The sequence below is a fragment of the Anopheles coustani genome, chromosome 3, assembly GCF_943734705.1.
Source record: "Anopheles coustani chromosome 3, idAnoCousDA_361_x.2, whole genome shotgun sequence".
In the NCBI taxonomy this organism is placed as follows: domain Eukaryota; kingdom Metazoa; phylum Arthropoda; class Insecta; order Diptera; family Culicidae; genus Anopheles; species Anopheles coustani.
In genome coordinates, this window is record NC_071288.1 from 54,028,836 (window position 1) to 54,100,924 (window position 72,089).

The window sequence follows — 72,089 nt, forward strand, 5'->3', positions numbered from 1 at the left end:
CCAACATGTGTCGAAACTGGGCACAAAAGTCCTTCTATGCGATCGTGTGATATTTTTGGACAATTTACTTAAATCTCACATCGTACCAGTGGGCTACGTAATGCAAGACGCTCAATTCTGTTGACATTTCTACACACACACACACGCCCAGCTGGCCCAGCTGAGCATGCTGGTAAAAATGCTAGCTATGCGCAATTTGAAACCCATCCCCAAGCCCGTCCCACCCGCTCGGGCGAGGCGTAAATGGAGAAAAAATCGATAACTCGAAACGGATAGTGTATGATTTATGATCACATGGTCCCCCGAATTAACGCCACACAAAGCACAAGCAGCATGGTCCCGATCCTCCGTTTCGTACACGTTCCCTTTCTGATTGGGGTCAAACCGTGCTGGATGGACAGCCCTGCTAATCATAACACTGGATGGAGACGCCCTGCCCATAACAGAGAGAGAGACAGAGCCTCGCACAAACCCGAACTGGACTGTGTAGCATGGGGCGAAAGGGACTTTACAACCCACTCGCCGGTTGATTCGCCCAAAGTTTGGCCATCTTACGATTGTGAAAAGTCAAAGTTTGTTGTCACCACCGTGGTCCGTGAGAGTACCATGGTGATTGCTGTGCGAAATTTGAAGAAGTTTCCCAAAAAAAAACGATCGCGATCCGATAATGCTCATTCACACAGTGGTCTATTTTAAGGAGGTTCGAGGAGCACACACCGTTTATTTTCGATTCTTGAAGTGTTAATATGGGATGATTCCTGAAGTATTGCTTCTAACTGCTTAAAATAGCTAAATTAATAGAATTAATTAAAAAAGATTTTCCGATGAGTTTAATACTACTATCATTTTGTTGAAACAGATGTTGTTCTTTTACAATCAAATTTTAAAATTATAATAATATATTATTGTAAATCATTTTATATATGTTCGATTAATTTTCAATTACGCGCAACTTTATGAAATAATTCAAAAAATGAGTTATGATTGAGTTATTCTAGTTGAAATTGAGTTTTGAAAATGGATATTTTCTATGAATTAATATAAATTATTTACAAAGTTGAGTGTCAAATATGAATTAAAACAAACAAAAATGTTAACAGCGTCCAGTTTGGAATCTAAATTTTTCTTGTGTGTTTTAGATTTAAAAATAACATAAAACTTTAATATTTCATCTCACGCTAATTATAGGAGCCACTCTGGCCCACCCCTCACCACGGAGACACCTGCGTAGCTGTAGCAATCAAATCAAGCGTGCCGCATGTTTGAGTCCTTCATTGCTGTGCTTTTTTCGCCAAACACAGGCGTTGTTCCTTCTTCGACGATTTGCGAACGGGACGCATCTTCTTTCGCGAAGGTCTCCGTTAATTACCACACATCAATAACACGGCGGCAGCAGATGGGAGCGCGGTTGTAGTTTTATTATTTTACCATTCTACACGACCGGCGCTGTCACCGTGGGTCGTAGTCAATGTTTGTGTCGTGTATTATGAACCACGTCTGAAAAACAAAAAAATCACCGTTTGCCTCCCAAGAAATGCCCAGGCATTCCTAGCGCAGCAGTAGCTGTGACCCCGGTCGAAAGTGGTGAAGTAATCGCGACGGAAAAGCCTAGGAGTCAGGTCGGTTCTCCGTCTAGTCTTGAAGTCCGCAAGGGAGCGAAATTGATTACATATCCTTTCGCATGGGTTTGCTTTCGAGGTGGCTTGGGATTTAGCGGTTTTGCAATCGCCCGAACGAAATCGACAAAAAAGTGTCGAATAAAACATCCAAACACATACCGGATGGTCGGTGGAAAACCTTGAGAATTTATTGGCACGCCGTCCTCGGGTGGAGTTGGAAGATGGTCGGTTCTGACCAACCCGGGAGTCCGACCTTGCCGAGGGAAGAGCAAAAACTTCTAAAAATTACAATCCAACTCTGAAATGCCAAAAGCCACCGGGCACCAGGAAACTGATAGTGATTGATTACCCGACGGACAATCGTGCCGACGATGACGAGCGCCTCGATGATTGGCGGTGTTGATAAATGCATTAGGATGAACATGGTGTGTATCGTCAGCTAATTAGGCGTGCCTTTGGAAGGAGTGTAAGGAGTGGGTCATATTTGTCCGCATAGAACACACAACAGGTCTCAAGCGTCGAGCAGCATAGTTTGCAGACATTCAGAAGGACATTAACACCTTTGCCTGGGCAAAAGCTGACCGTTGACTTTTTGAATTCTGGGGGCTAATTTTAAATAAATATTTTAAAATAATGCAATAAAAATAAAATCCAAGGAAAACAGGAAAATTATATCGATTATTATAAATCTCAGAAAAATAATTAATAGCGTGCCAAAACCTTCACTTGCCTAATTACAGTGTTAAATCAATTTAATCTAAAAAGAGCCCATTTTCGTATTAGAGAGTAAAAAATTCCGCGCCTAATTCTCGTGCTACCAAAACTGACCTACCAAAAACGCATTATAAACAACCGACATGATTATTTATCAGTATCATAAGGTCATGCACACCTTGAACCTTGGTAAGAGAAGCAAAAACCGACGGTAGTGAAACTGTTTCATAACCAACATGCTCACTCAGTCATGGTGGAGCCTAATTGTCCATCCAAGATCTTGACATTTCTGTAACGAAAATTCCCAGCCTAACCCACGGCCTGATCCGCCCTATCCGGTACCCGACAATGTCAAATGTTTACGACCTACGCCAAAAGGTTGCACTTAACATTTCCAAGCGCGGTACAGAAGCGAACCGGCAAAGAAGGAACAACGCACACCTACAAAACAAGAAACGAGAGCGGAAAAAAACAGACGCTGAAACTGAAGACGCTACCGGGCACTTGAATTGGCATCAATCTAATTGAATCACGAGATCGCGGCATCAACAAACAAACGGTTTTGGGTCGGAAATTCGTCCCTTCAATCGGATAAATGTCAGTACCGGAGAGTAGACGCCCTTCCAGTGCGCAGTCGGCGCAGTTGCAGGCGGTCGTAAAATACTTCTAGCATGGTCGCCACGCACCTCTTCGAAGCGAAGGGTCATTATGGTACGTGCCGGCGGGAGATGATTCTAGTGTTCTTCCTCACCACAACAAAACACCGGTATCGTTTACAGGAGGTCAAGGAAGCTGTCCATCCGTTCGAGGTGGAAAAATCGTTAAATGGTAACCGACCGTTCGTATCGAGAAGCCGCAGGCCAGACTTCGGCGCATAAGCAAAACTTTCAACTCCTCAAGACGAACGCATTGGTTCGCGTGTTTGGGCATTGGGAAAGGTGACGCGCGCGAGCCAGTCCTCGCGTATTAACATTCCGATACTTACCATTCTCGTCAGCTGTCCATCTATTAGGGAGGTGAACTTTAACCTGTCATCCACCTCCCGCCCATCCGACCCCGTTACATCGACGGTAGATGTTCAACCGAAACATTGTGCCTTCCCATCGAAAGACCCCACGGGCAGTTTGTTTTTCGCGAAGATGTTCTCCGGCACAGAAAGTCACTCGAAGGAGTTGTCGTAAATCTCGCCGACCGATCGGACGATGATGCGCGCGCCCCAGACGCCAGACACTCGACCACGTTAGCTAAAGTTCAGCCAACAAACGTTACTGCTTTCATCCGACCAAACGGTGCTTGGGGCGACGCGCCGACGAGATTACGTAAGCGCACCGTTTATCGCATTTTTCCGCTTTTATCTCATCTTCATCTGGTGAAGAGAGAGGAGAAACGTAAAACAAAACTCTCCAACATATTTTCTGCGGGCTGAAAAAGCAGCCCGAAAGTCCGAGCGCGATCCAGTACGATGACCGTACGTGACGCAGGCGAGGACCATTTCACACTTACCCGGTTTGGTGCTGCGGTCGTTTCATGATCACTGTGCCACTGGGCCACATGGACCGTAGCTATGTTGCCACCTTGACATTATCGGGGCTTCTTCAGCTGCCGGCGTTTGCATTTGGCGCTGGGGAGAAGCAGCATGGGCCCAAGCATCACCGTCTTCATGAGGGATTTTTCCCAAGCGCAAAGTTGATTTTTCTTCCCTTCGACCGAAACATATTTTCTTCCTCTTGCACGAAACCACCTTCCATACGGCCCACTCCTTGGTTAAGGCAAATTTGCATCGGGCGATCAAAACATCCATTTCGCTGGAAGCAGCAAAAATTAATGATAACGAAATAGTAAGAGAGTTATCTGTTGCGTAGCGCAAGCAAGCAAGTCATCCTCGAAGGCAATTAACGCAGCACAGTTTGCGAAACGCATTTATCAGGTTTTTTGAATCTGCATCAACTGCATTCTTAATTAATTTCCCCTCCAATAGCAAAAAGTAACGGTATCGAAGCCACCTACTTTCATACCAACATTCAATAAACATATTGAATTACATCATTAAGGAGTTGGGAAATGTTCTCGTGTAAGTAAATAAATCCTATTCTCATGCGTGTATAGAGGCGATGGGGATGAAACATACCTTACTTTTGCGTGAAGAAAATCATATTTTTCAGCCGCGATTAATAAGAATAGATAGTACTATGTACGGGAATTAGTAAGTAATACAGCTAGCTTTTGTATCAATTTCTTGATTATCGCAACTTGTTGTTAACGAAAAATATAAGTGAAAACATTTAAATCTCGCTTTTCTTTATCAAACACAAGACACGAAAAGGCTGAAAACAATTGAGAAGAATAGCTAAAAATTGAAAAATATGATATCGAAAGCTCGAAATAACTGAATTGCGTTTTCAAATTCTAATTTAATTGGTAGCCTTATTTAATCACGACAAAATTACTGCTGAGCTTTACGATATTAGTGCATCACATTACACTTGACACTGATAAAGAGTATAAAAATATACTTTTAAATTTGATGTTTAGAAAAAATGTATTTAAAAATTCAATACAGATTTTGTCAAAATTATCAACAAACACTGAGATAATACTATACGAAGGTATCCTAGTACATACAAAATAAAGGCAAAGGTAAGATTATTATTAAAGTATTTTTATTTCCATACTTATATATATTTTTTAAATACTACTTCATTGTATAGAAATAGTTAACATGGCTTATATTTTGTCTTATTGTGTTAAATTTTAGACAATTAACAAATACAGTAACAATCCTAATTCTTCGAAGATGACCTATTTAGTACTAGGTAATTTACCTATTAAGTACTATTATTATTATTAAGTGTAATAGGTATATTCTGGATTGGTGCTGTAATAATAGATTGTTGAAATCGATATTTTTTCCACAATATTTTCCATTTCTCTTCTGGTGTGTATTGTGACACACTTGGGATAAGAATACCCTCTATTATTTTTAATCAACATTTTTCGCTTTGTTGTATCCCGATAACATCATAGACCTCTTGGAGATATGACCTGAGAACATTAACTTGCTTTAGGCTAGACATCCAATTAACTGTGTTTTGAACACTGAAAGGCAAATACAGTAGCATTCCTGGATCGTCAAACAATGCAAGCATACTGTAAAGCTCTCATTTACTAGTGGTTCCATTGGTCAAGCAAAAACGCGTCCAAGCACTTTGAGCTCCAGAGAGGAACTGGTTTTTAAACCAACAACACGTGGCATTCCCAGGTGGTAACCAACGTAAGTAGTACCAATCATGTCCAATGCTACCTAACTTCGGTGATCGAACAAGAGCCGATGTGCTCAATAGGGGATGGCCGTTGGCACACCCTTTAAATTATCACTATTTGCTACGAATATGAACCAGTACTGTTTCAATTATAATATACCAATTATAAATTAAATTTATTAATAAATTATCTAAATGCGTACCTTTTTAATCCTTTATGTTATTATTGTTTTTCTTTGCTTCCTCACTAATGGATCTTCCACCGTGCATTCATCCTTCCGTGCATTCATCCTTGGTTTCTCCGGTAAATCATTTTGCAGACGATCGACTAATTTTCCCATTGTGGTGTGTACATCGAAGATAGATAACCCTGCCACCAGGTGAATTAACAACACAGCTCATTCTTCCCGCAAATAGATGTAGTTCCATTAATTGATTGCCCCGAAGGCAAGGCTTGCGCAAACTGACCCTTGGCATCGAGGATCCACTAGCTCCGATCGATCGACACTCTGCCCCCCGGAGGGCCGTAGTTGGGCCTACGAAAAGTAAAGTAGGCGCTATGTTCGACCAGCTGAACGGGGGAAAAACAGCAAATGGTACCGTACCTTCGCAGCAATATCGAGACGTCACATCGTGTCCCTTGTGTTGAACGCTGTTGCTTCGAATGACCGAAGCCATCCTGAGAACGGTTGCTTCAAGAACAAAAACATACATCTCCTGATGTTAACCGAAACCGAACGGATTCTTGAATGTACATTTCGGCCAACAAGGAATCAATGTACGGCGCAATTCAAACATACGCCCCGCGTGCGGAACGCGTGAGATTTATCGATTCATCCGGCAATCTCATCCGCAATCATCTTCTTTTCTCGCTTCTCGAGCCTGGCCGGATTCACTTGACCCGTGTTGATCGTGCTCCGACCGTCGGCCAAGGGCGAGGCGAACTGTTTTGTCGCACTACGTTGAATACCTGCCGCGTCCGAGGCGCTCACATTAATTTGTGCCGCCCGATTGAAGTTTATCGCTTCGTCATTCGGCGATGTCGAGTGCATCCGAGAGGAACCGATGGCCACCGATTCGGTGGCTCTTCCTTTCCACTTGTGAGCCACTTGTTAGTAATAATTTCGAGTTAAAAAGAAATCAAATAAACAAATTTCATGTCTCAAGAACAATGTCCAACACGATTGTCGAAGGACATTTGCTGTAGTGTGCGAACAAAGTTGCTATTGAAGATTATGTGCTTAATTTTAAATACGTAACAAGAATGCCCTTGACAAAGTTGGGTTCGTCGCTTAAATTGTCTCGTTGAAGTCTTTTGATCTGCGAACCGTCGGAAACTCCCCTGGAAGCAATTATTTCCCTGGAATGTGCCATTCTTACGCATCGTCCTATAATTAACGCACATTTTCTGCCTTTTCTCAAAGCCAATTACTAGAAATGCGCGAAACGCCTCCGAGCGGTTTAAGACGTCCGGAAATACCGAGAAAAATAAGATGTTACACGTAGGCGAAATATTAAACCAATCCTGTTAACTCGCCCCAGCCGTGACGCTTCTGAACGCCCTGACGCTGTGCTATGGACGGATGCTTTTAAATTTTCGATTAATTACATTACGGGCAGAGAGCTGAAAAATTCCCACCATTTAATTGCCCAGCTTATCGGCACGGGACGGAGAGTGCGGTGAATGTGCTCTTCCTTCGGCGCGCAATAACGCTCACGGATGATTCAAATATGTGGGGAGTAAGGAAAAAATCCGACGATATAAACTATCCGACTACACTATCCAACAATCATGCAGCTTCCTGCCTTTGCCAACTTCGAACGAGTGGTGGTTCTCCCTATGTTTTTTTTTTATTTGGTTCGTAACCAAAGTCCGTCGCTCCGAAGTGGCGCAAAACATGACGTATTCTCAGCGGCGGAGGTGCGATCAAGTTACGGCCTGCGGTAACGAAAAAAAAGCACACGTCACTTCCAGCAGTGATTAAACGCGCCAAACTCCACCGACCAGGCCGGGGCAACGGACCGTTCCGAATTGACAGAATATTCTAGCCAGGCGCCTCCAGCACGAACCGTGAGAACACGTCCATAGCATACACTGCGTCTGCGGCACGTTCTCGAATCGTTCTTACACCATCTCCATCTGGACCAGGAGATTTGCAACAATCGTTTTGGTGGATGATTTCTTCAACGCAATAATATAATATTAAATATGGTAGGGTACTTATAGCTAGAAATATAAATAGGTTTTTTGTTTTCTTTATACTGCAAAAAGCATTTTTTACAATTAAGTGAATTTATTCATTTTATTTTCGTTGACTTTAAAGTAACACTATTGTATGTATTGTGTTGTATTGAATGATGACAGTTCTATGCAAACAAACACAGATCGGTTTGGTTTCCAGCCGGTTTTATTGCAAAGTTAATTAACAAATTTAATACAGACAGTACAGATAAGTATAATAAATGAATAAAAGAAAGAAAGTATGTAAAAGCAGCTCTCAAAACGACAGAACAAGGCTGGAGAACGATGTAAGATTTTTTAATTGCCCTGACGACAAAGTGATAATAGTTAATACTCTTGGAAGTATCATTATACAATGTTTTACATGGAATAAAAAAGGCTTTGCAAAAATTCAATGATTAAAATAAAAAAAGATATTAAATATTCTTTTTATCAAGTGTAATTCTTTTCATTATCATCTTTTCAAACTGTAGTCAAATTCAAAAGCAAAAGAGCAAAATCAAACTAACTGGGAAAAGAAAATAACTCATTGTAACTTCTACTTCGTTTCGTTTACACTATTTTACATTATATTTTATTTTTTTTTTTTTTAAAGCATATGCTGGTAATTTCAAACTAACAAATTGAAGTGTTGCATGGATCCATTGTCAAGGGACCTATGATTAAACTTGCTATCATTAGAGTTTATGATGAACACAACCCTTTAGTTTAGTAAACCGTGTGAAGCTGTTAACCATAAGGTTCTATTTTAAAAAAATGTTACATAACAATTGATTGCTTTAAGTATGATATGTGAAAGTTATAAAATATTCCGATGTGTAGGTTCGTTTATTTAGACAAATTTGTTAAGTTTTATTTTATTTATACCATATATCGTACTCGATAGTACCAATTTCTCCATTAAATGCTTTTCAGGCAAACAAAACCTAAACATATAGAAATACATTTCGGATTCTCAACGAACTTACAACAAAGAAAATGAAGCTGAAAAGCGTACCTATCTCTACCTCCACCAGTTCCCGCCCTGGAAAAACCAACTGTGGTGAACTACCACTAATCACCTAATGGGACGAATTAATTCCAATTAAAGTATAATTAGTTTTAATCCTCCTTCTCGCGATGTGCGGCTGAAGAAGCAAAACCACCAAACGCAGACGATCGATCGCGAACCAAAGTCGCAAACGCTTATGGGTGGTGGTAGTTGAACCTCAGTCGAACTTGATCTTGGCAGATCATCGCCCATTTTGCATGCCGCTAATTGGATGTAAAAAGGTTTCTTTCCCCCTCCCCCCGTGCCGTACACGCCGTGCAAAGATCGGTGGGGCGCCAGATCTATTACGTGCCGCTCAAGCGCCGCAGGAGCAGACCAGCGGGGGCCCAAGTACCGCTAGCGCGGTCGCTGCCAGCCCAAAGTCGATGCCATTTTTCTACGACCCCGCAACAAAGTGGTTCAAACTATTCAATGTCACCATCGGTGGCGCCCGGTCCGTGCGTGCGTGCCTGGCCCGAGCATCATTACCCCAAACAAGGTGTTATTGGTTGTTAGGTGGTGGGTGAATTGTCACTCGAAGGTGTAAATTGCAGTGTGCAGCAAATTCTTCAGATTCGATTCGATTCCACCAGCCGGGCAGCATCCGAGAGCAAACAAAAGCCAAGAGCAAACCAAGCACCACTAATGGGTCTAACCGTACTCGCAACGCGAAGGTCAGTAATGGTTGCGATCGTAAAGGGATCATATCGGGTCCATTTCACACCAAGAAGGATGGCACCAAGCAATAAAAATCAGAGTACATCGAAAACCCGCCGTCCTAGCCCCGGCGCATTGGGGTGGCTGACGCAACGACGGCTTAATCCACCGGGTGGCACCCCCGGTGACTACACTAGACCATTAAATCTAAAGTACCGCCGATCCTCGCATGCTACAGACTCCCCGCTGTGGCTCTCTTCAACGCGTGCCGGCGCTTGGCCTCAATCATCACTAACGAGAGTGTTTTGTCAAAATGTCAGCCGTATCACGATCACTCAGACAGCCGGCATGCGGACTCCGAAATAAGGGGAAAAAGTTTACACCGGAGAAAACACCCATTCTTCTGCCGGTACAACACCATTTACAACATCGTCCACCGGAGCATCACAGCGATGAATGTACGGGTTTGTGCGTAGTGAGAAGATAAATAGATTGATCCGATGACGGCCGGCGGGTGCGTCGTTTGAGATAAATCTCCCGCAAATGGGATTAGCTACGGCAAGCTGACCCACTTTAAACGACGAAACAGTATCACAGCATTAAACCATTTCTATGTTGAGAAATAAAATGTAACAAACTCTCATGCGCATTTATAATTACCTACAACAGTCTTGTTGACATACCCTTGTCCGATTTATGCGCGTACAACAACTTTGTTCCAGTGGTATTTAATCTATCGTTGGTTCCTGCGACATGAAACATTATCAAATCTTGCATCGTGAGGAAGAACAGGTTCACCTGAGCGCCTCGATTGGAACATGGTGTTTCAATTTGGTAGCATCACATTCGTGACTTTGGTCACTGACGTAGAAGAAAACGGTTGCACATGCATATTTTCCCAACCTACCTCTCTCACTAACAAACGTGTGGCCGAGTGAGCATTTTCTCTTAACAGGTGAAGCAAATCAACACGAAAGTACGATAGTGGGGATGAACACCTTAATTGTGCGGCAAAGAAGGGAGTTTTGAAAACACGGACTTTTTTATTTACCCATCACCCGGTGAACTTTAGGCATCGAACACGCACCAGCTTTCGTGTGCCGAGCGCCACTATCAAACGGTCGAGCTGAGGGTCCCCAGCGGGGTCAAATCTGCAAATCTGGCCCGCCGGGGCGCGTACGATGGTGCAAGCGGAAACATATCGCGTGAAGATGTGCGCCGACCTTCACCGACAACCCCGAGAGCCTTCCGAAAATCGTACGCACATTGGGACGCCACACTCGAGGAAGTTTCACAACGTCGTAAATCGTCTTCATCTTTTCAGCTCGCTCGATCGAATCCCGCGCGAGATGCTGCCACACGGTTTCCACACCGAGGTGGAGCGGGACCTTCTTCGACGATCAATCGAAGCTCGCACTATTATCAACAAATTGACCTCGTTCAATCGTTCGTGCTCTTCGTTTTCCCTGCCTGTTACGATACGCCGAAACGGCACATGAAATGGCAGCGCTGAGAAGGGAAATTAAAAAGTACCCACAGGTGCGGGATTTAATGCATTTGTCACGAACCGAGCCCGGCAGGCACATTGGGGCATCCAACATTTCGGCTGCCTTCCGTCAAATTCATTAGGCAATCCGATAATCGGAACCCACACTCGACACGCCAGTTTGAAGGATGCCGGCATCGGCACTGCCGACGATACACGTTGACACCGATGGTGCCTCATCGAAATTAATTACATAATTTCTTATGTCTCCCTTCTGGTAAAGGGTACAAGGCGAGCTAACCCGACCTCCAACGACCTCCGAATGGGAAGACGGTACAACGTTCGTCGAATGCGGTTCCCACACGTCGGTTATTCTGGTGAGTGTTACGGTGCAGGACAACGATTAGCGACAGTTCTTCGGGTGCTTCCTAGTAGGGTTGCTAAAACCCGCACCATCGATCAATCCGATCGCAACGATGTCATTTGGCTTTATCGAGCAGCGGCTGCGTTGAAGGAGGCCACGGGCCAAAGGGTGGTTGGGTTACTCCTCGTTCGAAAACCGAAAGGTCCTAAAGCAAGCCACACTGAAGGAAGTCTTAATTAATATTCCAGCCACGAGTTAACCAAGGATCGGTTGGTCTGATAACAGGCCGTTGTCGTGCTCCGGTAACAATGACAACAGTCAGATCCGCGCACCAACGTCAAGAATCACTCAATGAGATGACATTTTTATCAGAGTTCAAACCCTGATTCTTCAATTGCCGGTTTCGTAAGCGTGCGGAGTTTGCCAGACGCTTATCCCAGTTCGTATTGTTGCGCCTTCCCGTTGTATGCCTGAAGAGTGCGGAGGATCGTTGGTGAACAGATCACAATGCTGCAAGTTGACACTCAGTTGGAAGATAGTTTATTGAAGTAAAAACGCCCCAATCCCTTGCTAGCCGAATCCCGGTCCCCTTGATGGGGTCGTTGTCATAACTTGTTACCATCGACAGTGCACGGTGTATCACGACCAAAGGCCAGGGCGAAAGGTACTCGACGACAAACGGTGCAAGACGTCCAAGCAAGTACTTCGTCGAAACCAATCGAAGGGGATAGCACAGTTGACGAAGCTTGGCACACGGAACGACAATGCCGATGATATAATCTCGCCCAACTAGATGAACGTCCCAATGACGACATTTTATTTTGTGAGACATTCGTGAACAGAACGCACGCATTTGTGATTGATTAGTACGTAATACGTTCACGGGAAGGTAACCCAACGCGGCTTATCGCTATCCCATCGGTTGCGAGCGTCTGTCATTCGCGAAAGATGGGCTTTTAGCCGGTTGGTAAAATCACCATTTGACATTCGCTCATTGAGAGGTACGAGCAAATGACAAGGTTCCGCGAAACTTTTCGTACTTTCTTTCCGCATGATTTGGATAGCTGGCGGGGTAGGAAATTGGAGACATCAATGCAGCACATTTGTCATCGACGCACAATAGAAATCAGCAAACGGAAAATTTACATTTCCGCGGTTCCAAATGCACTAAGCGTTTGAATCCTCAATAGATTCGGTCATGCGGCGATTAATTGTTTGCGGCTTCTTCTTCATCTTGACGTAACGACCTTGTTGATCTTGCCTGCCCCCGTTAAGGGCTTACGAGACTTTTCACAATCAGTATTTTCTATTCGCAGACACACTCCTCATTTATTTGCTTAGTTATGCCATATTTTAATTTGATACACAATCATTTATGAAATGGTGCACTTCCAAAACATGAATGAAGAAAAAATGATCACCTACTACTTAGATAGAGACCGCAAAACTGTTCGGATCTGAGACTTATCATGAGACGCAAAGAGCTGTTGAAAAAATACGACCAGTTTTGAACTGAAATTAGAAATACGAAGTTAGAAACCGTTCGTTTAAATAACCTTCTAAGGCGTGGGTTGGAAACCCAACCAAGAGAGGACCCTCCGCTGTACGACCGGACTGGCTAGCGTCTAAGGTGATCATTGAGTCTAAGAAGAAGAATCTTTTAATGAATCATTTGTCATGACTTAAGAAAAAATTGAAAAGAAAAAAAAAGAAAAAAAAACCTAGACTGATTTGACAGTTTAATTTCATTGTGATAGATAACTGAATATTTAAAAGTAAAACCAGTACCTTACGAAACACATGGAAAAATTAATTATACAAAAAACTAAAAAAATCCGCTTTTATCAAGCTTATACTTTCGGCAACAGCTCCAGTTACAGGGTCCGCAGTCATACAATGGCAGGCCCCAACCGGTACAGGGATTCATGAACGTGCTAGGGGGATTGCCTGTACCGGTAGAGGGATATCCGCGGGCATATAATTGCAAACCGCGGTGGCTGAGGGGAATCAAGCGAGCGTATTGTTGCGATTGTCAACCGGTCGCAAAATAGTAGGTATCTGGCAACCGTGCATGATTCAAATGTGTCGCACAAATGACCGTTAGATGGCGTGCTAAACAACTAATCGAACACGTTGAAAGGAAATATCAAATTTAGTTTTTGATATAATATTTTTTCCGTAAATACTAAATACGAAATTTCATTTGAACGTAGTTTTTCGTCGTTTTTACTTGAAATCTAACGGTTACTCATGCGATACATTTGAGTGTGCGGTGCACAGCACCGCTCATGCACGGTTGCCAGATACCTACTATTTTGCGACCGGTTGACAACCGCAACAATACGCTCGCTTCATTCCCCTCAGTCACCGCGGTTTGCAATTATATGCCCGCGGATATCCCTCTACCGGTACAGGCAATCACCCTAGCACGTTCATGAATCCCTGTACCGGTTGGGGCCTGCCATTGTATGACTGCGGACCCTGTAAATGGAGGAATTTCCATCAACGGAAATTAACATATTTTGAGGCATTTCCTTGACTAACCTTTACCGCCAAGCTCGAACCGCATCCGTTGACATTGCTTTGTCTTTTCCGTCGTTTCCCAGTGGTACGCAATATTGTGATCTTCGACGGTACGCAGCGTTACAGTCACACCATCTTTGTCCAATGGCTTATGCGTAGAGTTCTAGCCGCGACGTTGAATGTCGTTTTTGTTTTGTTTTTTATTAATTCCTTTTAGTTTTCACTTGCTGCATGTTCGGTTCCACCCACACGGGTTGGTTCATTATGCATTTATTCCATTTTCTTAACCTTGACTCTTGGCGTTGGAGCGATGTCATTTACGTTTCTATCTTCTGTCGGACAAAGCCACAAGACGGACGACGTGATCTGCTTTGTTCCAGTATTTCAATTTGTTGGGCATTCATCAAAAGCTACAGAAACGAGGGGAGTAACAACCCGTCAGTCTAGTCCCTTGGGTTAATTAAAAATATACGATAGCGAAAGAATGTGATCATCATCTTTCAAATTTCGAATAACCGCAAGCAATTCAGTTCGATGAACCATGCTGTTTACCTACCATTCAAAGAACATCACCTGTCCTATGATGTTCCTTCGCAACTAACGCCGAAACTTAAAGCTGCAACATTTTAACAACACCTAACCGATCTTCCGGAATGCGGATCGCAATCGCGAAGATGTTGCTCGATCGCAGCTAAGTAGCAATTAAAAATACAAATTAGCACCTGCTTCTTACAGTCGGGGTTTTCCTCGGGAGCCAAACTTTTATGTTTTTGCTTTCCATTTTTACTTTTTTTTACAAGAAAGATAGCCATTGTTTCGCCTAGCTTCGCAGTGCCGCATGGAAACAATGGTAAATTTCATGGACTAGGTATCTACTGGCGAGAAAAAAACAACGAGATCATAGTAAACGAAAATGGTGCATTTAGCGATAAAATCACACCCAACTCCAACCGGAGGTATCCAATCAACACCTTGTGTTTATTGTAATTTTGGAAGGTGTATCAACAACATTGGCAAACCGGACTGTCCAGGAAGCTAATGTCACTATCGATGACACCCATCTGCTCGGTTACAACATTGCAAACGCACTGCCCTACATTTCGGGAACCCACGAATTGGTACATTTTATCTTTATTTGAAATTTATAATTATAATAACTATAGCAGCCGTGAAAGGTATCACAACGGTTTCATTGCATCATCATTAATACTAAGAATCTAATATTTATGAATTAATAATCAAAGAACAGTAGTGCACAATTTCTGTAGTGAAATATTAATGTTTGCATTTTACCTTAATTTTAAGCGTCTTGGTATATGGCACCCATACGGCTACCAGCGTTATAATATTGCTAAACCATTTGAAAGATACTGAACAACGATGATAAACAAGAACAGAAACAGAAAAAGACCAAAAAATTTATCTTGTAAGACAGGTTGTCACATTAATAGCGAAAGGCAAACTGCTAATTTAATGAAAATTGAACATGAAAGGAAAAAGGGGTTGTTCCGAGGCAACGAATTTTCTTTTTCTCTTCTAAGCCTCAGTTTCTAGAAAAATACTATATGACTCAATGTAATTCCTACTTTTCAATTCTCGTTTGCCTGTTTGTATAATTTCTCTAATTATGATTTTTTTTCTCCAAACTTTTGTTATTTTATGCGATTCTTTAAAAGCTATGACACTCTTTTTAGAATGAATTAATCAAAATAATATTTATCATGCAAATTTGCCTTTTTGTGTTAAGCTGTTAAATTTTTGAGACGTATTTTTATTTCCATACAATTAAGCAGCAGGGCCTAGGGTAGTGCACTTTTTATTCCTTTGAATTCCTCTCCACAAGCATGTTTTCATAAGTATATCCTTGTGCTTCTCTGCCTATCACTCTCGGCATGAAGCGCGTGAAGATTTCTACCAAAAATACTACTCCTGATACGGCGCTTTTCGTCGTTTCAGAAACGGTAGTGACTTTCCGGTGCGATTTATCAAAGCCGCAAAGATACACCTAAATTCACGGCACTTCACTTACTTCACCTTCGATACTTTGAATTCCTTATCACCTTCTGTAAATTGGTCCTGAAATCACCTACGGTAATTTAATTTGATGTAATTGCATTTCCAATTAAATTATGATTCAACGAAATAACAATCGCACACTCTGTTGCTAGATTAAAAACCTAGGTGCACGTTTCATTTGAAGCAATCAATAAACGTTTAAAGTTATTGCGGTAAACTTCACATACGCTTCAGGTTATAATTATTCACTTATTCCCCCGGGGGTAGATTAATTTCACTTGCCCTGCAAGAGCCCGCTTCCACACCCGAAGCAGTTCCATCAGCTGGCAGTTCAGGAGCAGCTCCACTAAGAATACCACAAACGACACACCCCAGCTAAGACTGACACAAATCCAAACCGACAGCAGATGGTCAAACTCGAGCGATTGATCCACCGGCTTTTGCATGAGACGGTCTCGCATGAGGTACTGCTCGTACTGCCGATAGTAGAGCTGCACCAGCCCTGCCTCGTGCATTCGGCGCAGATAAACCGCAAACAGATCGACCAGCGCTGACCCACGGGCAAACGCGTACCCCAGATGGGTGTAGCTGGCTAGCATTTCCGGCACGATGTAGAACGGCTTGCGGCCCGTCACCGGATCGGCCGGCAGGTCGTGGTTGACTACGTACGTGGCACGAGCGAAACTGTCCATCTGGGCGCATCTCGCTGAGAAATCCATACATTTGTCATCATCGAGCGCCCTCTCAAGGATTCGTGACCGCAAGTCATCGCCAAGTCTTTCTACGAAATGATTGTACCCGGTAGGTAACCAGATCGGAATGTCGGTGGCGAAAAATTCGTCCAATGTATTCGCATCCGGTTGGAAGCGGTAGGCAAGAAAGAAGGACGTCACCTTGGCGAGATAGGACTCGAGCAAGATGAAGCGGACGATTGCGTACGTCGTGGCGAGGATCGATGCCAATGGTTTACACTGAAACGACCACCTAACTAGGGTTCCCACGTTTGCACACTTGGTATGCTTGGCTAGCGCCAAAAGGCCAGAAATTAAGAGTCCAGCTACCGTAACACACATCCACAGCTCGGTGGAAAAGGGTCGTAGAAGAGACTGCGTCAAGTCAAGTACGGTCGAACGGGGGGCTATCAAACAGTAGTATGACACTTCCGGCACATAGATAACCGGGAGCGTTTCCGGTACAACATCCTTGCGGGTTATCATCAAGTCCACTTTCATCTCGTGCAATCGATTGGTCATTTTATCTCGTTCCTCCTCCACATCCCCGGCATACTCGACGATTTCCACTCGCAGCCGGTGATTTAAATGGTGGAGTAAATTTACGAAAATTTCCAGATCAATTCCTCGTAGTAAACCTCCCCCTATATGGTGCGTGTAGGGAAAGGTTAACGTCGCCTGCCCGTAGATTTCTAGCGACACATTCGGTAGGCGGCCACGGGTCCACTCGAACGCGCTGCCATACTGCACGGGATTCTCCATGAAGTAAGCACTCAGCGCAAACGGTACCCAGTACTGTAGGTTCTCTGCCCGTCGGAAGCCCGTTACGCACCAGTACACTATGTTGTACGTAGCGAAAACTATCCCCAACTCCATCGGTACTGCCACCCGCGGTTTCACCAGATAAGCATCTTCCATCAACACCACATACTTGCCGTTGCGGACGATTTTCGACCAACTATGCATAATGATCCTCATCGAACTTCGAAGCTCCTCCTGCCGAAGGGAATGCACGAGTATTAAATTTGAAACGATTGAGTAAAAGAAGTAGAACTGTTTGCCACAACAGAGTTTCTCACCTTCGAGTTGACAGGCAAATAGATTAGCACCAATGCCGCCTCATCCGGCATCCCGATCGGAGTGGCTTGAGGGATGATCACCTTCGGGTAGGGGAGTGCCAGATAGTTCTGAAAATTGTGCAACTGTTCCAGGCCGACCAAGTAAAGTGTGCGCGTATCCCGATCGAAGCATTCACCAATGAGACGTCCCAACGTCCCAGGAAGGCCGTTTGCTTCCACTGGTTGCTGTACGATGCTCCCGTACACCATGGGAATAAGAATGAACAGTAGGGGATACCTTTCGCAGGACAACATGATGCACACTGTACGGAAACTGTTGTTAGGATTGATTCGGAAAACGTCGTTCGTACAGGCGATCGATTCGACGCTGCCCCTTCGTTGTGTACCCATTATTAAGCGCAAAAGCGATAGAAACATCACCTTTTTTCTATTTTACACCTTAGAGGGCAATTTTACGATGATGGTGATGATATGAATACAGCATGGAACTAAACTGTAAAGTTTCGTATCGTATGATTTTGCTACCATCTGAGTGTCTTATAATTACTAATTAAAAATACTGTCACATATCTCTCATTTCTTTCTGGTAAATTATTCAATCGTAGCTGGTTGTTTAAACTGGTACAGATCTGAAGCCCTACCTGATGTCCTTTCTAATTGAGTAGTGTAAAACGTATCTCTTTGAACGATTGAACGCGTCTGTTGTACGAAAAAAAATGAAAGTATTTTCGCATGTATAACACCTTTCTACCTTTTCCATCCGTGATCATTGTTTCGATTAGATGATGAGGTGGAATACATACGATTTGTTTATACTCTTATTATCTCTCCAGATTTATAATCAATATATGTAAGAAGAACAAGTTGTTTGTAAAACACTAACTAGGTTACTTAAGTACTAACTGGCAAATACTTCAAAAACATTTACAAAACTGATAAAAGTATAATAAAACACCACATAAAACTAAAACAGAGCTTGGTGGTTCAAAATATAATGCAATTACTAATGTTTAATTATCATAAAGATGGTTATAAATATAAGAGTAGGGAAAGCGTAGTGCAACTAGCTTGGATAAAAATGATTATTTGTTATAAATGAAATTTGTCAAATTAATTTATGTAATATATGGAAAAATTCATAATGAAGATGTGAGTGATACTAGCAAAACCCCACCATAACTGCTGAGTGCTCTTGGCCCGACGAAACTCAATCCGAAACAGTTCCAATTCCGTATCCCGGCTTCACTACGGGCTACATACCATTCTGCTTTACGTTAGTCCCACAAATTTGTTCACTATTACCACGTAATCCACCTCTGTTGTAAACCGTTTCGGAAGCGAATCGAACTGAAAAACATAGATTTTCTTGTTTATTTTTAATTAAATAACTTTATTGTTTTGTTGTAAACTTGTAGATTTGTGATTTCTAAGAGCAGTATTCGAAAGAAGTATGAAAACGAAACGAGAGACAAAAATAGCTCATTACACAAGGAAAAAGGGAGTTCTTTAACAAACATGCCCCTACACTTAACGAACTGTAGGGAAAAAAGGAGGTATTATGCAATGTATTTGTGTGAAAATGTAACTGTGTACTTGTGTGTGTGTATGTATGTTTATGTGAAGAATCTTCTTCTTCTTCTTGGCGTAACGACCTCTTGGTCATGCCTGCCCGTTAATGGCTTACGAGACTTGTTTCCCTGTTGTACGTGGATAGTCAGTCCTCTCGTACAGGGGAGGGTCCGGTCACGGTTGGGATTCTAACCCACGCCGTCGAGGTGGTGAGCCTCGGCGCTCATGGGCCTATTTTCTAACCGGCGCTACCGCTCGGCTGTCGCGGACCCCCTCCCCCGCGGATATGAAGAATGTAAACATTATAGTTATAGGTGAAACAGTAACATTGAAAGATAATTCGGTGTTGAGGTAAGAAAGTTACGGAGTTATACGAAATAGGAACAAAAATACGAAAAGGATAAAGAGAGAAAGAAAGCAAACCCAATTTCTCGACATGGCTATGGTGGTGATGTCAGTAGTCGACCAATTTCTTCACCGGTTTCGGCGTACGCTCTCTCGGTCGGTTTGGTGTACTTCCAGCCTGGCCGCTACCACCACCACCGTTGCCTCGCGTTCGTACCGGCGAACCGGACCGCGAACGGCGCCCGCGTGATCCGGACCTAGATCGCCGTCCCCGAAAGCGTCCCGAACTGGCACCACTTTGATAGCCAGACCCGACGACGTCACCACTACCACCATGGTGGTATCGATCGTAGTCCCTCGAACGGCCGTACTCCGGCATCCGGCGACCTCTGTTGCCCCCGGTGCCCATTTGTCCCGTGGTGTCGCGCGACGGAAATCGTTCCCGCGACTTTGAACGCGATCGGTTATACCTTTGCGGTGATCGTCGCCGGCTACGATCGTCAAAGCGGCTTCCGCTCGATGATGGCGCAGGGGGTGGTCGTCCTGCGGTCATACCACCACCACCACCACCACGGCGTAGTGTCATCGGAGACATACCTCCTCCACCCGAACCGCCAGTGAATCCGCGCGATGAACCTCCACCACCGATTCCCGGTGCCGGGGGTGGAGTATTGCGTCGCCGTAGTCGACCCATATCGGCCCGGTACGAAGCCATCGGGGGTGGGGCGGACTGTGCCGTTGAACCACCCGAGTCTGACGCACTACGTAGGACGGGCTTCCGTTCAATCACGACACTATTCCCGTAACCTGCGGTACCACCCCGACCCACCATCAGCGACGGTGGGGGCCGTGAAGTATGTGCGTGCGATGGCATCTTCGGTGGTGGCACCGATGTTAGGAGCGGAGGACTTAACAAAGGCAACCTTTGCGGTGATGTCGAAGCATCCCTTCCGATCGCCGCTCCAGGACCACCGGACCGTTGCCCACCGTCACCGCCACCGTCACCGTCATCGGAGCTCCGATCGTCACCGGAGCTGGGCGATTTACTGTGCTCACTCTCCGGTGTGCCGTACTTGTGACGCAGCTCACGTTGCCGGCGCCGCAGCTTAAGGGCCAGCTCGCGCATCTCATCGTCACGTTCCTGCTGCTGCTGGATCTGGCGCTCCACTTTCTCGATCTCCGCTTTCTTGTCAGCTTTGTCTAAAACAAAAAAACAGCAACGAAAAGATCAAAACGCAAACCCAAGATTCACCGTTCCGCACACGATTGCGATCTTTGCTTTGGCAAGCCAAGATACGCATCGATCGTTAACATCATCATTTGGGGTTTGAAACGCAACAACATACGGTATACCACGTTGTTGCCTGTGGCGATATCCACCAGGTAGCAGAACGCCCCGCCACACTGACTCACATTGTTTGTTCAGCAGGATTTGCATCTTGCGCTTCAGCCGATCGCGCGGGTTAACCGACTTCGATGCAAGTAGGGACGTCGTCGTCGTCGTTGTAGTTGTCGGTGCGGGCCCACCACCTCCACTGACGGCGGCAGCAATGATTCCGACCTGGAAATGTGCCACCGGGTTGCGTGCAGGCGAATTTCGCCAAAATAGCGCCAGTCCCGGGTGCGAAGAGAGAACGCAAAAATAGTTAAACCGTCCACGCTGTCCCCATTCGCTGCTGAGTGATGTCTCTGGGACGATCCCCACTTGGGAGGCCATGCAGGAAGGAAGTCTTTGAATGATATGTGTTTGTGTGTGTATGTATTGGGTGGAATAGATGATGGGATGCGTTTGAATGATGTCTGAAGATGGACACTAGGGCAGTTTTTTCGTACGTTTGACCATTAAGTTTACCTCTTTTAAGAAAGATTTAAGAATTCGGTGAACAGAGATCGAACAAAACTCAGCAATATTACTATTTTTTCCTCGCTAGACATACAAATCACTAACACGTTTACCAATGTTACGTCAGCGAAAATGTAACGATGTTAGAGATAATGCAAACCTGTAAATTATTTTAATTTTCTATATTGCGTACCTATGAGGCAACAAAGAACAGTTGCCCGGTACCAAGTGTACGCTTCATAGCTAGAATCGACACACTCGAGGAAGAACGGCCTAGCTAAAAGCTGTCCTATAACATTTTGAACGGTGAATTTGACCCTATTTTAAAAATAACAAACTTATTCTGATATTTATGAATTTTCTTCTTTGTAAGAAAGCTAAAAACCTTTTTCTAAATAGAAAGTCAAGTCAAGTTATTATAATAATCTTATCATAACCGCTCGTATCACTGGTACACCTAGTCTTGGCTTGATAACTTATGGCTTTTTTGTTTATGTTCAAATTATAAACGTTTTCATGATTTCATACACCAATTGTTTATGGTTTAAACAGTAAATCATACTCATGGGAAGCTACACATAAATTGTCAGGCAGCAAGAAAAAAAGGTACATCAAAATGTAACACCAACGATTGTTTTGTGGCATTTTTCCCCCCTCTTTCCAACAGGTTGTATTAGGAACAATCTTTCGTTTTGGGTTTCATACCAAATTATTTGTTACAGTCCAAGGTAAAGGAAGGTTTTAACCAATCCACAAAGGGATTTGTAAAGTTTATACAGCATTAACCAATTGATTTAGACATGGGCAATCCTATCATAGCGTAAGGAATTGGTATATGATAAATTTAAAATTGAATTAGCACAAATTGATCATATTTAGGATGCTAAAACAACGATGCCAGAGACATAATTTCCTTAGGACGACTATTCGCACACACCACTGTGATGTGTCCAGACAACAATAAAGCAGAATTTTGGACGGTGGTGGACGGAGCGATCGGATTTTTTTTTTTTTTTGCATATTTTTGGTTACATGATTGTTGGTTATTCTTACTGACTTTGGATTCGGGCGCGCTGGTGCCGCCAGTGACCGTTTTACCAAACCTTAACGACGCACCGGAGCCGGCCGCTGGTGTTGGTGCTGCAGGCGAACTGCCGGACGTGCCGTAGCAGCCGGTGTCCGGTTTTTCCTGCTTTATCTGTACGATTCCTAGTTCTGCCGTGCTGGCAATTCTGTAGCAAAATGAAAATGAAACAAAAGGTTCGGTTAATGAATGCAGATGAAGTGAAGCAACCGAAACCGTTAGTGGTTAGTAAAATAAACGAACGAATACGCTACGCTACACTCACTTGCTGGTTGTTCCAACGGCGTTTTCTTCTCCGAGCGGTACGTCGGGAACGATCAGACCACGCGGTTTCCGATCGCCATCATTTGTATCTTCTTCGCCAGACGTGCTCAGCGCGTCGCTGGAACTTTCGTCCCCGCGGCGCCTTCCGTAGTACCGCTTGATCGGTACCTCCGGTTCCGGTTCGATCAGAGCGAGTGCGGCAATCGGTTTCTTTTCATCCACCACATCGGAGGTGGCCGGCTCACCGATAGCAGGTGGTGGCGGTGGCGGTGGTGGAAGTAAAGGAGGTAGTGTACTTAGAATCGCTTGTGGTGCCATCCCACCACTTGATTGCAGAAGTGGAGGTGGTTTTTCCTGAGAGACTGCAGTTGTTTGCGCACGAATCTTTTTGAACGTACGCGAAGGTGAGATTTCGCTGTCAGACGCTACCGTTCCAGAGCCGGCCCGTTTCGTACGTGCACTCGTCGCTTGTTGTGCTGCTGGCCGACGGGCCGACGGCGTCCTCGACCGTGATCGCGAGGATGAGGTAGATGATGACGAGGATGACGAGGAGGACCGGACAGCACTTCTTCGACGGCGCGAGGTATAACTTGGGGGCGGTGATCTTCTCCGGGGGCTCCAGCGAGGACGCGAACGAGTACGGGAAGGCGATCGAGAATGCGATCGAGAATGCGATCGTGATCTTGACTTGGATTTCGAACGTGCCGCTCGATAGCGGGAGTATGCTTGGCGCGTAGTAACACCCCTTGGGCCGGCTCGACCTGTGGCCGGTTCTACACCTCTCGATCGTGACCGACTCCGGTGACTTCCTCCTGCCCGTCCTCTCGGACGCCTTCGAGCACTACGTGTCCCGGCGCCGGGACTTTTGCTTCGACCACGGCTACGACTACGGCTGCTGTGGAAACTACGCCTCCGGCCACGGCTTCTACTCCGGCTATGGCTACTACTGCTACTTCGACTGCTTCGGCTACTGCTACGACTCCCTTTACCACGACTGTGACGACCCATAGCCGCCGTCCGCTGATACTGCATCGGTGGCTTTCGATCGCTTTCCTTTGACTCTTGTGCCTTTAGCTTCTCCAAGTTCTGTTTGACTTTATCCGCGTAGCTCACGGTACCTCCGCCCTCGGCTGCTGATCCCCCGATACCCGCACGCATACGGGACGCTTTCGACGATCCCGCGATCCCACCGAGTGTACTCATGTCCCGATTGAAGCCGAACGAAATCTTCGCATGAGCCTGCAGTTCGTCCTCGCCACCGAATGAGGTAATGTAGGTTATTTTGCCCGAGTTGACCGGGGACGGCGACCGGGAGCTATCGTTCGTCTCGACGAACGTCCTCGGCACCAACTCCTCCTTTGCCGCGTAACTCGGAGGACTGAGTGGTCGGCCGGCAAACTTACGCTCCCGCTGGGCACGCCTTTCCCGACGGCTCTTACGTCCGCTAAACATAATCTTCTCCTGTTCCTCCTCACGCGCCATTCGCAGTGCGTCCGCTTCGTCCGCGTCCTTCGTGAGGAAGGAGTAAAAGTCGTTACTCTTCATACCGTACTGGCGACCGCACGAGTTCAGCTCGTGGGCCTGCGCGTTACCGATCTTGTTGATGTCGATCGACACGTCCATGTCGACATCGGAGTCCGATTCATCCTTCATGCACTCGTCGAACCGAGCCGCTCCGCTGGCACCGACGGTCGACGATGAAGCATCGGACGACTTCTCGATGGCCGTTATCGACTGAACGAACGGCACGATCGGTGCCGATCCGCTGCCAGTGCCCGACAGTCCCGAGCCACCGGCAGACACCGTTTCCGTCTCTTCGTACGTGTAGCCTATGGCGGCCCCGGCGGAGGATTTTTTCTTCGATGCAGCTGCAGCCGCTTTCGTTTCCGCTTCCACCTGGGCGTTCACACCGAACTGTTCCTCCAGGTATAGCTGGTGGAGAAACTTTTCCTCGACCGTTCCTACCGGAAACAGAATGAAGAAGAGGCAAACGTTCAAGGCCCAACGTAACGTACGGCGGGATGGATGGAACACCGGAAAATTCCATTCCAGCGTCGTTGGATGCATAGTTACCCACCGAGGAATTCGTTCTGCGCCAGCACGCGGTACCTTTCGTAGTACATTGCGCGCTCGTCCGCATCTTCCTCCTGCTGGTCGGCAGCCTCCGGATCGGTGCGAGGCACTGGCGGAATATAGTCCAGATGGGCACGCACATCGAATCGATCGATCATATTGTCCTTCTGTCCTTGCCATGGCATCCTGCATGCGGAAGCGAAATACAAGCAAAAACCAAATCAAAACCCGACAAACAGACCACCCTTTAGAAAACGGTGTTTTGCGACAAGCTTCCACTGTGACTATGCAGGATCTGCCAAGCTGCGGCGGGCCAAGGGGTATAGTGGAGTAAACGGGATTTGAAAAATACAAGGTGTCCGCACACTGCACGAACAATCGGCACAATTACGACCGCCGTACGGGCTCTTTGGCGTATGAAAAAAAAAGTAAAACAGGAATTGCATTCGTAATGGGAACCAACTTGCAGCTGGGGTGTCCGAAACCGGAATACACCCTTTCTGTCCCGCCAGGGATGAGGTAGAAGGAAGCCACGGTGTACTTGTACGTGTGTATAGTTGCAATGAAAGGCTTAAGTTGTTTTTGAATGAACATCTAATAACAAATCGAAAGACGGGAGGACCAACTCCCAGGCATTGAATATCACTTGCATGATTGCGGGATTCTCGGCAGCTGTCGCTACGCTGGCGTCCAGATGGACCTTGCATTTGCGGCCGTGCACTTGAAGGAACTGCGTCGGGTCGGCTTTCTGCACACCGGGGTGGGCCGGGCAAACCGGGATGGACATAAAAAAAAAAAAAGAAAAACAGGCAAATGTAATCGGCAAGGTCAACAAATGTAGGGTTGCAACTTTTGTTTTGTTCGCCACGATGCGATTGAAAAGTTCTAACCCGGATGGGGCGGGAACCGGTTACACTTACGATTCGCTCGTAGAAGTCCTGCCTTCGTTCGGCACGCTTCCGATAGTCGACCAGCATGCCGCGGATCTTTTTCTCCTGTTTTCGCGCTTCGTGCCACATTTTGTCAAGATTTGATGTGTTGTTTTTGGTCTAAATCCCAACGTGCATTTGTTTTCTAAACTGCTATCTCCAATGCAACTGACGGTACGGTTTTTATGATTAACAACCGGGCGGTAAAAGTGCTGCGTACTACACTAGTTCACGTTTTCATCTTCCCGATGTCAGCATCCTTGGGGATGGATTTGCTTGCGGCGAAGTAAAAACAAACGCAACCACGCTGCGCTCTTCAACATCTTAATTTAACCACTCCACACTGCACTGTTGGCACTACTTGGACTAAACCTGAGGCCGTCAAAGGGAACTAGAGCGCCTGTAGCACCTGGGGTCTACGAATATGTTTATTTACACAGTTTGGCGGACTTCTTCAACGATGGAAAAGTGATCCGTCGACCCGGCGGTTTGTGGCAAAACTGGCATTTCATTTACACTACATGTTGTTGTTTTTCTTCTAGTCCACCCGGGTCACGAACACATTCGCATAGTGTGCACCAACCCACATCCATTCCCTGTATGAACACGTATGCAATGCATACGAACACATTCACAATGGCGAGCGAGTGTCATTTGTGACATTCATGTTGGGCGTTGTATATACCTTGGCAGGGCCAGCATTGGGTTTGCCCAAGGTGCGTTTTAAGAGAGGTAAGCTCAAAAGCCTGGTCGTGGCAGCCACATTGACATTGATTTCTGACAATTGTTCCCTGTTTTGTTTAACAATTGTGTGCCTCGCACGGCCAAACGGCCAAAGGCCTCAATTGAACTTCTGGAAATTGGTGTAAAATAACATTGATCTTCTTGGCGTAACGTCTTGGTCATGCCTGCCCGTTAAGGGCTTACGAGACTTGTTTCCCTGTTGTACGTGGATAGTCAGTCCACTCGTACAGGGGAGGGTCCGGTCTCGGTTGGGATTCGAACCCACGCCGTCGAGGTGGTGAGCCCCGGCGCTCATGGGCCGATTTTCTAACCGGCGCTACCGCTCGGCTGTCGCGGATCGACAGCATGTTCTTCACTATTAAAAATAACAACTTCTTCTTCTTTATTGTTCTTTTTTTGTATTCTTCTAATTTGTTCCCTTAAGCTGGCCGTAAACGTTGCGAACTTGTTCGCGCGAACAATTTGACAACCAGGCATTGCCTATGTTAAGGAAAGGAAAGGAAGATATCCTCTTATATCTTCCTTTCCTTTCCTTAACATAGGCAATGCCTGGTTGTCAAATTGTTCGCGCGAACAAGTTCGCAACGTTTACGGCCAGCTTTACTCGTAATCAGAGGCGTACCGACTCTGTCAGAACTCCTATGAAGGGGCTCGTCCTTTAGGACCGGCTATAATAGCCGTATGTCCACCCGCCGTCCACGGGAGGGATAATTCCTTCCGTTGTCAGGACACAAAAACTCGTGGTCCGCTTGATTGACTCAAACAGCACGAGATGTGCGGCAGCTAGGATTAGTCTGACTTGAGCTCCAGCTCGGCGTCACCACGCGGTCGTGCCGTAAGCTAACCTTACTTTTCCGCTAACTACTTCAGGAAACTTGTGCACTGCTAAACAAAACAGGGAACGATTGTCAAAAATTTCCTTTATTTTTCTTAAAAAATCTAGGCGATTTGTTCGGGATAAACTCACCTGGATAGTAATCACTTTGGTATTTATTACTTTTTTTTTTTGCTGAACTGCTGTTTTAACTTTTCAAATAACCGGTAAGGATTTTTTATTACGCATGTTGCATGGCACACAAAAAAAACTAAATATTTCCACTATGAAAAAAAATTCAAGAAATAATTTATATGAAATGTCATTTATTAAACTGCTTCAAATCATTTCACAAAACTAACCAACATATTGTTTACTTCACTTCACCATGGCTCAATATTTCACCCTCATCCGAAATTGTACTGCCGTTTCGACACAACGTGGAAGAAAGTGATTCGTCCGATTTAATGGTGCATTGTGTTTGAAATACCGAAGCCAAATCACACCCGCTGCTGCTGGAATGCACTTCGAACGTCGAGGAACTACTTGGCAATGAATCAATTCGCGATTCGATCACAGTGTCCGAAAGTGAACAGCAGCTACCAAATCCAAACGAATCATTTGAATCGTTTGATCGAGAATGAGGGGTCTCAGGCGTAGACGGTGAATTGTAGCTCCGCTTGTCGTTCGACTTGCCGGTAAACGCTTTTAGAAAAATTTGAGCAGCTCGTTTAGCCTTTTCAGTTCTATCGTCCGCAATGTCTGACCTTTTACCCCAACGTTCTGAGCTACCGAGAGCACAAATCTTCTTGATAGTTTTAGAATAACGAGGGTTCTGCTCAAATAATGCGCGTTGAAAGTTCTTCTGACCGTGTTGACTTGATAGTGGCCGAGCTGCAGGTTCCTCAATTGTGCTCTGACATCCGAAACATTCGCACGATCGTGGTCGCACCATTGTTGGCGAAGGAGTACATTCTACAGACTGTCGCCGATTAATCCTGGGTGTCCACAGAGGCCCCCTTTCAGTAGCTTTACTCTTCAATTGTTCAGTCATTTTGACAATATTTGAACTTTCTAGCGTGATTTTTTGTATATTCTGTTTGATTACGTCGATGGTTTCGGTTAACTGGTTACCCAAATTCATGTTTTGCGACTGCGCTTCCACCGCAGTATTCCAAATCCGAAGTTTACTTAAAAATCTCTCGTTGCTTTCATTTTGATTGGAAATGATGTCGCCATCAGAAGTCGGAGTAAGGGATCTACTACTTTTCGAATTATTTTGAATACTGCTTTTTGAGGGACTACGCAACGCTGGTATACTGGAAACCTCCAACAAACTCCGTTGGCATTGGGCTGTTTCTGGCAATTTCAAGTAAGATTCTTGCGGTTTCGCCACGCTTCTCGACGACACACTGCTAGTACCATCATTCAAATTCAAAAGTAAACGAAGGTCTTCCTCTCCTGAATCTTCATTGTCGCTAGTGCCGGTGGTATCATCATCGGAAGCTTCCAAAACCTCAACTGAGTTCGACTTTTCACGAGAATTTCGTTTCAAAAACGGTTCTAAATACTTGTTACGCGCCTTGCCCAACTTCAGTGCTGTACGAGCGGATTTGCAAACCGAACTCGGGACAAGTACTACAGGTTTTTGCTGTTGTGCTGAACTTTCCTTGCTAGATACTTCAATTTCCTGGTGCGACGTTCTTGGAGAAGATTCTTTATTCACCGAAGTTTCAGCTTGCTCTGATGTACCATTTTCATTATTTAATTTCAGTGAATTAAGCAGCACATCTAAATTAGTTTCTTTTACAAACTCAGATGATTTGATCCTCGCACCAATCGCAGCATCCGGTCTGGTGTGTCCATGCCATAACTCGATGTATTGTATATTGGAGTTCGGAACCGCCTGATCATCCTTCACATCCATGATATTAATATTTCCTGTTTGCTGCACTTTTAGATTCGCGTCCCAGCGACCCTGTATAGAAACACTAGGTAGCGCATGTCTGGATAGTTTTGGCACCTCAGAGGTAGTGACTAGATCGACATCGTCAACTGGTTCTCGTGGTTCGTTTGCACTGGGAATTACAATTTCAATGTCCTTCCCGACATCGCCTGCTACATCGGAACCATTTTGAGGCTCGTGTTGCACATTCTCACACTGCTCCTTCTTCGGGATTTCCTCAGCAGGCTTCGCTGATATATTATCGCCTGAATTACCCTTTTCCGACTGCATAGAAAGAAATCTGTCGAAGAGCAGCTTGAACTGATCATCTGTAAAGGTCCTTACCGATGGTTGCCGGGGACGTCTGCTTGTAGAAGCTGGAGCCGTTGTTGGTTGCCGTGGCTTCAAAACAGTTTGGGATGGCTGTTCTCCAACACTCTGAGCTCTTCTTGGGCAGGGTCTATTAACTGGCATCATGTATCCCTGCAAGTTTGTCCTTTTCACTGCCCGCTGGGTCACAAAGTTCACATTCGTTCCGATATTCCGTACCTCCTTGGGCTGCTCGACAGAGACATGATTGTTCAACGGTGCCTGAGGGCTGGTGGCTCTGGAAATCCGTAGCTGTTCAATCTGTGTTATTTGAATGGCGTATCTTTGCGTAGCATTCTCCTCCACTGGTTCAACACGTGGGACCACCGGCTCCGGTATTTTCTTCCAACTAGAAGGTGTAGCAACCTTCTTGTTCCGTTTTTCCTCCACTTCACACTGTACGCCATGTTCGTCGAAGGTAACGATCGAGCTTCGAGCTTCCCTGATAAACGTCCGAGCGTATGCTAGTAGATCGTCGATATGTTTCCTCTGGCGCGTCCTCTTGTGTTCCAGGGTTATTTTCGTTGCCTCCCCGTCTAGCGACGCACGGTGACTTAGAAGATCAATTTCATCGTACAGCTCCCGAAATCCCTTCCGTAGATTGTTCAGACCGAGCTGGCACCGATCGTCCAGCTCTGCTGAGGTAGTGATCTCTTCGTTTCGCATGGTATGCAATGACTGAAGCCGCAATAGCAAGTTGTGCTACCTTGAAGGGGTCTTTTGATAGAAGCACCATCTGGTTCAATGCCTTCTTGATCGTTGCTAGGACACGGCGCAAACAAGCCTGTATGATGCATCGTTGCGCATGAACGCCCTGCAAAAGGACTGCGTTGCATTTTCGAATACGAAAGCAGGAAGGACGTGCTTCGGCACTGTACGAATACAATGCCAATAATAATTATGTAAGAAAAACAAAACATCTAATCATTTGATTATTCTAGCGCATATTCAAACAATTTCTGTTGCTCGTACTGTACTTCCAGAAGTTATGATATATGTTATGATAGATTTATATTAAAGACTGTTTATTTGTTTCTCATGTTTCAATATATTATTTCAATATTTACAAAAATTACTGTTTAGCCGCAATATGTATATTTCCCCCAATATCTCACCTAAGAACGTCACTCTCTAGTGTTTTACAAATCTTGCTTAACGCTAAAAGTTCCGGACCTAGTTTTCCTACGATCGTGTAGAAGCGGAGACATGAGCTCCCGTTCGTTCTGCGCGTGTTCTATGGCTTTGGTTTGTTATTTACGGTTCCCACTAGATGCTTTTCGGTACACTTTCCGTAGCACTAAAGATGGACATTATGCTACAAAGTGATACCAAATTGAATGCAAAATGTGTGTAACCAGTACCTACAGTGACATATTCCGATGAATTCCACGCAAACGGGGACACCTCTCCATAGCCGATAGGAATTCTTTTGATCTTCGCGTAGGGTAAAGTTGGTATCGTACGAAATATTACACGATCCAAAACCATGCCGTAGATTCAAATGGGTCCGAAATGTGTCTGTTGGACCGAACCAAACATACCGACACGTGACACGACTAGCTCGCCAAGTGTAGCTTTTCCTGCCAGGGGGAATATATGGAGGCTCCTTCGGTCATGTGCAGCTACTTCCTGCGCACAATGTTAGTGATAGTCGGCCACTGGGAGTACAGTTAAGATTCGCTTTTAATTTTCTTTACAAGTATGTACAAATATGGCGAGTGTTGTGTTCCAATGTGCCGGGCAGCGTGTCCGCGGGGCAATCGAGAACGGAGCCGCGGCCTGTGGCCATTCGTGTCCGGCTGCGATCGCCCCGTAGCCAGTCGCTCCGACAGTTATGCTTAATTAAATGTACAAATAGATAAACGAAACGTAGACTTTCTCTGGTACGCACTCTCCTTGTAAGATTTGTCAGTAGTACACCGGCATCCAATGTATTGCTGCGAAATTGTTGTATTCGCCCCTCATGGGTGTGCCATGGTGCAATGGTTCAACGTAGAGTTTAATGCGGAAAGATTATAGCACAAGAAACCACCTGTATGTGTTCACTAAATAATTCAACCCCAGGCAATACGAGGAGTTGCATGAAGCTACTTGGTTTTTAATGGAATGGTTTACCTGAATTTACCTATTTCGCGTTGTTATTTGTTTTTCAAAAAAAAAAAAACAGAAACTAACTAGCGCTCCGGTACTAGTTATGAAATTGGTTTGACCATACGCTTTTGAATATTTTTGAGTTATTTATCTTTTTATGTGCAACAAGTAAACCGCTTGGTACATTAAATATTCACCCGAAGCGCATCCGCCAGACGAGAAAAGACAAAAGGAAGTTAACTTCATCGATGACTAAAATGAACACTACAAGAGATCCTACAAGTGATTGACATGCTTATGATAAGTAGATCTGGCTTTGTGAGTTTTGGATACTGACAAATCAAAAGACGCCATATTCCTTTAAGTGTTTCGTACCCGCTCGTTCGTCAATCGTTTATGTTAATCTCGCTTCTTGATTTTAGAATAATCTATCATATATGTTCGCTACGCTTATAATCTTGCAGAAACGAGGTTTAATTAGTAACACAATAAATCTGACTACTTTTCGCATGACTTCCGCCGCATAACCACTATACTTCAACTGATACGGCAACAGCCTTTAAAGGTAAGTGTTCTATAGAGGGGAAGGTCATTATATACTTATTGGATGGTACAGCTAAATATGACAAAAGGAAGTGATAAACATAATCGTATTGCATACTGCGTATATATGAAGTCTTCTATTAATTATGTATCTAACACATTACAATAGCGCACTTCAAACTTAATAATAAGGCTTAGAAATACTGAGACTCATGACAGTAAGACGGTCAATTTTAATATTTTGTTGACCTCACGCTGAACCTATATTCCAAGTCCGACGGTATCTGAACAGGTTCCCTGCTTCTGAAATGGCCGTGCCGCAAATTTTCAATTTGTGCAACCTCCCAACCCAAGCGCCAGTATTCCAGCCGAACATAGGCTGCCTTCGTGCGATCTCCTTCCGTTTATGCTTCTACACTCCATGGCTGTTCCCAAAACGGACTTCGTGCTTCAAAAAACCGGCTGGACAACGTGTAAAATAATTAGGACAAAAACAATCAACAAACAATTCAAGCTAGTTTGCGCCGGTCACAACTATACACAATGTTTAACGGTTGACCCTTGCACCTAACATTCAGCGGGACTGTGTGGGTACGTTACATTTTATTTTGCCGGTAAGCTGTTTCTACTTCTCACGAGGACGACGTCGTCGGTGTTTGCCAATTACTAAACTATCTATTTTCGGTTTTTGCCTCCTCAACAGTCCTCGCAGAAACAACCTCTAGTGCAGTATAGCATAACAAAACAAGAGTACCGGTTGGTGGATATTTTCGGGTTAGTTTTGAAAGTCATAATTACTATGAGCCAAACGTATCTGTTTCGTTTTTCTTTTATCAAACTCCATCACTCATCTTCGTGGGCTGTAGAGTGTGAGACGAAATTGCGTTAATGTACACTCTACGAGCAAATTGATTGGCATACGAACATGCCGCAAAATCCTTCCAAATTTTGCATTCCCCTCTCAGAGAGGGCCATCCGGATGAGATCAACATTTCTACTCGTGTCTTTATGTTCTAACGATTGAAGGATCTATTTGTTTAATGCATATACCTTTAGGATCCTTTAGGATCTACCTTTCTTCATACACCGTTAATTCGCTATATATTCCCGAGATCGCTACGATGGACCCCCCCTCATGGCTCACGGTATTGATTTGATTGTTTTCTTGACTTTTTTTGCCTGCAAGGTTACCTTATTATTTTCGATTTGAAATGGGTCTCAAAATGCTTCTTAATATCATGTGAATAATGTTTATGCATTAGGATCAAGTAGTGGATTGCTATACGTAAGATATTTGTCATATCATTCGAAGGTACTTCATCTGTGTAATATGTTTTGTTAGTTTTCTTCTAGCTCTCCAACATTAAACGTTAAGTAAAACCGAATAAATTCAACAGCAAAATGGAATCTTCGTGGTGGGCCTAGAACTGAAATAAAACATAAGAAATAATGAATACTTACCCGCGGGATAAGAAACTAAATGCACAAAAAGAAATAAAAAAAACACAAACATTGATAAATAAAACAAAGCACTACAGCAAACTCATTTTAGAAGAAAACAATCATCTTTCACTGTATTTGTAATTCTTGTTCGCCTGTTCCGACGATATAATTTTTGTCCTCCCACACACCTTCACTTTCCCTGTTCATCTATTGTGCAACTATTTCGATTACCTTCTTATCTCGACAAAAATGCTATGCTCCACCGTTTTCTTCCCTCGTCTTCTCGTATTTGCCCAACCCTCAACAAATCTATTCCAATTGAATGCACATACCACAGTTGTAGTATGGAAAAGTTTAACTAAACGCTACATTACAGCATAATTTGTGTTGGTGTGAAGAAATACACGATAAAAGCTGTACAATAATGCTGTGCTTTCCGTTTCACGACAACAGCACACAAAATGAGCGAATACGAATTATGTCCGATACCGCTTCTGTATGTACAATCGGGAAGAAAAGATAAACAACTAAATTTTCCTCGCTAACTTCAACTAAAATCCGAAAAAATTAAATAAACATTACTTCGTCAACTACGGTTATAAATACATAGTAAAATATTAAAACTTGTTGGACAACGGACCAAGCCATTAATTAGATAATCGTACAAAACTGTCGTAAAAATGAATGTGTTTATGTGTAGATAGTTAAAATGTCCATTGAAATACGCGTTAACATCATTCCTAACTCTCAAAAATCGAGTCATCCATAGCTTCCATAGCGTTCGTCTCCTTCCACCAGCTTGAATATACATACACATATATTGCGATTGTAAGCCCAGATCCTAGTGAAGTTCCTGTCTGTACGGAAGTGTGCACTAAATCTAGCATCTAGCAACAATATGTACACTTATGGTTCTCACATTCCAAATGTAAAAGAGAAAAACTGCCGTTCCGCGGAGTAAGTATATTTAGTCATTCAAAATTCTATTGTGTTCAATCCAACTCTACAAACTGTGAACCGTTTGCCATAAAGAGGTAACAGAATCGGATCTGCATATCGTCAAACGGATGGTTTATGAGATAGGATAATTCAAAACAAAAGGGAAAAAAAGTTCAAACATGAAACATGCCACGTTTTCCGATGCAATACACACCAAGGTGCTTCCCCCCTCTAGCAACTTTCGTATAGCAAACCGTTTCTGTTATCGCGTTGTACTGTTACAGGAAACGAGAATACACAAAAGAAAATTCCTCTCCTCTCACTACTAACGGCACTTTTCAAACACCCGCGTAAAAGTGCCTCCTCAAACTGATTGATTGGTTGGTAGGTTGGTGTTTCTGTGAGTCGGTTACCAATAACCAAGTGTACAGGAATTAGGTAAAGAAACGAACTAAAACAACTAGTTTCGTTCGACGGAGTCGAAACTTTGTACAATGAATCTTTATCGCTCTTCTCCTTTGTGTAGCAGGAACATTTGCGGTTAACGTTTCGTATATACCGTCCGGTGGTCGCGCGTGTGTGTCGACCAAGGTGCTAAAATTAAAACGATACTTACAAACTACCAAAAGATTACTGCTTCTCATTCTGTGCTGGCACAGACGACGGGAGCGTCGCTGCCGCACCACCGATAGCTCTAAACCATCGGTAGAAAAGGAAGCGTATTCAAAAGTCTATCTACAAGGAGAATTGTGTATGTGTGTGTTTGTGTTTGTTTTTCTGGGTTTGTAAATGTGTCTCATTGTAAATTCTTCGTTTTTATAAAACAAAGAACACAAACCAATGCACAGTTGGACGCGGGCTCCCGTTGGCCAACATCATATTTGTTATCCTTGCCGTAGTAACTAACGGGCAGCACATCAAATCCTTAACGTTGATGTCGCAGTTGACGATGTGACCGAAGCTGGCGATCGTAGCGCACGGGAGGATTCGGGTTCGGTTGCAGTTGCTGTTGTTGTTGTGGTTGCTGCTGCTGTTGCTGCTGCTGTTGCGGTTGATGTTGTTGTTGCTGCTGACCATAATATCCACCTTCCCAAACCGGTACCGGTTGTCGTGGATCCAAAGAGTTGGCGGTTCGTCTCGAGGAACGATCACGTTCTGGCTCTAATGGTTCTCCGTCGTTTACGGTTCGTACATCATCTTCGCCTACTGCCACACCGACGTTATTGCCGGTTGAATGCTGCGCTTCCTCTTCCTCCTCAAAAACCTCATCCACATACTGATCTACAGCGACGACTTGTTGCTGCTGTTGTTGCTGGGTGCGAGGGTAGACTGAATCTCCCAGCGGAATAATGTCCACCATGCTGTACGATGCACTGCTGGTATTACTGCTGCTGCTGCCACTACTGCTTCCGCTGCTGCTCGTTCGTCCGGCGACAGGGACAACACTGTTGGCAACGGCGTACCGACTTCTCTACGTTTCGCGCTCCTTCTTTACTTTCAGCTCTTCGCCGAGGATCGTTGCGATCTCACCCTGCATGAATGCCCACGGTATCGTCGAGTTGGCCAGGGGGCACTTTTCCCCACTCGGGCAGTACACTTCCGCTCCGGAGCCCTTGAAATAATGAGAAAAAAGAAACCGTGCACGTCAACATCGTTCAACGTCCCCCCCCTAACGGGTCTTCGGTGGAGGATTCTTCGTACCTGTCGCTTGATGCTCTCCCGACTGCAGGGGAAACAGAACTTGTGATGCCCAACCGACGGACACTGCACGAAGTGGGTATCTTCCAGTCGCTCCTGGCAAAGGGTGCACTTGAGTGTTGGGTTCGGGGCCGGTGCCGGGGCTGGTCCACTGCCCGGTGGTGCATTACTCGCTGCCGAACCGGGTGGCGGTGGAAGCCCACCCGGACCACCACTAACAGGTACTCCACCAGGGCCACTTCCACTGCCGGACCCGCTTCCCGCCACACTACCGGGGGGAGGGGCCGGGCTGGAGTTGGGACCGACAGGATTCGGGCCAGGACCTGCACCACCGAGCCCGGGTACACCGTCCGGAGGCGGTTGCTGGGATTGTGCTTGCGACTGGGGAGGCAGCGGGGGTAATTGCTGGGACATCGGTTGTCCCGGCACTCCCATAGGGCCACCGGGGCCCATCGGAACAGGTGGCGTACCATTTCCACCGTTCGGACCAACACCGCCGGGGCCAATGCTTCCGTTCGGTGTCGTCGATCCGCCGCCACTACCCGGCACCGAGGAGTTCGGTTGCTGAGCCTCAGACGAGGTGACCGTCGTGCTTGACACATGCCTCGAACCGGAAGAACGTCGTCCACTGGAGGATCCTGTTGATGATAACGAACGTAGAAGAATCTGATTAGTTATATACACAAAAACACACACGAGTTGGACAGTTAAGTGTAAATGTGTAGTTGGACAATAAGCAGGAAAGGGGAAAAATCGGATCCAAATAAAGCATAAAGTAAAGAGTAAGGAGCGTACATTAAAAACCAAACCATGAACATGTGATGTGAAGAAAATTGCATTTTTTTCGGAATAATGTACACTTCCAAATTAAAAAGTAAAACCTTCTTTATTCTGTTCAAGAAAACCAAAAAAGATGAAAATAAGGCTCGACGGTCACAATAGCATCATCCAAATTCTCCGCACCCTCCAGTGCATGGTTGACCACCCCACCACCTGACACCATCAAACCCGGTAACCCAGCAGAAGAAGGCAAGTGCCAGGAAAGGAAAAAAAACCAGGACAGAAGAGCTAAGAAAACCTACCGGAACTGTTCGGCGAATGCTGCGAACCTCGGGACGCGGTCCGCGGTGGCGGTGGCCCCGGTGGGCTTGGCCCATTGCGGGGACTGCCGGGCGGAAGGGTCTCGGTGATCGACATTAGGTTTGCCATCGGACTTTGCAACGGTGCGACGGACGGTGTCGGCGGTGTGTGCGGCGTGTCGCCCCCCATCGAGACGGGCGGTATCGGTATCACGTTCGGATAAACTGAAAGTAGGCGGAAAGAAAACACGGTCAAAACAAACGGTGCTACTTCTTCCACGTTCCTGCGGGGCTACGGGCTAATCTCGTGTATACCGACGGTACCTAAGGTCGAGAGGGAAAAAACCGTACAATCGGAAGCGGGAATCACAAGTCGCGTAGGCGTATTGGGTCGGTTTTCTCCAAAAGACCCACCACCAGGAGCTCCAGCAATCCGTGGCAGCATTGCGCATCGAGGAGGCAACAGTTCTTCAATGCTTCGCATATGTTGTTTCCGTCTTCAACCAAACACGCCGCAAGCGACACAATTGAATGAGAAGCGTCCCCTCTTGAGAACGCTTTTAAAAATAAACAAATAAAAAAGTTAGCTGGAGCGGTTCCCCAGTCTTTGAAACTTACTTCCTGATTAAGATAAAATCCGCCAAAAACTGAGCGTCAACCTTCTACGGTACTTAAAAAATGCGTCTATCTCTGCACATGACTAACAATTACATTTTACTGGTTATTGTAAATATTCTATAAATAAGAGCTGTATGGTTAGTATAGAAAGCTGGAACATTGGATTTTTTTAAATTATTTATCAACCATTCGAAAAACTGGCCCATCGGTAATCGTTGTCACAAGAAAGCATTGGTTGCACGTCTATTAAAGTGCGCCCCAGCTAATAAGGCGCAAGTGAACGGTCACATCCAACTGATAAAGGACAGACAACAACCGGCGATTTCACTACCATCGAGCATCGCGCGGGGTTGAGATCATCCGCCACAAACGCGCACACACATTTTGCCCGCCATAATCGAACTGGCCCCGGCACCTTTTCTCTGGCCTATAGCCTAGCCCTCGTTATCCGTGCGAGCCCTAACCTCCTTCCGTCAAACATTTCTATTCCGACTCGCGTTCATCCGATAAGGATCCTCCCTCCTCATGTGATGTTTCTTCCTTTGAGAGCGGATTTCCCAACCAATGTGTGCTTTAAAATCTGTACCGAATGATTTGACCGCAAAACCACACATCGATGGGGAAAACACCGATGTGGGAAGGCGTGCAACGAGCAGCTGATGCGGAGCGCGCGGTTACAGCGTGCTGATAAGTGGCCACAAGTGGTCAGCTCTCTCTCTCACACTCTTTTTTCTTTCTCGTTGACCATTTTCGGTTCCCCACAACAGGATTCATTGCGCACTTATCGCGTGCCAGGACACGTTGCATCATCGGTCGATGGCGAAGAGGGTAAGCCGAGGCCCGTCAACTCGACCATCACCGGACACGCGCAAGCTGTTTGATCTTGAGTGTGTAGTGTGTGATTGCGTGAAGCGAGCTGTTTGATAAGCGTCACCAACATGTTCTTCCATTTCCAAGGCAACGTATTCGTGCTGGCACCCAAATCGAGCCAGTAGTAGTAGTAGAAGAAGTAGTAGTAGGAACTGGTAGCGATAAGAAACACTCAGATAAGCGTGTTGTTTGTTATTTTGAGACGGAAAAAATTGAGAAAACAAATACTACCGGCCGGAGGGAATCGGGCCTAATGGTGTTTCCGGTCACCAAAATGAAAGTTCAGGAGAGAAATAAGATAATCAAACATTTTCTTTTGACTCTGGCGGTAAGAGATTGCAACTTTCGAAACGAAAATAAAATAATAATGTGATAAATTACAGCATCAACGGTGCTTTAAAACAACAGGGCTTCTTGCGAGGAAGACGTAAATCGCAGCTGATAAGCATTTAGAATGGTGTTATCATCACAAACGGAACGCGCGTGTGTGTACGTTGGTTTGCAAGTTGCCTGACTGACTGCTAGGCTGATAATGAACCACCACTCAGCACAATCAGCCTCCTACTACTTCAGGATGATATTTGTGTCCTCTTTCCTAGCGACCCCACACACTTCCGTACGACGGATGGTTACACTTTTCGTCCGAGGCTGCACTTTTGCCGGATCGAGTAATCTAGAATCGAAAATCCAACAGCAAACCGGCTGAAGGCGGTTAGGTTAGCGACCGATAAGAGTGACTGACTCGGCCGAACTACTATCAGCTGCAGCTCAGACAGCTCACCCTTGACAGTCGACCGCCGGGTACTGCGATGAGGGATCACGGTGGAGAGGGGTGTCTCTGCATGGTGGGGAACACGGGAAAACTGCATCCTTCCGTGACAGCAATGTTCTGTTACTGTTATCGCAAAGTGACATGTTACGTCGTGAGTGCTATCAATTGAGGCGTGTTTACCGAGCAAAGCACTACGAAAAGCCGGCTGCTATTATTATTATTATTATTATTATTACTATTTTTTAACCACTATCATCCCCTCGCCTCATTAGTGGATGTCGATAAGAGGTGCAAGCAAACCACTCAAGTGAAGCACAGACACACACGAAAATGTTTGCCTAGACATAGTACAAACATCAAAATATTTTTTCTCACGCTGAAGAATTCTAAATTTGCAAAACAATTCTTCTAATTTAATACTTTTCGCAAACAAATGCTTCGTGCCTACGGTCGTCTGGAATGTGATCGCTGTACTTCAATCAACAAAGAACACATTTTGCCTCCTATCGGGTACGACACAAATAACCCTTAAGGGGAATTACAAAAATAACAGGATTCACCAAAATGAATCCTACTCGCTGTCCATGGATTTTTTTTCTATTAGAGAGACTTTGGGCTACAAGAGCGACATTCGTCCCTTTCCGATCATTCGTCAAGAATCGGAACAGGAACTGGAACAATTCGTTATACTCTAGCGCCAACTGGCTACTGTGGTGCTGGACACACCATGTAGTTCTCTCACCGGTTGGGAACACGTGCGGAAGGTGTCAGCTTATTTTATAATATAGTCCATTTTAATTCTGCAATTACAAAAGGCACACCAGCAAAAACGCAAGCAACCAAACTAAGGCGTAGATATTGCATGTACAGTTTTGTATTAAATTCAAGATGGCCAAGTTGATTCCAAATCAGCTAATGGCCGCGTTGGTGAGTGTAGAGGTACGAAATATTCTTTTTTCACGTTTTAATGATTTAACGGGTTTTTAATGATCGAGGGGTAAACCCATTACCTATTGGGAGGCTTTTTCTTTTTAATTCCAATTCCACCAATCAACAAATCAGCAATAAAAAGTAATCAATCAAATAAGCGTCTGATGAATACGAGACCAGGAACCAACTATTCACGAGGACGACACACAAGTAGCTCATTTCGAATGAAGCCCACAACTGTAAAGCGCCTTCCTTCGGGAAGCACAATTTCTTTGCAGGACTGGCGCATAAAATAACCGCATCTGAAACTGTCCGGGGCCACCTTGGGCGCCGGAACGTAATCTCATAATTATAAGTGTATAGTTACCTCGGGGCATGACTGGGGCGTTCACAAATATCCCCACGTTCTGTTGTTTCTGGTCTGCAAGAGATAGTATAGAGAGGTGGAAAAGAAATGTATCAGAGCGATGTTGTCCTGCATTTGGGAAGAAGGGTTTCGGGTATCGTTTTCTTCCTAAAAAAAAAAGTTCAGCGTGAACGCTGGTGTCAAACCACAGCCAAAAAACCAACCTACACAGTGCGCTAATCTAGTTAGGGTTCGAAAAGTAAAGTGTGATAATAAGTTAGTGGTGCCAGTTATAGTAGAAGTTCATACTTTAATAATTCGTTTCATATTATTTTTTGTATAGAAACGCATGATGCTATATTTTTAAAGATAATTCTTGTGTTTTTTTTAATTCGTTAACAGTATTTACGAATGAATAGCCTCGCCGGTTACTTTAACAACCAGAGCAAACATTTCTGCCACCATGGCATCCTTTACAATACCCTTGTGCACGTGAATGTTACCGTCCATTCCACGACCGTTAAAGCTCTACATTTTTTACACGTGACCCAAGCATTCATCCTGACGTGTTTGAGCGCTTCTGGGCGTGTCGTAGGATATTTGCGTGCATTCTAATTTCGCGACCGGACACGCTTATGTATTTTGCTCCCTAGCTGGCAACCGATTCCAGCCAAACCAACACCGTCATGCGAAGACGTGACCCCGAATGAAAAGGAAACAGGATCGGATCAAGGCCAACGCGACACGAAAATAAAACAGTTTTCAAAAAAAAAACAACCCCACACCAGCATGACCGAAAAAGCGAATAGATTGTGAAATATGAACCATGAAAAAATGTGCACGGCATGGAAAATCAGGAGCACACGTTCTTTTAGCTCCCTTTCCTTGAAGAAACAGTAGGTTAAAATTCACAAAGTTTTCCTATGCAAGGGCTTCTCAATGCATGCTTAATATTTTCTTCATCAACTGCCCAGAACATAACCCAAATACATTTAACATGGAGAAAAGAAATGTAAACTACTCGACTTTTGGAGAAAAAAAAAGGTGAAAAATAGGTAATAGTAGTATGTAAAAAAGCAGTTAGCCAACTAGGCCTAAGATATCTTAAAACCATGTTGTACAATGGAGGCGCATGGTCCTTAACGAAAGGCGTTAACAGTTGTATTTTTCTACGTAAACCGCTCTATGTAATAATTTTCATCAAAAACTAATAACGACCCCGTTGTTGTACGACGAATAATAATATTTTTCTGCGGGTAAATGTAAAATATATAATTATTACTATTTTTACCGGTACCTGTGACTACAATCTACTGTTTTTCTTTATAGAAAGTAAACATAACTATCTCTTTCGCTTACGGGATGAAAGTTGTAAACACTTAAACGGTAGTAGATTTCATTCCGACCGATGGAATGCTTTTAAACAACACGCACAAAAAAAAACAAACGGAATCTCCTCTCCCCGATTCCCATTGGCGTCCAAAATGGACCATCGATCAAAGCGAAAGATCATGCTGGCAGTAGTAGTAGTAGTGTTGGCGGCCTAAGCGCAAAGCAAACATATTTTGGATACCAACAGGAAATGGGAACAGCTGAGGAAAGCGGAATGGATTGCTAACGTAAAAGAAGAAAAAGAAGGAACCCCCAAAACTGTGTATCAGTGCCGTCGGTGAACTCCACACAACTGCAGGAGTGGAGAGCAAAAGGCCGCACCACCATCATGTTTTATGTGTGTTTACATAATGGAGAAAGAAAACGGCTGCGCACAAACGAAGAAAAAACAAAACAGAAAGAACACGAAAACTCACACAGAAATCCCCGAAATACAGTCACGCACAGATGACGGGAAAAAAGCCGCGGAACACCTCAAGAAGCCAAGAAAGTAACGGAAAGGGGGCAACACACACCGTCGACCTCAATCCAGGTTATTCCGAAATAGCGAAAGGGAAAGAAAACGAAATCTAATATCGTAGAAGAAGCACAACACACGCAAGGTTGTGAGAGAAGAGACTGGGAAGAATAAAGCCGAGGAAAACGGAAATGAATCGAGCGCTAGAGAAAGCGAACGAGGAATCTCTGTGTGCGATCGTACCGAAGGATAGAGACGAGCAGATAATCGAAGAAAGAAGAAAGGTATCAGGTTTAATTTGAAGATGAAGATGATGATGATGATGATGATGATGATGATGTTTCAGAATGCTTCGGAAGAAGTAAAGAATGGGAAAATAAGCACATAAAGACACAAACCTTGCTTAAGAACAAGCGTTATGTATAAGCTGAAGGAATGCCGGGTATTATGTTTTCTATTTTGTACTCATGGTTCAGAAAGAGGTAAAAAGTTGAAAATACACAAAAGAAGACAGACAGTTTTGGAAAGCTTTCTGTCCTACAAAGGGCAGAGTGAATAAGAAGGACTTCTGGGCTCAAGAAAACCAGATGATGCCGAAAGAGCAGCTCTCCGTCCGCAAGAAAGCACCGACGAAGAAAGCCAAAACAAATGCGCAGGTATGCGCGGGGCCGAGCCGTATACAGTTAGGGAGACCCTGTCTAGGAGAAGAGTGCGGAAGACGGACGGAGGGGGTACGAGAACATATCTTGAAAGAAAGACGCCGTGATCTGCGCGCGTGCGAGAATGGAACGGCGTCTTGCGAGCGCTGAAAGTAGGTTAACCGTGTGCGGGACACAACCGTACTATGTTTTTGTTGTTGTTGTTGTTGTACCAGGTGTACTCTGTTGAATCATAGTCCCCTACCGACCCCGCCGGGATCGCAGCGTAGAGCACGCCAAGGAACGCGTGTGCACAAGCAGGATAGCAGGCGGAAGCAGCCATAACGAGAAATCCCCCGATCATCATATGGATGAGGCAACATACAGGAGGGAGCGACGAGGGCCCCTTGTCGGGGAGGGAAGGGTATGTTGCGAGGTCGTGTCGTCGAACGCAGACTCAACACATAACTGCACAGACGCTGGGCCTGGGTGGAGGGAAGATATGGTTAGCCCGGGACGGAGGAGATCGAAGCGAAAATATCCTCTCGTCGTCACACACAAAAAGGATGTCAGGCTATTTATTTCGACTTTCCACGTCTGCGCACGTCCAATGCCCTTCAACGGATGCTTGTTGTTCGTTGTGTTGTTCTGCTGCTTCTTCTTCCGTACACGAACGAACCCAGCCAAACCCATCCTCCTTGCGCGCACACGCACACACACCACATAACACAGAGACGTGCGATAGACAGTCCGATCGATACCGAGTACCGTTCGATTATCCTTGCGAAAACAGTTCACAGACACAACCAAACGAGTGCGTGTTGGAGTTCGATGGTGTGCAGTGACGTCTTCCAAAAGGCCTTTTAAATGCAACACACTTTGTCGTTCCGTACTTCCACAGAGCGTTTTACGGTTATATCTGCAAGCATATAAAATACATTGCAATAACACATATTTCAACGATTGACAACTCCGCGATGGCGGGGTAGGAGGTAGGCAGGCAGTGAAGCACAGTGAGGCCATTCAAGAATTCCCCATTCGACCCACACACTAGATCCCAAATTTAAACCACTTTCTCGCCCGCTTTCAGCCGTTTATAAATCGTGTTCACCAAGTACACAAAACATGGCGGCGGCCATCAGCTATCGATCGATTTTCTTACGCTCGACTGAGTTGGAAATAAACGAAATGCATTGTTAACGCTTTGCTTCACGCCTTGCTCCACCATCACACCGGTAAACATAATAAAAAAGGCCAATCTTCTTTGATCCACCGTTCTTTTTCTCCATCCACTTCAATCATGACGATTCGATTTGCTTTCGCGATGCCGAAAGACACACTCTTTCGAATAGTAAAACATGCTTGTTGATCTAAATATCGCTTCGTCCAGTTGATGAATTGAATCATTTTTTTGTTTTCCTTTGCCCCGACCTTTCCGCATCACCAAAAGCCAGCAGAACGCCATTGCCTCAGTTAAAACGCACCATAGAAGCTATGGAAGCAAGCCACAAAAATTAATGAAAGTATATTGATACTGGATTATGTTTTAATTATAACAATATGGTTTTAAAAGGAATAGTTTACAGTAACGTATCGATCGTGATATACAGAGAATTTTAAATTAATTTTGAGAGAAACAGTGATTAGATTTTTCCGACGTTTCTAGCACAAGGTAAATTGACATCTGACATGTAATTTTATATGTATGATATCCTTTTTCATTAAAATGAAATTGAAATAAATTAAACATTGGCACAACATTTCAACAGGGTTCTTCTGTCTGCACGTCAACGGTTTTATGCGCCTTGCGAAAAAGTAATGGCAGATCTTAAAAGTTTTATGTTACTGAAGTAGAGTTTATGATATTAAGCTCAAGAGTTCCATTCGCGTTTTCTTTGACAAACTGTCCAACGATGGGCCGTGTTTTTTTACTGGAAACCCGCACAAAAATTCACCATCTATCGCCACATGGAAGTACAGCGTAATCAGCTGCTACGGCGTCCTCTAAGGGACGTCGGGATGCATGTTTATATCATCGGTCAACTCGAAGCCATAGGGTGGCCTGCGACTGATGAATGTCAAGTATGGCGGACGCGAGTAACGAAAGCAAACAAAACACACGTTCAAACCCCATCTCATGTTCATGGGGTCGCGCCTGGTGTGGATTCCGAGGGCAGTAGGGGGGTGGGGTGTTGATGGAGTGCATTTAAGTTACGCGGTGAAATAGTCCGTCCAACAACAACAACAACAAGAACTCGCGGTGGAAACGATGATGCTAGGCACGTTTTCGCTGGTAGTTTACCGGTGCTCCCGAGCGAGAGTATTTACGACTCCACGGACGGCTCCTCATCGTCACACAAACCACGCCTGAACGCATTCCACGCGATTGGCCACCACTTTCCACCGAGGTAGCCGAGACGGTATATGTGTTACCGCACACCAAACCGTCACTTCCATGCCATTCCCTTAGCGCCAACGCCAGTTTTCTTCCTCAGTGATGATGGACGCTAGCGCGCAGCAGTCTGGCCGGTCGGTCGTGGTGCGCCTTTCATTGCCGCCGCCCGTTTCTTTTCCCTAGGGGTGACGTGCCCTCTCTGCGCGCCACCTGTGCACACACCGTGGATCGCGTGACGGAACCGCAGACTTTCCACACAAACACGCGCGCCCGCCGCACGCACAGACCCCCAACCGGGGAGAGTCGGTGACGTGCCAGCGCAGAGTTCAACTTGAAGGAAGGTGCGACCGGCGCGTCGAAGTCGACCGTGATGATTCGGTGGCCATCGCGTTTGCGGCAGTGGTAGTACATAGTAGCAACAGTAGTAGTAGTTGCAGTAAACACTAGTCTACGGCGTGATCTACCCGAGCGGCCATGGGGGAAGGGGTGAGCCGTTGGGGTATGGCTCGCTTGATGATGTAATCTATAAACTTGAACCATGGTTTCGAGGGCTTCTCTCGTAAACGAATTATAAGCAGCCGGAGAGCGAGTCGACTAGACTACATGTAAGCTGTGTCGTCTCAAAGAGTTATACTACAGTGCAAGATAAGTTAGTGAAAGGTGCACATGTAAATTGCGAACGGGTAAATTTCTCGAACAGGTCCAAGAAAAATACCCGATTGGTATAAATAAGGGCATTTTATACGAGCATATTCTGTACTACTCACAACTCAAAGGGCTCTTTACACATCGATTAAAGTAACCGTTGCAAGTCCGAACCAACCCATGATGGTTGGATTTGCTTGGAAAGGGTATAAATCTACATAAGACATGGTATTTATTGAAAATGTAATAACATTATTTAAAAAATACGCTTGGTGACCTTTGCTATTCTCTTTCTATGCTTATAGTCTATTAAAGAACTAGGGCTGTTAATGTTAATATATGTTAATAATGTTAATTATACCAAATTGCAATTGGAACATAAGCACTTTTGCTCTAGAAGCTTAAACTGTAGAGTAAGTAAAATTCTGCATCATACTTTGAACAACACATAAATGATGCAAAAGGCGTCTCCTCTAGAAGGGCAAATTGTAGAGTGAATAATATCGTGAGCCATAGTTTGTGCAAAAAATGAGTAATGGAAACATAACAGAGAAGAAGAAAAAAAAACCCATCCGAAGGAAACCGAACAGGTTTTGGAACCGGTTTTTCCCTTTCGATCCGGCGACGGAAAGGTTTGAACCGGTTAAGGAGGCGGTTTATTGAGAGGAATGTTCATGGGTGGGGAGGAGATTGGTGTAGGAAAGATGTGTCCCCATTTGCAGAAAACAACCACCGAAGAACATCAGCAGCTTTGACCCATTTTCGATGCACCTTTTAAACCACAGTAGAAAGCAAACAAAATTTGGGTTCGCTTTATTCCAGAGAAGTCGTCGCAAAGACCATTTTTAATCTTTCTCGGTAGCAACGTAATGTTAACGTTTTTTATTAGTGCTTGCTATCATCGAACCAACAACGAATATCTAGCGCTTCAGACAGCAAACATCTTCCTGGAATTCCTGGAAGTAATATAATGTAACGAACATTTCTTTGAATTGAGATAAATGATTTCTCCGAAAAGTAGCGAAGTTTCGTGAATGATATCTTAAGAACATATTACAAAGTCTTCATCTGCAAATATTTGAAAGAACCCCAAAGAGATTGGACAAATGATAAACACATGTCTATAAATGCCGGTAAAATAGTTTCTTTGTTTTTGATATTTTTTGGTCTACTCCAAGAAACAATGAATTGGGTCCCGGAATTCAACCACCAACTTACGACCGCAAAAAGGGTTCGAAAAGTTAGAATATAAGAAGAAGTGAGTTGCATGAATGGTATGGTAGCATACGTATGATCAAACATAAAACTACACCGAAATTCCGGTAACACGGTCCCCAACGTCAACGGTTTGCAATCCGGTTTTTTGCATCTTTTTTTAGGCGTAGTTGTTCAGATGAACCTTTCTAAAAACGCTCCGCCATCGGCATTACAGTCATACACACACGCACTCACACTTTCTGCCTCAAATACACACACACACGCACACACACAAAAGCACAATGATAGACCAAGAAGAACCGGGATGAAGAACTCCTTCTCGGTTCTCCCTGGGGTTCATTTATGTTTTTTTTGTTTTGTTGGCCTTTCGCCAGAAGCGATCGACCGGTCTAGAGGGAGATGATGATGGTCTCTGGGGGCTATTCACCGGTTTGCGACACGTACGTTGTGTACTCCCCATCCACCACCAACAACAACCCGTGGCCACAGATGCCATTTCAGCGTGCATCCGTTGGCTGTCTCGCGGATTATTCGCCGAATTAAAAAAAACTCCCGCTGTCCACAACACATTCATGACTGTGCATGACTCAAACGATACCGCTATGATGGGGGAGGGGGAGGAGAGGCACGTTGAACGTGGCAACGCTGCATTCATGTTGACGAATGGTGTGTGTTGCATCAAAGCAACCATCGCATCGCGGCAAACGCGACGAGCTCCAGGTGCTTTACATGTAACCAACATCACGATGGAGATATACACAATACGGCCTGCCGCTGCTGGTGTGATGGCAACGGCATGTAAAATCGATACAAGGGCTCCTGTGGGGGCCTTACGGTGCCGGCAGTAGGCGTTGGAACGGGGGATCGAGAAGAACCGTCAGCCAGACTCGCATACGATTATTTCATCCATTTCGAACGTTCGACGTCCGACCGACCGACCGACCCACCGACTGACTGACTGACTCACAGTGGCTGTGTTGTGTCCCTCGGAGCCTCTCGTGGGGAAAAGTTATGAGAGAGTGCTGCACATCGGGTAAACGCGAAGCTGACATCACACAACAAGCTGAAGTTGATGGTCCTCAATCGCGCTAAAACAATACTAACTGCAATGCGTGTTTCAAGCGCAGCAGATGGCTCAACAATCCACGGCAAGATGGATAGATGAGCGATTTTTAAAGCAGCTATTTAATTTAGCGAGACAAACACTTTTTGGCTCAAACAAAAAATAAACCAAAAGCATCTAACATAAAATAGTACACATGTAACTTTAGCTGTTGTTATTATATTTTTCATTACATAAAATTTACATAAATTATAAGTGATTCTTACTTATTTTGATTGATTGATGATTGATACTTAGTAATCAAAATTTACTAAATTTCAATAATATGCTGAAAAAGAACTTACTGTAATCGCAATTCAAGTGTGATATTTAGGCGAGTTATCTAACTGTTTTTTTTTTAATTCAAAAAAGCAAGAAAAAGCAAAAATATAAAACAATGATTATAGGAAAACATTTCAGTAATCCACCTTTGTAAAATTTTTCAAGCGACACAATTGCAATACTACACCCTTTCGTGATTGATTAACTAATTGTGCTTGGAAGCAGTGGAAAAGTATAGACAAGTCATATGCACATTTGAAACATGATATAAACAACACACGCGTAAACGCGTTTGTCAGCTGATAGTTGACACTACTGACGCGACAACAGTGTAACAGCTGCGGGGCTTTGGAGGGCGAAAAGATGGCAACGGTGGTTGGGAAAAATTGAACACCCGTAGCCTCGCCGCCCCGTCTTCGCAGAACCCACCCAAAACCCAAGCGAGACACGTGCGTCCTTGAACTTGGCCAGCCTGGGAGTGATACATGGGGTTTGAATCATCACCAAACACAACCCATCCGTGCACATTTATTGTAAATCCCTCACACCTAGGTGTGTCCCGGTTTGTTCCTAGCGGCGTTCAGTTGAACCGTTCTATTCGATTTTACTACGCATTAGTAACGTTATTCGTACATAATTGTTGAAGGTAAATAAAGAATGAAGAATTACCTATAAAAAGAACGGACCAGAAAAAAAGCAAAAATTATAATAATATTATTTTCTACGCTCTGACTCTGTTTTCACCAGCTGCACCATTTTTTCAAAGAAGGAACATGTTAAAATTCATAGTCAATCTATTACTTCCCGGGTACATCTTTTCGGGCACCAACAAATACTTCGCTAATTGATTGAAAATTTATTGGTTTTCAAAATTAGCAACATTCCCGAGACATTGTTTTCATACCTTGCTAAATCACAATTACGGTTATACATTACGGTTTGTTCAGATAAATCCCAAAGACAAAACCCCGGCTTTGGGGTTTTACCTCTTTTTATTTATTATGTACAATTTTTACCCCCAACAGAAGGGATATGAGAAGCGGTATCTTTTTACCGCATCCTTTATATGATGAGATGTTTTTTATACCTTGTAATCCCTACACCCATACCCAAGAAGTATTTACAGTTAAGCTTACGTTATACATTGCAACCAACGTACCATACAAAACCATAATAAACGACCATAGTTTCGCACTTTTTGCCTAAACCTACAAAAAATACCGGAAAGGAATCTCGAGTACCTGAACAACCAAGAGAAAAAGTTATTGGCAACGAAGGATAATTTCCAGTTTGCAAAGGAGGCACTGATTTCATAGAAGGTTGTCTACTGTAGTTGTCGGTGTTGAAAATTAAAAATGACGCTCAAGGCAGGAAAGGGAAAGCGCTTGGGAAACGGGATTTGCACAGGAAAGAACAAGAAGGATGTTAACATACCGAGTGCCTTGAAGGCAGCCGTATCGAACGAAGCGGTCCGAACGGGATGTTTGTCCTTGTAGGTCGGCTGGCGGTCCGGCACAAACGGCACAGCCGGCAGGGATTCCCCACGCGTCAACGGCGGCCTCGGCATGCCCACCGGATCGTCTGTGCCGCGTTTCGCGCTTCCCGTCGGCCCATCCATCTGGTGGTCGTCATCGTCCGGCGGGGGTCGCTTCAGGTTGACCGAAAGTGCCGGCGGCACTTGCTGCCGGCCGGGGCCATGGGGTGGCATGTGGTGCGGCGGCATGTGCTGCTGCATCCGGGCGCCCTGTCGCACGCTGGCGATGTCGTGCGGTTCGTGCTTCGGTGTGAAGTCCACCAGTGTTGGCCCGTTCGGCCCGGCCCGCACGGAGTAATGATGTGGACCGGCAGCCGTCGGCACCGACCGATGGGACAATTCACCGTTTTCGTGGCCACGCTTTCCACTGCCACTGCCGCTACCGCCGGCACCGCTACTGCCGCCTGTGGCACCCGAGTGGATGCGCTTCATCTGGCGGGCCGTATCCAGCACCAGTTCTATCCGGTCAGCGCCTTCGTAGTTGACGCACCCGCGGCACACGGCTTCGGAGAAATCGTGGATCATTGCCCACGGCATGCGCGGCAGGTCGCACAAGTAGCAGTGTTGCCTTTTCGCTTGTACCGACATTTTGACTGTGTTTTCAACCAACCGCTGCACTATTAATCAACTCTTTCTGCCTTTGCTTCTTCTGGCGTTCTTCTGCACACAACTTCGCTTCAATTGTGGCCACAACTCATAACCACAGATTGCGCACGGGTTACTAGATGCACCTTACAGAACGAAAGGACATCGTTTACAACTACAGGTCACACACTGCTGTTCGTCGACTTTCGTTCACTTCCACTGTTCAACTGGCTCAACCAACTCACAACGAGTACGCCGACGGCATTCGCAAAAAAGCATTCACGTTCAACATTAGTTTTTCACCAATAAAATGGCGATCTTCGATGGACGTAAGTGGTTGCCAACGGGGCGGTTAAAATTAATCGAAAGTGGAATTTTAACAGCTTACGTCACGCAGCACAAACACACACGCACATACTACGCGTGCTTGTTCCGGTACTTGGTAATACGGGATGAAAAAAAGCGGAAGCGTCCACCAACGCGCAGCGTTCGAACAGCTGACAAATCCAAAGATGGTGTGCAGGGACACGACACGTCACCAGAAACCGTTTTTATAACATCATACCACTGTCACTCTCGTCGGCGGAAGGACGTGCACTGTATGGCGAGCGTACTGTTTTAGTATTATTACTGGCCAGTGATGAGATAACACACTTCTGTGCTGAAGTACCTCTTGAAAGCATCGTGCACCAACGACCGACGGTGGAAACGGGATCGTTTATGTCAGTCCGCTTTACAATTTCTCCTAACCGGTAACAGTTTTGAAGAAGAAAGTAAAACTTCCCACTTGCGTCTACTGTACACCACTTTTACACACGGGCACAATCAAATAACTTCCTCTCTTGGAAACAACTTAGTTGACTGATTTATTTATTTGAACGGTACTAGCTCGTGGCGTAGCCAATATTAAATGCACTTCGAACGATTTTGTTTCGTTTAAAGAGGGTTTTTGTTAAGTCAACAAATCCTTCAATGATAACAGTTCCGCTTTATTGTTGCTCGATTGTACGATGCGACGCGGCTAAAAATTCACCAACACCAAACCCCATGTGCACATTCGGTTGACTGCTGATGGCGGAAAATGCTCGAACCAATTTTGCACCGCACACTTAGTTTTTTGTCGCCACCAAACGCACGCAACAATTGGGTATCCAGGAGGATAATCGTAAACGTGGAAGGTTGTTAGTAGTAGAATGAACGGTTTTCTCGGTGAAACAATGATGTTCTATTAATAAAAATTAACACACCAGCAGCTGAATCGACGAGCGGCAAGAAGACGTTGTGCTACAACCGACAGACGCGTCACTTTTGAAACAGCACCTCGCTGATCGAACGTTTCGAAGCTCTGACGCGGAGAAATACAACCTCTGGGGTTAGCTCGTGTGCGAGAGAACGAACCGGTAGCAAAGCAGTGTGCGTGACCCTAGCCCTCAAGGCTCATTCGTTGCGGGTGCGAACGAGACACCAGCACTCGAACGGTAAAGTTCACCAGAAAACATAGCCGCACACACACACACACATCAAACAGCGAGACGTTTTAATCGCGATGATGCAGATTCAAAACGCGAGCACACACACTATTGCGACGGCAAAAACGTAACGCGAGACGGTCTCGCCGTTGCTCCCTCCCGCCCCGGCCGCTAACGACCGCTGACACAATCGATTGCGCCTGTGTGCGCCGACGGACCCGTTGTATCGCTTCGAGCGCGCACGGGCACGATTTTCCAACGAAACTGGTCTGCCAGTCGCAAGCGGTGAGATAATCGAAAGCAATGCAAACCCGCCTCTCACCGCACCTTCTCCTCCGCAGCCTATGTATCGATGTGCTTCTTTTTCCCTTACCCCATACATTCTTTCACCACACGCTCCGTTCCCCTCGTACATGTACACGCTTCCGACGGACTGAAGCTGAAAAACGCCATCCGCGAACACGATCGAGCGTTTTCATGTCTTTCACCTTTATCCTCTGCCAGTGTGTGCGTGTGCCTGGCAACGCACACTACGCCGTAGTAGGAAGTGAAATGAAAGCGAGTGACGTAGGACGACGGGCAAAATGTGTATCGACCGCGCGACGTAGGAGCAGATGAAATAGCGCGGGCAGCGTGAGTCGTTATGTGTATCGGAACGGCAAACCCGGTCGGAAGAAGGAAACGCAGCCGGAAGGGGAACGAACGAAGGGGTGGAAAGCAAAAACAGCACCCGGCCGCCCTTGTAAAATGTGTATGAGTGTGTAGCGTGTTTTACAGCCGAAAAAAAAACATTATGGGAAATACTGCGAGCAAAAACGAACCATCCCGCACTTACCCACACAATCACGCAGGACTTAAAAAGGATGATTTATTATCCATTCAAGCCAGCCACTTCGCACGGTGAACTTGTGTGCGAGAACGCCATCTATCTTGCCGCCAGAACGTGCTATAGGGTGGGATGATTGTTTTTTTTTGCCTCCAACGCAATACGAAACCCTCGAAATAAGAACTGAAAGAGGGACAAGTGTTTAATTTCAAGTAAAAACAAATCCCTTATCACATTGGTTTTTGACTACGTATAGCAAATGCAACGCACCGTCAAACATGATAAGATTCCGACGCATTTTCGATGATGCTTGCAAATATTCGGACATTTATGCGAATCGAACATTTTTTTCAAGTCTGATATGCTGAATTCTTAGTCAGTCAAGTATGATTTTGTTAAATGACAAGCCTTATTGATATAAATTGCACTACGAAAATGTTCCAAAGAACGATTTCATTGGTTAAAATGCTGGTATGGGCGGTTTTTAAGAACGACGCAAAAACCATTTCTTGCCTTCGCAGAGTGTACGAAGAAGCAGTAACTGAGTATGCGATGCGAAAAGCCGCTATAAACGTCTCTCTACCTTACTCACTCGTACGTACTCTCTGTGTACATGCCACCTCCTGCCATCCACCCCGGCCGAAGAATCAGACCTCATAATTAAACTTTCTCGTTTTACGTACGTCGTCATCGATTGCTTTTTTGTTGTGTTGCTTCTACCTCGTCTTCTTCTGCTGCTGCACGATCCGCGCGTTCACTTCTTCTTCCGTATTACGGGGTCGTCCGGATGGTGTCTTCCTTTTCCCGGCGATGCTTCTTCGGCGTACTTTCGTTCTCCGCGTATCATGACGGCGCTTACAGCTTTCGTTGTGCTCTTTCCGTAAACACGGCCGACTGTTTTGTGTTGAAACGCAGAGCATGCACATACACACGCGCACGCACACAACCGGATACTCACACTTCTGCGCACAACACTATCCCATGGCTCATTAAATGCACTTCGGAAGAAGAAGGTAAATAAAAAGGCGGCGAAAAAAAGACAAGCCACTTTTTTATTTCCCTTTCATGTTGGCTCCATTTTCGTGCGCCTCTTTACTCGACCCGTTCGCGGATAGGGTTTCTTTGCGTTCCTTGCCGTCTTGTGTTCTTCTTGGCGTTTCCCCGCAGTGGGCTTCTTTGCACTTTTGCAGGTTTCTTGGTTTTCCGCCGCTTCTCGGACAACTCCCCGAGCGCACAACGTCGCGGGGTCCGCGTCCAACGGTTGTGTTTGTGAACGTGCTCAAACGACTGCGACGTTGCTGTTTTTTTCCTTCATTCATGCATACTATTCTTACGGCACCAGGATTCCAGGGAAAGAATATGTATTGTTACAGGCACCACACCATTCGCAGTGCGTGATATTACTGCGAATAATTTGACTACCTTTTCGAATGAATTAGATGGAATGAACGGCGTACTTTATTGGGCTTTCTTTACTCATTTATAAAATCTCTATTTGAACAAATCTGCTGTTTAGCACTATTCAAATCACTTTAAACACTAATTAAGTGCATTATCGAAAGTCCATTTCAGGAGCTAAAGCAAAAATAAACTTTCCTATTCCAGTAATGCAAAAATGTTAGATTTATCTTTGAATCGTGTTCGTCAAACCAAATAGGAAAAAATTATAGAATAATACTATATTTGTTTTGTTATCAACAAGTCTTTTTTATTAACCTACTAGAGGGTAGCATTTCACTTTCAGGTAAAACATTATTTCTTACAGCTTATTGTATCAAACAGTGCTAAACTAATTTTACAATAAAGAACTATGATTAGGATGCTGATAAATTTGTTACAATTAAAAATGAACCATGTAATGGCATTTTAAAAATCTGCTAATTTTTTTTTATTCCAACTGAACTGAGGAAATGTTATCATCTAACTAGTTTAACCATCATTCAGAATAAATTATCTCATCTTTTATAGAAAACGTCAGCAGCTTTCATTTGTAATTTTATTATGCTTGGTGAAAAATCCTGCATCCACCTGACGGAAATATCTACGTGTTCATGTAAACGAATGCGTCCATTGATGCACATTAATCACATAATGCACGAGTGATAATGGACTCATGATAAAGAAAAGATCTTCTCTCTATCGTATTCTTTCACATTGATGCTAAGATGTCTTCTCTCATTATTTCATCGGGGCCATGTAATCTCTGTTGATAACAAAGTTATTTAATCATCTTCTAGTGATCTTCAAGACGTTCAGTGATTCGCTATGGCTCTCTTAACACTTGTATTAGTGAAGCCAAAGATGAGGCTCCCAAGGAGAGGTCCGTCTTGCGAAAACGCTCTGAATGCGGGAGGATAGCAGAAAAAATGTCGAGAGAGTATTCGCGTAACGAGTATAATGAACCGTTACTTGAGCATGACACACAAATGTTCAAATGAATGGACCAGATTAAGATGAAAAAGCTGTTCAATCGACGGAAATTGTGGTTCTTATTTGTTAACCAGAGGATGAAAGAAAATTCTCGGCGCCATTTGAACCGTGTTTTTGTAGATTTACGACCATATGTTATTTTAATATGGTTCCTAGTAGATTTTGTGATCTCGGCCAATTAGTTTAAACTCCTTTATTACTGCTAATACTTCAAATTATGTCGAAGATCCCTTTCGATGTATTGATTTAATTCGTTTTTACTGAAGTATAAAATATTAAACCCATAAGAGTCGTACATTATGGAAATTCGTCGGTCGACCTCTAACGACCAAATGAATCATCCTGTTTTTAATTGTTACTCGGGATTCTAGCAAAATTGGGTGAATTGGAGATTGAGTTCAAAAACATAGCAAAATATAATATATCAACCAATGTATTTAATAAGCTTTGATTGGAAATCATTGGCAATCCTTAATAACTAATATTAAATAAAACAACAACAGCAACATTTAGACCAGTTCGCCAAGATTCATAAAAGAAATCGAACGAAAAGAAAACACAGAACTATAATGTAAACAGTTAGATCGGTCATAAAGTTGGACATAAATGTGAAGAAAGTGTATTGGTTAAAAGTAAACTGTTGCCAAGAATTGCGGGTCCTGTGGTATAATCATCAATATCACCTCACAGGCAGCTAGAAAAGTGAAGCAAGCAACTGAGAAGGCATTATAATGTTCCGTTTTTCATGCTTCGTCATGAAATCCATTAGGCATGTTTCTGCTATGCCAAAATGATGGACAAACATGATTTCCCTATCCTTTTCCGCTATCCGTTGAGCTTGGCTGAATCGATACTGTGATCATAGGCCCTTAAAAGACCACACTGGCAGCGATGATTGATGATATTTAATATGTCCAAGTAAGAGTTCAATGATAACTGAAGAGTAGAAGATAGATATACGAAACTTCACATTAAATATATTATATTCAGAAGAAAAACTGATTGTATGGTGAAAGCACGGAACGGAACAATGTCGACACAAAAGTGCTAGGAAAATGTGAAATATGTTTATATTGCTTCGGATTTTTTAAAATCTGAGCTGCCGAATTTTCTCATTTGTTTTTAAAAACGGCGTCATGCTCGTCAACGGTGGAGCCGTTTGATATGTTATCACCCTTCGCCTCACCCAACGGCACGCTAACCAGCAGGGTTTTCCGATGGACAAAGTCATCGCTGACGTTACCTTATCGCTTGCTCCACCAGCGAACCTACTGTGTCCCGTTGTTTCCCCTTGCTTTGCTCATGGTCTGGTTAGGCAATGGAACCGATACCGTCTTATCGGTCACGAAGAAAGATAAGAAACTGTTCGTGGAATGCAAACACATACGCTTCGCGATCCTGGAGCCAGCTGTCCCGTAAGTTAGGCTTGGGGCAAAACTGGACGGTTCCCGACGAATCTGAGCGGCGAAATGGCATCAATACCAATTGGTGGTCCAGTGGTCCGATGTGGAGCATCTATGCGAGCTACCGTAGGCAATAATTCCATACCATATAGCGCAAACGTTACACACTCTGTCAAACTCGGTGCTGTCCCGGGGTTAGGCCCCATCCGGTCGAAAGCAGATTAAAAGAGAGCAATCAGCGTTGCCCCCAGGGGAAAAGCGGACAAACTCTGGCCTGGTCAAAAGGCTATCGGACAATTCGAGATTATTTTCTTCAAAAAAACAGTAACCACAGTAAGCGTTCGTACGGCGCATCGCGCGTCGTTTAGTCACGTCTTACTAACAAACTGGTTTTCAGCCAAAATTCCACCGTTGCTGACGTGATAAGGTTCTGCATGTGTATGCGCGCGCGCTTTTCAGGCTGATTAGCGCGGGTCGAAATGTCTTCTGCGAACACAAACAACTAACAAACTCCCCAAACAACGCAGTTAAAAGTAATTGCACCGAGGCACCCTGAACGAGCGAGCGGAAAGCGCAAACAACATTTCGGCTCCTAGTTTCTAGTTCACGACCTTCCAAGCACGATTCCGCACGCCAACAACGACCTTCATGGCCGCTGCCGGGATCGTTTGATAACACCATTTGGCCCACTGCTGGACGTTGGTATAGTCATCCGGTTGCGCCACTGCCCAGCTGACAATCAACAGCAAAGACCAACGCATGAACAGGCAATTCTATTAGGCCTGTTTATTTTTTATTACAATGTGTTATTGGACGTGTTTGGAGCTGAGGCATACGGTAAGGCTACCGGGCTGACAAGTATAGTTTACTATAATCATGTCCAGCTAACGGTATGTAGCAAAAGTTGTTCGTTCCTAAAGGTCCGATTGTTATTATTTGCCAAAGCCATTAAGCCATGTAACAAAACATTCCTTTAGGACAAACTTTGAACGTTGTTGTTGTCTAGACTTTCGCGTAATTCAAACCGGTTGTATGATTTAGCCCTTTAGTTTAATTGTACACATTATTTGTTATCTAAATCAGGGGAAAATATAAAGAAAAGATAATCAACGAGAGATTTTTTCAAACGCAAAATTTGTATTACGGTGCTATCTTTAACATTTTTTAAAACATTTTTTATGAAAACTGTGTAAACAGTATGTCTGCTGGACACATAACTCATACAACATAACGGTTTTAGATGCTTCGCTGAATGACGTGCACAATGATTGGATTATGATAAACGTTTTGCGGCAAATATAGATTTTTAGCATGATTGTCCTAAAGGTTCTTTTAAATCTTATAATATTTATTTACATTTGAAAATTATTACATTTTTGAAACATAGTCCACTCTTAATAAGTAGCCATGTCCGAAGCAGGTACTGTAGTAGGGAGAATGCTTTTCGATCTTAGCTTTTGCCATTCGACATACAGACTAGAGCGGTCATGCTTAGACAGCTTAGGGTTTTCTAATCTGAAATGAAGAACAGTTTATCAACCGATGAGTTGAATATTTGAAATTCACGGTACCTTTAACCGTTGGCCATCGTAGTAGTTATTTATAGTATCCAAATTTGCTATGAAGACTAGTACAACTACTATTGCTGCTAGCTACTCTACTACTACTAGCATCGGTATATGCAATTCGAAAACAAAAACTAACTGCGTCCCGGTCGACATTCCACGTTTTAAGTCCGCTGTCTACAGCGCTACGTCACGCTGTTGTTGTCGTAGTCGACACAGGGCTTACCCCTCCGGGTTTACGGTACGCTCACAGTTTTGACCGACCTACCGACGATTATGTACTCGGATTGGGTACGGCACGAAACCGGAGCTGATGGAGGCTCAACGACGAAACTTAAATATTCCACCTTCTGACACGAGGAAGCGGCGGCAAGTCACCACCGTCTGGTTTTCCTTTTACCCACCCGGAAGATCCCTTTGGACGGACGGTTTTGTTGTCCGATTACATCATCGTGATCACCTACAACGTTCACCACGGTACGTTTGCAGTCGAAAGCTGTCGTCACCATGGCATGGCGACCGGTGGCACGATGTTGGGATGTTTATTTATTTCCGTTTCGTTCTCACCTCGTTCTGCAACGTTTCCAACGGGCAATGTTGTTGGCTTTTCTTTGCAACAGAAACGCTTCATGGCACGTTCTATTGCACTTTTCCGGTGCACCGAGCAATGATTGGCCCTGGCCTCACAGAATGTCCTGCTTTCGTTGAAAGTTTTTCCTTTCCTGGCTCTTCTCTGCCTGGCTCAGCATCCGGTTGGTAGTGAAGGACGCTATGTAGTGGAGATACATAGACGAAGTTCAGCGGCACTAGAGGGAAAGCCCAAGTGTAGTGTATATAAAAAATATATATCCGCGTAAGGGACTCCAATGGCACGCTTTTCAAGCTAGCTTTCAACGGCTTTATGCAATAAAGGATGCGGATGTTCATGGTTTCTGCTGGCCCTGGGGCGCACATAGGGTGCAAAAAGTGGTTTCATTTTCTACAGCCACATGGCCTTATATACGCCCTGAACGATCGTTGGATCGGATGGTTGTTTTTTGACGTTCATCCGTACCCATGGCAAACCGTTGCCTGCAGCAACTACTTCCGAAGAGGATCGAGAAAAAAAAGCAAACAGCCAACCAACCATACATGGGACGTAGTAGTGTTGCAGACATCTGTGAATGTTTGTACATTGAATGCATTAATGGCTGCATGGATGCATCATTTCGTCTGCCAGGCAAGTTTTATTCTGTATACAGAAACGCTTCCGCATTTTCTTTTCTAACGAAGGATCGTGGTGAAGTATTGGTAAAACGATAAGGAGAAAATTCGAAAGAAAAAAGAAGGTTCATACTGCTAGAGTAAATAGGAACTGTAAGACGAAGCGGGAACATCGGTTGAAAAGATTCACTTGAAGAAGTATATACATCTTCGCATTCCTACCAGGGTTATTCAAAGTCAAATTACGCAGATCGTATTTTCTTCTCGCAAATTCCATGAAATAGTGAAAGATTTCAATAGTTTATTATACGTATTCTATAATCGTCATCACTCGAATATGTTTGAGCACTTTGTAACGAGTGGGATAAAGCTGAAGGGCCTTCTATGGAAAGCGTCGTGGCGTACGATTGCATGTCATTCGTCACGATCACTCCGTGCCCCGATGGACCCCAGTTTTCCCTCGTTGCGATAAGATAATTCCCCCCATCCCCTCCTAGGGGCGAAACTGATTGGATGGTCAACTGGGGGGCACAAAAAAAGGCTGCGCCACGCAGGACGCAGCAGAAATCGTTCGCGATAAGAAGCCAAACATACGCGCACCGCGTCCTATCAGCTCCGATATATGTGTGCCACCAAGGGTGGAGCAGCGAGAACGCATCCGCATTCGGGCGCTTTCCGGATGGGGTTGAATCAGCAGCCCGGAGTTTCCAACGGCTGATAAAGGTTCTCGGTGCGATAACGTGGGGGGGGGGGACTGCACCATCTGGAGCGGTTACATACTCGCTGCAAGGAGGACGCCCGGTCAGTGGTGTGTCGGTGGTGAACTTCACGCCCGACCAGCCTGATAGTGGCCAGCAACGTGGGCTACACCGTTCGTCGGGTTGCGATACGGGCTATCTTATCGCTCCGTGTGTGTCTTATTGACACAGAAAAAGGGCTTCCTTCTTTCCTTCCCGCGATGGCCGCCGTTACCGTTACCCTCAGTCCATCAAGCGTTATCAGCTTCGTGTACTCCAACAGTAAACGAAAAAAGGAGGAATAAAAAAATTGTGCCACCGATACTGTTGATTGTTTTTGTTTCGATTGTTACATCAGCGCACGAGAGGGCTGGTTTCGGTACTGAGAAAGTAGAAACGGGCGATGTCAAACGCGATATCATTTTCACCTATCAGATTTCGGCTCCCTCAGGTGATAACGAATGGACTGTAACAAACACATCATCTGTCACGAACCGCTAGATAGATGAAGGCAAATGGGTACAGAAACCCTTGTCAACTGATAATGATGGAGGCGCATGGTTGCGTGAAGCAAATTTCTGATCCAATGTTTGTAGCTAGTTTCATACAAGACTGGCGGAAACAACCAACACACCGGAGTTTTTCACAGTGTCACAATAGCCTTTGAAGTTTATTGTTAAATTTATTATAGATAACTGACACCGAATTTAACACGAAGTTTACACTTTGACGAAAAACTTTGAATTATGATCATAATTTCCGTAATAAGTTATACTAAAACTTTTAGCTACAACTTATTCTTACGTAAAGATTAGTGTTGTGCAATTCTAACTAAGTATGTATAAAATTATTATTTTTTCAATAAATTCGTTTTAACATCCATCAACAATAACAATTTGAAATCAGAAACATCCATAAACTTAGTGTTAAACAAAATGGAATAATCTGTTTTCATTGGAAATAAGCTAATCTTTCTCAAAAACTGCTCCCTTTCTATCTACTATTAATTAATGGCTGAAAATGATGAGTCAAATTGCTCTAGCTGTTTAGTAATCGGCGCAGAAAACCAATAAAAAATTAAATACATACTTTAGGTACCGGAATCACTCGAAAATCCACAAAAAAAAACAACAAGTCACAGCTGCAACAAATAATAAGCCCTCTCAACATGATACATAGTCCCACACGCGTACCTAGAATACGTAATAATTCATGCCATTTTCTCAATGGAGGCGCATGGTTGGCCGTGAGCCTCGCACGAAGCCTTCGGCGTGGCGGCGCGAGCTGGTTTCTAACCTTTTGCTACGTTGCTCATTTCTCTTCGTTGTCGAAAAACGGGACAATAAAATAAAAGAAAATAGTTAAATGAAACCTTCCATTACAGAACCAGCGACAGTAAAAAAAACACGTGCCATGCAGCCAAGTTTAAGGTAATTGACTGTAAATGATGAAAAAATCACGTTTCTCTCCCACTCAACCCGAGAACGCCGCTTATGTGCTTACGCTTAGCTAGCGGGCGTTCGGGCGTTTATGTACCGCATGAGCGAAGTGGTTTTTCTTTCGTTCGTTTCGGCCGAGTTTGGATTTCCGCTCAGCCGAGCGCCTAATGCTGATGTAATTCATTCAAATGCATTTTCCGTTTTACACATTTCTCACCGTGTTTCCCGAGGTTTCCTCCTGCAAAACCTCCGCAAGGCGCTTGTGGTCGCTGTTTTCGAACGCTGGCATAACCGCAGGGCAGTTGTTGTTGTGTTTCTACCTATTTATTGGGAGTATTTGCCGCCTTGTGTACGCGAACCTACAACGCAACCGAGCGAACCGTCCGTTGCGTGGCCGTTTATGTACCGCGACTGGTTGAACCGCCCCAAACTGGCTACCAGCGTGCAAACCAATACCACCAAGTACACCATGGGGCGGAAACTGGCTGTCGGAAACCAAACGAACAGCAGTCCGTGCGTTACCTTCGCCTTCGAAAACGCCCTTGCGAAGGATTTCATGGTATTTACTAGCTTTTCTTTCGTCCCGAATCAATGTGTTCGTTCGGGAGCAGACGCCATGCTTGTGCCATATACCGTAGAGTGCGGGAAAATCCGGCGCCCTAACACACTTCCGACTAACGGCGAGGACACAACGTGTGTGTGTAAGTGTGTTGGTTGTACTGAGGGCTTTTCCAGGCAGCCTTTTACGTGCGATGGTGGACGGATTCGTTGCCCAAACCAGGCCAGCCCAGACCGGAGCGAATCGATAATGGCCGTCCCGACACTTGCCTAGCACTATCACCACTTTACATGCGCACACTAACACTGCCTGCTGCAGCGAGTAGGACAGCTTGAGGGCGAGGCAACAACGAAGATGACGACGACGACGACGACGACTACGGCGTGAAGTTGGCCAGGGTCTGGGACGAACATATTTTCTCGACAGTCGGAAACAAATCAATATCCATTCCGTTTTCCTTTTCAGGTTGCCCCGTGCACCTTCCATTCCCTATCGTCCTCTCCATTGCCCTTTATGGTGTTATGGAAAAATAACTAGGGGTGTGGTTGTGTGGAAAGTGGAAATTATAATAATAGTTAGTTTTGTTTTCGTTCCCGGAGATGATTAAAGGAAATGTTGCAAGATTGTCAGTATTTTTCTTTTCAGCGCTGGAATTATGTTTACTAATTAATTTAAATTTACCTCGGATAGTTTTCTCTTCCAAATGTACCTACATAAATGGATGATTTTCTCTCTCACATCCCTACGCTTTTCCTTACAAACTTTCCGGGTGCAAATTAAGCAAATCAAATTTACGGCCAAATTGCAAAACAAATTTCATCACCTTCCTGTTCCCCGAAGCACGGTTTCCGGGAGCAAGGAAAATCGATTTTTCCGCCTGGAATTTCCTAGCAGCACGTTCGCACCAACACCAGTACGCCGGCACACGGCACGGGTTTTAATCACGCTTCGGTTCCGGACGCATCCGGTGGGCTGGAGTTGCCGTCCGTCGAAACCGGATCGATATACGCACCGGATCGGCCGGACGGTGGTTGCTGCAGGGCGTGACCGCGGATCGGACGGTGTGTATCGCGTGCCGCCAGATGGTTAAAATTGTCAAACCCGTTGTTTATATGCTGCCACACGGGAGAAGCACGCACCCGGAAAATACGCAAGATACGGCTGTTGGCGTTGGCACGAGCGGCAAAAAGCGAAAGCACCAACATCCTTCCAGCGTTTGCTTTCGCATTATCTCGCGGGGTAGTGAATGCGTCACGGGGGGGTTTTGGGAAAATATCGTCTTCTGTCATGTGAATATCGAATGGACGGTGTTGCTGACGGGTGAACGATTTTGTACGCATGTGCCAGACCAGACCGTACCAGTGCAGACTACACTAGAACGCACAAGTAATCAATTGGTCGTGATTTCAATGTTCTGTTTTAAATATCTCAAAAAATGAACCATGAAAAACTAGCCTAATGGCAGTTAGTTTAGAAAAAGAAGTGAAGGGGTTCATTTTCATGACCTCTTCAAGTTGATTACCCTTTAAATGTCCAAGGAAGGTAAAAAACATGAGCTTTCTAGTGTTGAGCGATCCAGGAAAACTTTCTTAAAACGATTGCTTCAATCAATTTTGATCCACCTTACAAAGAGCTTTACTAACAACACAACTGTCTCGTGTATGAATAACTAAACATGACCTTTTCTTCCATACTGTAACTTAAAAAAATCAAGCATTTTCACGCATGAAGCGTTTTCTCTCATGACCGAAACGTGCTAAATGTCGAAAACGTGTCCCGCGTGCACGAGCAGTGTCCACCCTGGTCGCACGAAGTACCACCAACCACCATCTTGGTTCGATCCTTCGTTGGCTTCGTGAGCTCGCGTCGCGTGCACGCATCCTTTCCCGCATGGAGCGCGCGCTTTCCCCATGGCAGCGTCGTGGCCTTCAGACACGATTAATCGATAGGTTTTTCCTGCCCTGCTCCCGTTTCTCCACCGCATTCCCCATCACCACTCCAGCCCAGCCCTTTCAAGAACACCCAAATCCGACAACCCTCACCCACAGGGATGCCCTTCGCCCACCGCGGAAGCATGTATTGGTGTAAGCGAAGGGATTTTGCAGCGTGGAAAAGTGGAACGCAAAAAATCGACAGTACCATGCTAAGTCGTGGTGGGCAAATTTCTACGGCGAGGTCGCTTGCACAAGTAACGCCCCCGGCGTGTGGGGGCTGCGGGCAAGAAATGGTATTCGTTTGATTAATGTTTACCTAGCTTACGGTCCAATAATCTTCATACTTGAGCAGCAATTCAAGAATGCGGGGAAAATATTAATGGATGTTTCGCAATCGCTCTCTCACGGGGCGGTAGAAGGTTTTCATGGAGAGACAGGAAAACTACGGCAAAGACATTTTTTTGTACGTGATTTTATTTATGGCCATTGCTGGTATTGTAAATTGTGTTACTTATTGGAATCGAAAGACCTCATGCTTTATTTTCGATACAAACCATAGAAATAATAGGCATACAATTCATTGGATGTTTCTTTTACACTTCGCTTAACTTCCGTAATATATTTACTTTAGTTATTTATTTACATATATTATTTATCACTTTTAAAGATTGAATTTTTTTTATTAGACAAATTTTCAATTTCTATAGATTGTTATTTTAAAAACTATGGTAAGTATTTACTGTCTAGTGGCTTGCAGTGTTCACTTACCAGTGTACCATCCATAAATTACTAAAAGAACGTTGCTTCGTTTCTTTCAACTGCATTATAGCTTTTCAACTTTTAAGGTGAAGCTGATTCTCCATCGGGTATTGAAGTTTATGAAAAAATAATAAAGATGTTTTACAAGGTTACGAAAATTGTTCAATGTCGTATTGACATTGTCGCAATCTTATTGTTTGTTTGTAATAGTTTTTGTTACTAAAGCTAATTATCAACTTATTGCTAGACAAGACTTGATTATCACTATTGTGTTATAATATACTCTTCATGTCAGATAAATTTGAGTAATCAATTCAAAAAACCCTGCACAAAAGTCGATTGCAGTTGCTCATTGAAGGGTTATTGTGTGGTATCGTCGTGCATGGAAGAAATCCAATCAAACTTGTCGCAAAAACGACTTCCTCCCGTGTCATCGAACATCTGCCTGCCGTTGTCACCCATTCGATCGTTCATCGAACTCTTCGCGTGTGGCCCAGCAAGAAGTCAGCACTAATCGAATAATAGTTTATGCTTTCAAGCAGCGAGCTGCAAGAATGAACTGAGCTTTTGCTATAAAAAAAATACTCCGATTGGAGATACCCCAACCTGTCGCTACTGGTCGCGACTCCCGGCTCATCAGGTATGGTCGAGATGGCGCAAAGTTCGAACGTGACTTCCATTTCCGACTGCCATATTCCGTAGTGCGCCCACTGGGTAATCATGGTAGCTTTCTCTCTATCGGTCTTTCGGTTTCTTCTTGCTTCTTTTCCGTCCACGAAACCACGCCACGATGAAAAACTACCGGCCAGAATACTAACTCCACGGGAACGTGCTGCTGCCCTCAAAGACTGGAGGCATCGATCGATCGAACTCCTTCGCTCCTTCGTTCGACGCCCGGTGGCGTTGCCATGTTCGTGACTAACGTGCCAAAAGCGAGTGCCAGTGGCTGCTCCATCGAATTGTCGTTCCGGCAATCGTCAGCGTTTCGATGAGGGCACGTTCCACGGCGGGAAGAGGGTCGGTCGGCATCGGCACGGTCGTAACGGAACGTGCCTGCTTTTCCAGAAACGATCCGATTCGCGCGCTGCATCGCGTACTGGACGAGATCCTCAGGTTCGCGGAGGCACGTTCCGGGGGCCATTCCCAGCCACGCTGCTCCTCCCCGCGTGCAAAGTCCGACGTGTGCCATAACCCTAGAGAGTGCCAGACGTCAGAGGACGAGTTTTTGCCAAAGCGCACTATCGTGCAGTTTCGCAGACGGTGAAGAGTTGGGTTCGCCGTTTTTCAGGCACCGTCGATGTAGCCACAACCGAGACGTGATCGGTCAGTGAAGGGAGCGCACCGGTTCGGCCCTGGCGGAACAGGTTTGCCTTGATCCACAGAGTGTGGTTCAGTCGCTCGCCAGCGCGATCACCCTGTGTTCGCCGGAAAGGAGCCTCCACCGAGACGCCTCCAGTCTCGTTCGGGTGGAAGGCTTCACGCGGATCCACGCGAGGTGAGGCGCCAACAGCCCCAACGTGCTATCACGCCAGCACCATGCAAACAAACACACATACACCATTCTCGGTATGCGATCTTGCGCATGTGATCGCGATTTCCAGTGTCTCGGAAACTCGTTTCTGTACGGGAAAAACGGCGGACTCGTGTGAACCTGGCGACGCTCGACGCTTGGCAACGTGGCATGCAGGTTAACTGGAAACGAAAAGTCGAGAGCCGGTTTGGTCCGGTCGGCCCATTCCCGGTTGCGGGAATTTTAATCATGCAAGCGAACGCGGGGTTTACGTTCGTTCGTTCCAACGGCCCAATGGGTGATCGTTCGAAAATCGGTCGGCCAGCGAACCACTGTCAACGGGATTTTCTGGTTTTCTACATGAACAGCTATTGCTTTTTCAAAAGCTACAGCTTTTAGCAACACAAGTAGTGTGGTAGTGGTTGCAATAAAATATCTCATCTAAGTATAATTACCTATTCAAAGCTTGTCAGTTAACACGTTGACTGCCATGTCACCAAAAAGTGGGTGACAGCAGCAATTAGTTCTAAAAAGATTTTGAGCCATACATAAATGGAAATGCAACATGAAAACTATAGCAATATTAAACACAAGTACTTTAGGAAGCCAAATATTCGCTTGGCCTTCGAAAACCGTAGGTTTAAAAAATGTTTTAAACAAAGTTTATTACAAAAGATTGTAACAAATGTTTTAAACAAAGTTTATTACAAAAGATTGTACTAAAAGAGTGTGCTAAATACGCTTGGCAGTCAACGTGTTAAAAGACGCGGAAGAATAAATGCTATGGATAAATATTGAAAAGTTACACCAATTTTGAAACAACTACTATTCCGGTTAATAGCTGTTACAGCTTTCTGATCAGAATATATTGTGAACTTAAGTGGATGACGAGATGATTTTTCCAGCAACCGTTTCTAGGTAACTATCAATTCACTTGCCACCAAGACATGTTGATTCGCATCTAGCGTAATGAAAGCATCTGAGAAGGATTGCTTATGTAATGATCTGTAGTAAGGTAATTAAGTTTTATAACATTTCACATAGTAATCAGCTATTGCATGTGTATGCCGTCTCGAAAAGTGTGTAGCGTTCCGAGAAATAAAATAAATTTTTACAAATTGGCATGTTGAAGTTCCAAAATTAGTAGTATAATTGCATTGGGCGTTTTCAAATGATAATGATAAAAAATCCTTTCAAATGAAAAATGATAAAAAAAAAAAACTTTAATTTTCGATGATTCTCATTTTTTTTTAGACTACCACATTGAAAAGGTATCGATTCTAACTGCGGTTTTGTTCAATTTTATTCCAAAGTGCAGACGTTTTGCTAAAATACGAAAGGAAAATGTAGGAGAGCGGAGAAGAACAGGTTAAAAAACTCAACGTAAATATTTAATAAAACCTGTACGAATTCTGCGAGGAGTAACTCACAAACTATCAGTTTATCATTTTTTTACGTTAGAGTGCGAGTTTATCTTTGTTTTTAACTTTGCATTGATTTTATGCATTTCTGTTTTTTTCCTCGATAAAAACAAATATCCTAGGACAAAAGCATGCATATTTTCAAATCCTCGTTTTCATTCGAGAGATAATGAATCGACGACCTATCTCGTACGCCTCGGCCTAATTAAATCCACCCCCAGGAGACTATTAAACTCTTCCGTTCTTAGAACGTTGCGCTGAGGTTTGGTATCTGTCCGGTTGAAAAACATTTCCTAGCGAACAAGGGACGAGATGAGAGTTTCAAATTGTGTTGACATTTTTTTTGTTGAATAACATTTCCAGCATATACGAGTCTCGTTGAAAATTCATGAAAACCCAGATCTAACATTTGCCCAGCGTCTCGTGGGAGTTTTTCGAGCTCACGAAGGTGCCTTCCGCAACATCGGCCAGATTCCTTCCAAGCGTCCCATCCGGTCCGCTATGTGCCAGTGGATAAGGCTGTGCACGTGTGTGAGTGCTGCAGGAAAATCTCTCAGTACATAAGGGTTACGTTATTTTCCCATTTTCCTCCCACTATTCCCGGTAGCCTCGGAAAGGTCGGCATACATTCGCTTATGTATTTTATTCCTTGAAAAAATGTGTGAAAGAATGAAAAGGAACGAGAAAGAAAAAGCGTATGATTGAGAGGAAGAGAATGTTTAACACAGGGGAAAATATAGAACATGGGACTCGGTAGGCAATAAGGATGCGGATGCTGCAAGACAGGGGAAAAATCGATATCAGTGTGCAAAAATCCTTACACCCGCGGTCGATTGGCGCCACCAGCTTCTCGGTCTCAGAGCTCAGCATCCGTACTGGAAAGGCTGACGATTTTACCAACACCAGCGTGATATAAGATGAGGGGGAGGATTTTCCACCCATTTCATCCCCGATACCATTCACCAGGTCGGGGTGTGTACCGAATATGTGTTACACGGATGGGTTGCTGGGCATGATTGGGGAAAGGCAAACGGGTGAAGAAGGATCCGGATTGAAGTCAATCGGAAACTGGATGCAAGCGGACATCGGTGCACTTTAAGCAGATATTAAACGATTTCCTTTCGCAACAAATTATGCCTAAATTGATATGTTCCGTATTGTGATTTCATATTGATTTGAAGTACATCCTTCCAAACCAATTTTCTGGTAAAAGTTAGAAGCATCGTAATACTAGTGTACCTTAGTCATCCCTCAACTCACCTTTAAAACTGGATACTCTTGAAATTGTGATTAGAATTCTTTTCTATTTTATATGAAGGATATATAAAGAAGCAAAGAATTCTGATTCTATTTAAATTTACAATGTTTTTACTAATAAATTTTTAGATTGCATATTAGGTTTTACCTAATTTTTATTGTACTGGGTTTTCCGTAAATATTTTGTTTTGATTCGTTAATATTTATATTTAAAATGTTTTGAATATTGATAGGGCATTTTCAAACATTCATGTTTATGTATTCATTTTATATTGCCTGAAAAGTGCATAAATTTTATTTTATTTTCTTATATTGAATAAAAAGTTAGCCTTAAATGGAAAAATAATTAGCAGCGCAAATCTCATTATTGTTTTCGTACAGTATTGCATTAGTCAGGGAGTTAATTTTTCGAATAGCAATATTACAGCTAAGAAGAACACATTTCGTACCTTAGGAATACACATACCTTCGTGGTATTATGTTTTGGCCATAAATTGAATCCACAGCATGATTTTTTTACATGCCACAGTTGTTGACCTACAACAAGCAGGCAAAATAATTGTTTGATGAATTTCAATTGTGATGTAATTTCGTTATTATCACTATCGTGTCGTTAGTAAATAATATTTCTACTATCAAAACATGATGTTAAGTAAATTAAACTAGTGTAACCGGTTTTTGAGTGGTTTGGGTTATAGCTTCATCTGGTGCCATTGATGGTTTGCATCAATAGTTGATTAAGATATAAAGTTTCTGAAATTCTTGAGACTGATGTTGGTAAAAGATTTAATTTTGTTCGCTGCATAGCCAGAAAGTTACAAACTGCCTTTTATTTTATTGGTTTTCACTGCTTCAAGCCAGACAGTGGAGATTGCACGGACAAGGATATGGTAGAGGAGGTACGAAACAGGTGGAGAAGTTGTGGCCAGCGGAGGGAAAACGATGTCGCTGGTGGGACTCGTTCGAAATGTTCGATTTTTGCTGATGCCTCCCCATCGTCACGGAATGTCCATCGCCGTAGAATGTACTAACACATCGAAGAGCACAGCTACACTAGACGGCCAGAATCGCGACGTTGGCCGTTGTCGTTCATGTTGCTGTTTGTCGCCTTCTTGTTTGTTTTGTTTCGTACGGTGTTAAAAGGTTTCTTGCTCTTCTGCGGTCGAACCAGAAAATGGCAGCGGACGTTGAGGAAGTCCTGCGTCGCGGTGGCGTGGGAGCGATGTTTTGCGGGAGGAGTAACCGGTTTCTTATTTGCCACCAGCGCCAACGACCCCCCCGAGAGACTCCTAAGAGCCCCGCCTCAGCCCCTTCTGCAGGCCCCGCTCCGGTACAGACGCGAGACGCGCGACCGGAAAAAGGTTCTCGAGCTCTCGCGTGCAGAAACAATCATTGCGACTCGCGTACGTGTGTTTATGTGTGTGTGTAGGCAAAGTAGTATTAGTACCGCATACCACGAAACACCGAACGAAACAAGTCTGCTCCATCGGCGCGGAAGAGGGTGGTGGTTGATGGAGAACCGGTTTCGAAATGGGTAGCTCTTCATCCCTTCGTACCCCGGCCCCTCATCGAGCGGTCCCTCGCCGTGTGTTTCCCCCCCCTTCCTCCACCCACCGACCAACCCAGTCAGTCAGAGCGATGAGTAAAAACGCCATTGGCCATGGCGGTGTTCCACCACCAGCATCGTGCGTCTCCACCTTCCACTCGAGATATCATCACGATGCCCACACAAAGCCATCCCCCCCGCCCCCCCGCCCCTAAACGAAGTCCTTCTTCTTTTTTCTCTTTTGCTTGCATCTCTTCGACGAGCACACACACACACACAGGCACGCAAACAGTGGCCCGAAATAGCAAACGTGCACGAAACACGATGGATCAAAGCAAACGGTGAAGCAAAAAACCGGTCCCGCCCCATCATGATGATGCTCGTCGTGTACGTTTCCCCACACATACACACACGCACACACACCACCCGTTACGGTCACGCTGCGTGACGTCACATTTAAACGGCTCGTCCGCCTGCGCGATGCAGCCTCCCGTCCCTTCCACAACCAACCGATTTTAGGGGTGGTTCGCGCGAGAACCGGTTTTGTTTTTCTTTTTGCTCAGGGGAGGGGGGGGCTTTATTGTGACTGTGTGCAAGTGCGTGTTCGCTCGGGTGACTCGGACGGACTCCGCACACGCTCGGAAGGGTTGGAAAAAAGGGTAATGAGGAAGGGGGGGAGGGAGATTTGTGTCGTAGTCGGTCAGTCAGTCGAGTTTGCAGCATGTGGGTTAGTATTGGGGGTCCCCACGCGAGA

At 44.7% G+C, this 72,089-nt stretch overlaps 3 protein-coding genes across 6 annotated transcripts; all 3 read right to left on the reverse strand.

Annotated features, from left to right (window-relative positions):
* Positions 1-11,147: 11,147 nt before the first annotated feature.
* LOC131262886 (uncharacterized) lies at positions 11,148-17,970 on the reverse strand. The gene is made up of 3 exons (XM_058264979.1): positions 17,722-17,970; positions 16,194-17,638; positions 11,148-11,382 (listed from the first exon to the last, which is right to left on the reverse strand). The coding sequence occupies exons 1-3, from the start codon at positions 17,968-17,970 to the stop codon at positions 11,148-11,150; spliced, it is 1,929 nt and encodes a 642-aa protein (XP_058120962.1).
* Positions 17,971-19,127: 1,157 nt separating this feature from the next.
* LOC131261153 (CLK4-associating serine/arginine rich protein) lies at positions 19,128-26,311 on the reverse strand. The gene is made up of 7 exons (XM_058263085.1): positions 25,820-26,311; positions 25,550-25,647; positions 24,904-25,085; positions 22,828-24,787; positions 22,536-22,710; positions 21,049-21,196; positions 19,128-20,835 (listed from the first exon to the last, which is right to left on the reverse strand). Exons 1-7 carry the CDS (start codon positions 25,916-25,918, stop codon positions 19,745-19,747), a joined length of 3,753 nt encoding a protein of 1,250 aa, XP_058119068.1. The 5' UTR covers positions 25,919-26,311; the 3' UTR covers positions 19,128-19,744.
* A 9,869-nt stretch (positions 26,312-36,180) lies between these two features.
* Positions 36,181-52,579, reverse strand: LOC131271553 (interferon regulatory factor 2-binding protein-like A). Of its 4 annotated transcripts, XM_058273018.1 has the most exons (5): positions 50,593-52,579; positions 41,051-41,104; positions 37,497-37,718; positions 36,418-37,052; positions 36,181-36,328 (listed from the first exon to the last, which is right to left on the reverse strand). In XM_058273018.1, exons 1-5 carry the CDS (start codon positions 51,278-51,280, stop codon positions 36,188-36,190), a joined length of 1,740 nt encoding a protein of 579 aa, XP_058129001.1. In that variant the 5' UTR covers positions 51,281-52,579; the 3' UTR covers positions 36,181-36,187. The 4 variants fall into 4 exon arrangements, with proteins under 4 accessions (XP_058129001.1, XP_058129003.1, XP_058129004.1 ...); XM_058273020.1 differs by lacking the exon at positions 41,051-41,104; XM_058273021.1 differs by lacking the exon at positions 37,497-37,718.
* Positions 52,580-72,089: the final 19,510 nt, after the last annotated feature.

Excerpts from the sequence above, each read along its gene's own strand:
- LOC131262886 (XM_058264979.1), bottom strand. The coding sequence starts at position 17,970 with ATGGTGTACGGGAGCATCGTACAGCAACCAGTGGAAGCAAACGGCCTT. Across the intron at positions 17,639-17,721 it reads ATTTGCCTGTCAACTCGAAG|GAGGAGCTTCGAAGTTCGAT; the intron begins GTGAGAAACTCT and ends TCCCTTCGGCAG. Across the intron at positions 11,383-16,193 it reads TGGAAGCGGGCTCTTGCAGG|AATAACCGACGTGTGGGAAC; the intron begins GCAAGTGAAATT and ends AACACTCACCAG.
- LOC131271553 (XM_058273018.1), bottom strand. The coding sequence starts at position 51,280 with ATGTCGGTACAAGCGAAAAGGCAACACTGCTACTTGTGCGACCTGCCG. Across the intron at positions 37,053-37,496 it reads GCATTCGCCGAACAGTTCCG|GATCCTCCAGTGGACGACGT; the intron begins GTAGGTTTTCTT and ends TATCATCAACAG. Across the intron at positions 36,329-36,417 it reads GGGAGAGCATCAAGCGACAG|GGCTCCGGAGCGGAAGTGTA; the intron begins GTACGAAGAATC and ends CATTATTTCAAG.
- LOC131261153 (XM_058263085.1), bottom strand. The coding sequence starts at position 25,918 with ATGTGGCACGAAGCGCGAAAACAGGAGAAAAAGATCCGCGGCATGCTG. Across the intron at positions 24,788-24,903 it reads GGCGCAGAACGAATTCCTCG|GAACGGTCGAGGAAAAGTTT; the intron begins GTGGGTAACTAT and ends TGTTTCCGGTAG. Across the intron at positions 22,711-22,827 it reads GCCGTTGGAACAACCAGCAA|AATTGCCAGCACGGCAGAAC; the intron begins GTGAGTGTAGCG and ends ATTTTGCTACAG.